Source organism: Amblyomma americanum, chromosome 1 (genome assembly GCF_052857255.1).
Source record: "Amblyomma americanum isolate KBUSLIRL-KWMA chromosome 1, ASM5285725v1, whole genome shotgun sequence".
NCBI classification, from domain to species: Eukaryota; Metazoa; Arthropoda; class Arachnida; order Ixodida; family Ixodidae; genus Amblyomma; species Amblyomma americanum.
In genome coordinates, this window is record NC_135497.1 from 464,254,614 (window position 1) to 464,326,702 (window position 72,089).

The window sequence follows — 72,089 nt, forward strand, 5'->3', positions numbered from 1 at the left end:
TGTGTTTAGCTGGGCCGGACGCCCCAAGACCTGTAATCTTGAGGTAGGTAGGTATGTAGTCACTCCCGTGGGTCTCCACATCACAAAACCACTGAACACTCCGGCGCAGAGACCGCTAAACTAGCGTCAGGTCTAGGCAACTGCTGTATGAGCTGCCTCGCAGGTATGTCGGGCTGCCGTCATTCATTACGCAAAGTTCATTTTCTGAAGCAAATAAGGCCAGATTCCGCCCTCTGGCGTTGACTGTAGGACTTCCCCACAGTTGGTGGTGGGCGTTGAAACCTCCGCTAATAGTCCAAGGAGCCCGGGTTGCCTCCATAATTGTCTTCAACCTCTCGCAGTCCAATTGAGAGGAGGGGTAGACATATGCCGCCATCAGCGTGAACTCCATGGATCCTTTTTTGACTATGAAACACACGCCAGACAGGATTCTGTCGAACCCTTGATTATGAACACGTACTGATTGTTATTTTGGGGTTGAACTGGGCATAAAACGTACGTTATGTCGCTGCGGATGTAGACCAGAAATTTGCGGCACTCCCCACATGTCGGAGCAAAGAAGGGCTTGTAACCGGAATGCCTGATTGCTTGGGATAAGTTAGGTTCACAGAAGGCCTATATCTGGCAGTGGTTGTAGAAAATATATTGCCGAAAACTTACGATTCATGACTTTAGGACTCTTGCGTTCCACTGGAACACCTCTGCGCCCCTGACTTCCTCACGAAACGTGGGAAGCTGGCCAGCCATTATGTTTTAAAGATCTTGTAGTGCTAGAACCATAGAGTCCAGCACCAGTAAAACGCTTTGGGCGGTTGAGGATTGCAGGGCCTGCATCAGAGGGCGAATGGCGTTGACCACCGTCCTGAGGATCACGAGGGCTTGGCGATCTTGCTCTGGGAGCCCCTCTCTAACGACAGGTAGCTCGGCGATGCGAGCTTGCGCTCAGGAGGCTCAGCAGGACGTAACAGTGGAAGCGCTGACCAAGCATCCGCACACGAAGAGGTCTGATTATCCTTGGCGATATTTCGCGGACTGGACACACTTGTACGTGGCGGCACGGGAGGAGGTTGAGAAGGAGGTGCCGTGGGCGCGTCGATGTGGTTGCTTTTTGCAATACACTTTCTTGAGTTCTTTCGGTTTGAACGCCTTTTCCTAAAAGTCGCGGCAGATTCACGGTGCGTGGAATTGTTGTGCGCCATTTGCTTTAGAACCGCACGCTCGTTTTTTAAGCGCGGACAATTCTTAGTTGAGGCGTCATGAGACCTGTTACAGTTGGCACACTTAAGTATTTGTGCATTATATGGCTCAGCGCTGTGAGCTCCGGCACAACGAGAGCACACTCTAGTGTTGTCGCAGACCCCGCTCAAATGACCCAGTTTCAAACATTTGTGGCACTGCAGGGGTTTCAGAATGAATGGCCGCACGGCATGACGGAAATGGCCCACCTGCACGTGTGATGGGAGGCTGTGGCCTCGGAACAAAATCTTCACACAACGGGAATTTGCGAGACATGATACGGATAGAATTACGGTGCCATCATTTGCCGGCTTCACGAGTATGGGCAAATCATCTCGCGTGATAGCCTCGTCGACATCATAAATTACGCCGGAAGGGGACTCGTTCCGGCCGAGGGGGATAACAGTACGTACTGACAATCCGCCGAGCAGAGTTATGGCCCGTAGGGGTTCCAACGCAGCCGCATGGTGGACATCAAAGGCTACTGTGCTCTTCCGCGCATTCACTCGAACGTCTGATTTCGTTCGGCACGATGACCTCGAGTTCTACAGAGACGACTTGCCTGTTAAGCCACCTCGTGTTGTCGGTAGGATGCATAGGAAGGATGAGGATGGTGTGTGCCGGTGCGACAATCCGGCTCTTAGCAGTCTTCTCTTGGTACTCCAGCTGAGGTAAGTCTCAAAGCCGTCCTCACTGCTGGCCTCGCTGAGGTACTCGATGGTGTCATCGCTGTCGGGATCGCTCGGACGGCTGCACCGCTTCCTCGACGAGCTCGAGGAGGAAGCCGCCAGGCCATTCGTATGCCCAGGAAGGTTGAGATCCATCGCCGTATGATGGGGGACGGCGTCTCCGCAGTATATACGCAAAAACACCGAAAAAAGCTGGAGACTGACTGAAAGCGTTCCACAAGGATGCACTTCGTCGCCTTCTTTCCCCTTGCCTAAGCGCCCGATGTATCTATACAGGCTCTGATACATTTTTTTCCGTTTTAAAAGAACTCTGTTACATTGATATACATCTTTAAAAGATTAATTACTCCATCTTCCACATCGAATGTGCCCAGTATGTCCCACAGATACTCTTGAATAACGTTTTCGTAGGCTCCCTTATTATCCACAAATCTGACATAGGGGCCTGTGTTCTTTTTCAGCAATCTCTATACACTGCGTTAATGAAAACAGATTTTCGTCCAAGCTCTTTTGTTTCCGGAAACCATTTTGTAGCTCGCCTAGCACCCCCTCGTTCTTCACCCAAGCCTGCAATCTGCGCTTTATAATCTGCATCCCCACCCTGTAAGCCACTGATGTCACTGTTATGAGACGGTAGTTACGTCAGCTTTGTCCACCTTTCCCGTATATATCATGTTCATTCTACTTAATCGTCATTCATCGGGAACTTTCTCATCCACTATCATTTTATTCACTACATGTATTAATGTTTGCTTGCGTTTTTATCCTAGCTTCTTTATCAACATAATCGGAATACCATCTGGTCCTGCTTATGTGCCAATAGGAAACTTCTCTGCCTTTTCCCACTCTCTTTGCTCAAGTGAAGCTTTTGCAGTAACCCGTCTATCCTCCTTCGATAAATTGTGCGCAACGTTTCTTTCTTTAAATTTTTCTGTCATCCATGTTCTATTCGAATACCCTGATCTGTAACAATAAACCTTTGCTCTAGCCTAGTCTTATTACTCATTGCATTTAGATGTTTCCAGAATTTTTGTCGACAGCGACAGCGGAATGCCGCTCACGGCGACCCCAACGCGCGCCACCGAGAGCAAACTGCCGCCGCATCTCCCGGGGCGCAGGGACTGAATGTAGCGGTCGGGCGAACGGTCCCCTCTCCTGTCGGGGGGCGCTGCGAGCGCGCGGCCGCGTTGGACATGCAGCGCATCGACTCTGCCAGCTTTCGGCAGGAGCCGCGGAAATATTGCTGTGATTCCCAAACCAATGTGCTCATTACAACTGTGAACACATGCGGCATCTGGAGACATCATTCTCATCCAGCTCCCCGGGCGCTCGCAGCGGAGGACTTTCAGTGCACCTGTGACAACATGGCCACCGAAATTCTTCACGGGTACGACCCTACAACTCTGTCGTGGGCAAATATCCCCGCAAGTTACCTTGCGGCCCCGGCGGAAGGACATTCACCTTCGCAAGAGGCCGCGTTCAAAGTTATGCAGCGACGCCGTCGCCAACAAGGCAAGGATGGGACCACGGCTATAGGCTCCACACTTAACTCACCGATAGGGGAGAATCGCGCTTTTTTCCACCAAGAAGCCTACGAAGAAACAGAAGACACCGGCATCTTTGTGGGTGCCCAAACCACCTGTGCGCATGCAACTCGGGGACTATGTCGTAGTGGTAAAGCCTACAACGACGGCCTACCTAAAACAGATTTCCAAGTCGGTGAGTTGGGCGCTGCCCTCACTCTTTACGCTCGACCAACTCAGCCCAACGCCCTAATTATCTCCCCTAGTTGGGGCCTCCGCGGTGGCTGAGTGGTTATGGCGCTCGGCTGCTGGCCTGAAAGGCGCGGGTTCGATCCCGACCGCGGCGGTTGAATTTCGATGGAGGCGAAATTCTAGAGGCCCGTGTACTGTGCGATGTCAGTGCACGTTAAATAACCCCAGGTGGTCGAAATTTCCGGAGCCCTTCACTACGGCGTCTCTCATAGCCTGAGTCGCTTTGGGACGTTAAACCCCCATAAACCAAACCAGAACCTAGTGGTGTGTGGCACGCAAGAAGAAGAGGTAGTCCGACGCCTGCTCACAGACTTTGAGCTCCCCTCCGGTAAGGGCCTCATTGCCATGCGTGGACATGAAAAACTGACTGGTGATGCGTATCGCGGGGTTATCACGGTGCACAACCGTGAAAGTAGTGAATCGCTTAAACCCGAAATCCAGTGGCGTGGTGGTGAACTTTTAGCCATCCGCAAGCTGGAAACCACCAACGTAGCCGTGCTCACTTTTGGGGGCTCCACTGTCCCCTGTTTCGTGCACTACAACTGCGAGCTTGCCCAAGTTCGTGAGTACAAACGTACAATCCCAGCCTGCTACCAGTCTGGCGAACTGGGCCATGCAGTCGACATCTGTCCGGCTCCAGTACGCGAACGCTGTGGCCTATGCGGCCAAAGTGTCGGCACCACTGAAGAGAGAAAGGCACCGCACGACTGCAAGCCAATCTGCCTTGTTTGCGGGGGTAGTCACCTCACCAGCTCTCGTGAATGTAAAGGCAAATTCCGAAAACTTCATTCACCTGGCGGGCCCACTAAGCGGGCGAAAGGACCATCACCACCAACACGCTCGGACAAGGCGGCGAACACGCCACCCGGCGGTGCCAATCAAGGCGCGCAACGAGGGGATCGCGCCAATACGTCCAAGCAAGACAACGACAAGGAACGCCACCAAGTGGCATCATCACAACCCGAGAAGGCCGCGCCATCAAGCGGCGGCACCGGGAACCCAGCGCCCGGGCCATGTCAGCAAAAATTCGTCGTCGATGGCGCCCCACTGTGGGAGCCAAATCAATCACAGGTGGGCAGTTGGGCAAGTCGAGTGGCCTCCCAGTCCTCCCCGTCTTCACTTCCCTCTCCCACCTCCACTAACCCCCCTTCGTCCCTGGAAGCTGAACTTAAACGAGAGCTTGCTCTTCTCCGGGCATAGAATGAGAAGCTCGAAGCCAGACTTAACGCTCTGGCCACTCAAAACTCTTTTCCTCTGCCCTCCCTTACGGAGGATGAGGACTCATATTATAATGCAATTCGATGCGCCAAACAAGCATTTTTCCAAACGGATCTACCTAAAATCCTAACAAATAATCCCAGGAGGTTTTGGCAAATAATAAATCCGCAAGCAACTCGCACCATTGCCGTAACGAATGCCGCGAGGATGCCAGTGATACTGAATGTGCAGACATATTTAACCGCGCGCTTGTAACTGTTTTCACAAACGAAACTGCCTCACCATTGCCCACTCCGCCTAATGTAACACTGCCAGCAATGTCGTCCATCGAAATCACAGCACAGAGTACCGAAAACCTTATCGACAGAATTAAACTTTCGTCAGCCGCTGGTGTGGACAAAATCAACTCAAAAATTCTTAAAAACACAAAACACATTTCTGTCATTTATCTCTCATTATTCTTTGTGCAATCGCTGTCGACAGGAAATTTACCGGCAACTGGAAAGCGGGGAGGGTCATCCCGGCCCACAAATCAGGTAAAAAGGATTCTCCGCTAAATTATCGTCCCATCTCCTTAACCAGCGTGTCTTGCAAAAACATGGAACATGCCATCTATTCCAAATCATAAACTTTCTAGATTCAAAACAACTTTCTTAATCCGGCTCAACACGGGTTTCGCAGGGGGCTCTTCTGCGAAACCCAAATGGGGTTTAGGGACGGCGAAGGGAAAGCAGATTTTAAGCGGGTAGAAGTAACCAAGCGAAGGTTATCTGATTGGTGGCTAAAATCAAGACAAGCGTAAAATTTCACAAGTCATGGCTAAGTGGCTGGAGCCACCGCCCGATTTAAAGGGTTCAGCCTTATCCATGCATCCACCCATCCACTGGCAACCTTCACTCACGACGTGCATGCTAACCTTGACCGTAACCTGCTGACCGATGCGTTGATTTTAGATTTCGTGAAGGCATTTGACAAAGTACCTCACTAGCGCCTAATACTAAAACTCGCCCTTTTAAATTTACACCCTAATATCCTGGAATGGATTAAAGAATTTCTAGCTAACCGCTCTCAGTTCGCTTCTATTAACAACCATCGCTCGAGCGCTCTCCCTGTTAAATATGGCGTCCCTCAGGGATACTCTTGTTCCTACACGGCCTACTCTTGTTCCTATTATATATTAAGAATCTAGCTTCACATGTGTCATGTAAACTTCGTATCTTCACCGATGACTGCGTAATCTTTCGCACTGTCACTAACATTTCTGATCAAATGGCCCTTCAAAACGACCTTAACAACATCCATAAATGGTGTGACCTTTGTCTAATGATGCGAAATGCTAACAAATTCAAACTTGTTTCATTTCATCGTCAACACAACCCCCTTATTTTTTCCTATGCAGTTGCTAACTTGTTGATAGAAAGCGTCCGATCGTTTAGGTATCTTGGTATCACCCTCTGCAGCGGTCTTTCTACATGGTACATGATACATTTTTACTATCCCCTTCTTAGCTTACCAAACCCATTCACACTACTTCCTACATAAGGCAGGACTGGCACACCAAAGTAAAAATCACGCTTTAAGCGTTATTTCCAACTCTCTCCTCATGCATTTTCACCTTGCCCTGCCATTCAAAATACATTCACAATAATTTGGCCAGCCAGCAAAAATCCTTTGCCTGGTAGATTGTAGCCGGATCCAGCAGAAGCAGAAACAGAGATGCTAAAGTTCCTTGATGGCGTACTCTTTTCCAGTAGCCCGGTGCACAGCTCGTTTGCAAGTTGAAAAGGAACCTAAGCCAAGGTCCTCCTTGAGCTCATACTCCTTTGTGATTGCTTCCTTGAAGGCAAGACCATACTGAAAACCAGCACCACGGATACAAAATGACGTCACATTACCTGCACAAGACAACTTCCAGTGAACACCCAAGATGGGCAGCATTAAAATACCAATGCCACCAGCTATAGCAAAGCTGGATGTGAACACAGCTGCAGGATGATGACACCCGTGAGAGAGATCTACACAGATAGGCCAATTTCACTTTGCCTCTGCACAAATTACTGCGACATCGAAACCAGAAGAAACGAGAAACTAAAATGGACAAACTGCCCTAGAACGAACAGATAAAAATAAAATGGTCATGTAGAATTTAACAGCCACCTTGTGTCACAGATCTCTCCGGAGAACACTCGGACCGAAATAGACTAGGCGACGGCTGTACCAACACAAACGCAACTTTAATACACCCTACGTGATACAGACACTAGAAACGTAATTCACAAGGGTAGAAACTTGGGCAAGTCGGTAACGGTGATCCATGGAAAGTGAGAGTAGCGCAAAACGGGACAAAGGGACAGAGAAAGACAGACACAACATAGCGCCTGTGTTGTGTCTGTCTTTCTCTGTCCCTTTGTCCCGTTTTGCGCTACTCTCACTTTCCACAGACACTAGAACACAAAACTAACACAATACACAAAGGTTATAAATACAGACGACCCGGGCACACTGCTACCAGCGTCTACTACTAGCGTTCTACTATTCGTGGTCGGCGTTCGTGCTCACGGTTGATTCGGTGCGGCTGCGGCGTTGTATGGCTCCCGTAGCCGGTGTCGAGGTGGCGTTCGGCGTGCTTGGGCTGGCGTTGCTGGCGGCGTTCGACGTGCTTGGGCTGGCGTCGCTTGCGGCATCGCTGGCTGTGTCGTTCAAGCTCCCGGTCCAAGCGCCCGTAGAGGTGATGCCGGTGTTGTTGGCGTTGGGGGCACCACTCGGATGGGTGGCAACAGCGCTGGAGACACCCCTGGCCGTAGCAGGTGGTAGCATCCTCCGTTGACTCCCCGGAACGGGCTCAGGCACGGCTGGGCGTCCACGATGCGGAGTCGTAGAACGCGAGCTCACCGGAGCAGTAGCCGGCGTCGCTCTCTTCCAGCCAATGTGTCCCTGACCTGCCGGAGCCTCCGCTTCTCTGGTGTCCCCCCCCCCCCCGGGCCTCGCTCTCACTCGCCCTTTTATAACCTCTGTGTTAGTCCACGTAAGCCTTGTCATCGTCTTCTCTTCTCTGCCAATCATCTCTCTCCACCTCAACGAATGCTGCTTCTTCCTCTACTTTGTGGGGTTGAATGGGGGAGATAAGTACGTTCTCCCCACTCAATCGCGGCTGACACGGTTCAAAGCCGCCCGGACCCCACCCCGTGATCGCGTACGCTACCGAGCGCTCTCCGACCACGGCGGGCCTTGCTCTGAGGGAACAAAGGAACGACACATTGGCTGACACAAACAGGCATTTATTGCTACAGAAACAATAACGCCAGCTAGCAACAAGGTACGCTAATGAATCAAGGTCGTCCGACTCACCAGCAAGGTTCCGAGCGAATGTTCGCCCGCGCTAGGGCAAGGGATATATACTCCGAAGGCCGGACGGGACGAGTACGGGAGCCTGTCTCCCCGTCGCTTCCTCGCCCCGCCGGCGAAGAGCGGAGCCCCGAGCGACGCGTCCGCTCAGGCCGACGATCCCAGCCGAAGCCCCCCCTGCCCCCTCTCCCGCGCGCGGGCTTTGGCAGTCTCCGCGCAGCGATGCTGGCGCCCTCTCTTGCCAGTTAATGTAACTCACAAGAGAATGCGCTCAGCCTCGAGGTGAGACCGCCGCTGCACGGTGCCTCGCAGGAAAGCAAACGCAGGGGGCTGCAGGACAGGTCCCCACATCCCCCTACCTTAAATAGACCCACGCGCCTGAAGGTACATGCTATGGAGGAGTCTCCTGGTCTTCATGTCCTTGAGGCACGTCTTGCAGCGGAGGTCACGCCGACAGCGTCCACGCAGGCTTCCGCGGTATTCCGAAGGCGGCGTGAAGGTCTCCGCTGGTGCGACTCGTATGGCCCGCGGACTACCGTGTCCGCAGGCCCGCGAATCGAAGGGCGGTGGGAAAACTGCAGGCCAGGATCCTGCAGTAGTCGCCAGGGCAGCAGCAGCCGGAGGTGACTGCTGACTGGTCTCGCCACAGCTGCCCCAAATGGATGCGGCGAACAGGATACAGGCCGCTCCTTCGCAGCAGGTGGCAGCGAGACGATGTGCACCGGTCAGCAAGCCTGGGCGGCTCCACCGGATCTGCAAAATTGCCGAAACGCTCTCGGCGTGCCTTTAAACGTAGGTGACTGGAGGGGAAACGGCATCCGCAAGGGCCTCGTGGCACAATGCCTAACTCGCTAGCAAAACGTGTCGGCGGCTGTGCAAACACAAAGTTCGAGTGAACAAAGCCCTTTCTTGAGTTGAACGAGACTGCTCAGTTCGTGCGAGGTTACAAAAAACGGGCGGGCAGCAAAGTGCGCCCCCTCTCAACGACACGGTCCGGTGGTCGTGTCTCTTTTAACGTTGTGCAGGCAGCTCCGAAAAGCGACAGGCCTAACTACCACTCCGACAACGACCGTGACCACAACAAAGACTCGAAACGGGTTATGTGCGCGCAGCCGCGAGGAGACGTCAGCTTTGTGGGGTGGTCCTACCCCACTCACTGCACAAAGCAGCTTCTGAGCTGTCGGCGCCCACTGTATCGGATGGTGTCGGAGCGCCCGGTGCCGAGCTGCATTACCAGCGAGCTCGTAGCGGCACCCGTGGCCCCAGACCACCCGGCTCCCGGAGCCGCGACTCCCAGAGTCGGAAAAGAGACAGTAGAGAAAATATATACAGAAACTCGAACCACCCACGCGGCTTCCGTACTCACTCGCTTCGGGCTTGGCGACTCCGCGGGCGCTAGGCCTCGCGCTCCCTCGATGCGGACCAAGTGATTCTCACGAAGAAACTCCAGAGAAAAATGTGCTGAGCATGTCGAAAAGTTCAAACATGCTGCAGCGCAATACTCGCACTCAAGAAAGCATGCCGCAGGTCCTAGCGATCAAATTCACTCTAGGCCTAGCACTTGTCAAGTCCGGACAAAGAGCGTTCCTCGAACCGAACCGACAGTCGTCCAATGTTCCAAGAGCAGGCCCCACGTTGGGCGCCAGATGTGGGGTTGAATGGGGGAGATAAGTACGTTCTCCCCACTCAATCGCGGCTGACACGTTTCAAAGCCGCCCGGACCCCACCCCGTGATCGCGTACGCTACCGAGCGCTCGCTTCCTCGCCCCGCCGGCGAAGAGCGGAGCCCCGAGCGACGCGTTCGCTCAGGCCGACGATCCCAGCCGATGCCCCTCTCCCGCGCGCGGGCTTTGGCAGTCTCCGCGCAGCGATGCTGGCGCCCTCTCTTGCCAGTTAATGTAACTCACAAGGAATTGCGCTCAGCCTCGAGGTGAGACCGAGCGACCGGTAGCGTACGCGATCACGGGGTGGCGTCCGGGTGGCTTTGAACCGTGTGAGCCGCGATTGAGTGGGGAGAACGTACTTATCTCCCCAAGTCGTCTTGCGTCGTCTTCTTCACACCTTTTTTCCTTTAATGTTTAATTTAGGCTCCTTCGCATTTGTGACACCTTGCCATAAATGACACACAAAACCAAGTTGATGGAGTTCATTTATGCATTTATTATGACCCGCTGAAGAACACAAAAACTGCACCCTTTTATTACCTCTAGCACCAGAACGACAGAGCTGCAACATGACTCACAGAGCAAGCAAACATGACTCACAAGCAAGCGTGCCATTAACCGCGTCTGTACAATTACGTAACCATTACCAGAATTCCCTAAGTACCGAGAATCATCTGCCGTTTGGGAAAACTGGCCTTCCACAAAAGCCACTGGCATCATTAAAGGGACCGACCGCATACCAAAACACATCTGGAGTTTATGGTGGAAATTAAAAGATTGTGCCTCATTGAGCACTGCAATGTCAAATTGAGCACACCAGTGGGTTGTGCGTCCGTCTCGGCTGCGGGAGGTGGTTGGTTCGAAACCCACCGTCGGACACCCACCAGTAAAAATAGGTACAAGTGGCCCCCTGCCTGGCGCCTAGCTTTCTTTAGGGGTGTCCGCTTGGGAGAAGCTCCGTAAACCCCGCTGCGCCCCTCGTGGGGCAAGCCCCAGTTTCGAACGCCCTCGCAGCCTGCTAAAGGCGGTGCCCCTTCGGCCAACTTGGTTCGAACGGCGAGCCCTCCAAACCTTGATCTGTTGAGACAACAGCCGTCACACAGAAAAAGGGCTACAAATGGGCTTCTACCGCACGAGGCGGATTTAACGTTGTTGACGGCGGAACTTATCGCTGATCCATCAAAGCAACTGTGGTCAAGACCCTTTTCCCAAGCATCTCACTCAGAAGAGCCAAGCACCAGGCCGGGGGAAATCGTGTACCCATTAAAAACCGGTGGGTACCCGGTTGATCGAATGGGTTGATCGAACCCAGCACCTCCCGAATGCGAGGCGGATGCTCTGCCACAAGGCCACCGCTTGGGCGACTCCAATGTAAAAAAAAAATGCTTTACAATTTTAATTTGGTGTTGAAAATCGCATAAAATGCCATCTTGCAGTGAAACCGTGCCATTATCGGTGCATCCCACAACGTGACCACATCTTGGTAAAATACCACTATAATTTTTGTTTTAAATGCGGTCAGCAGCATTTGTCATGTTTAATTATAGTTGACGCTCTCTCCAGAGTGCCCTCCTAGGAAAAGCAATGCACCCTTCGCATCACCGAAGATGTGCTTTTAGCGTTTATCAATTGATGGTGCCACTGTGTTTTTATTTCTTGGATGAAGTAGTAAACGCGGTCAACTTAAAATTTCCTCGATGAGGGGTATGTCACTGTGCAGTTACAGCTTCTGGTGTGGAAAGTGAAATGGATGCTACTCTATATTAAAAAAAAATCTGATTACTGTCTGTGAGGGCGAGATTTACATTATTCTTTAGTACATCACTTCTGCCAACATGCAATCACCATCGCTTTCGCTGATTGTGGTTCCCAGCGTATGCACTGATAAAAAAATTCTCTGTAAAAATCATCTACAGCCATTCTAAAAAAAAGGTTCCAGAATTGAGCTCCTTGGACAGCAAAATTGCTGTTGCATTGAAAAAAATTGGGAGCTCAGAATTCAGTTTTTGCCCTTTAATAGTTACCAATAAACAAGACCATCTAGTTCTCCGGCCAACCTAGAGAAATGAACTAACCCCGTCAAAGCTGAAACAATAATGAAAGCCCTATGGTCCATTCTTCCCGAAATGCAATCAATCCACTGAGAAAACCCAGTAAAATGCTGTGCTTTGCTCATGCGCACACTGCATTTGCTACATCCTCAGAGGGTAGAACAGCTGGAAGCTGTCATCAGGCCTCTCATCTTATGACAGGTTCACTGCCCACAGAGCTGCACTGTCTGCACTGCAATTCTTCTCCAATACTGCAAACATTCACACAGAACTTATTCAACAAAATAAATTTCAGTAAGATGCAAGTTACTACGAAGAAGTAGCAAGCCAAATACTAAATCGCCCCTGCAATGTTTTGCTTGCAGAAATGCTTTCTGCCTTATTAATCTAACCTTGACTTCACAGTTGAATGACTACTAACACATACAGAAAAGAAAAAGCATCCTGTGTCCAATTGAATTATAAACTGCAGAGCACATTGCGAAACCAGATGGCTCCCACAAGACCCACTGTCAGTGGAGTGCAGATGCAGCAGAGAGCTCACCCATTTGGAGGACTGATTGTCCTTGCTTTTGACGTAGTCTTCGTCAGTCCGACTAGGTGCAACAAAACTGAACCCACAGAACCACTCGTGGCCATTGGCACTTGGTGGCACCCCAGGGGAGTCTTGCATGAAGCCAATTGCTGTACAAAAAAAAGAACAGACATCTATGTTAGCAAAAGGGCAAAAGAACTGCAGCAAGAGGTTTAGATAGAAGTAAAAGACTACAGGCAAAAAAGAGCGTTACCTGTAAGCTCTTTTGTGCAACGAGAGGTTTGTTGCGATAGGAGAAAAGAGAAGAGACAAGTAAGAATGATGAGGTTTGAACCCTTCCATTGCAAAGTGGCGTTATGTAGACTGACCCCCAAATTCCTAAACAGAGCTCCACTTTAAATTTCACTCGAGTTGCTCCTCGAAGCCCGCTTCGTGCTTCTTAAACCCTCCTCCACTCCTAGCGGCTCTCGACCGGAGGAAATCCTCCACGCTTTCCTCCAAAATCTTGAGGTGGCGCTGCTGCTACCTTGAACGCCTCCTCAACCGAAGCGTCCCCCCTCAACCGTGTTAAGATGGCTGCCGGCTCACTCGCCGAGTTCGCCAAACATGTATTACGTGTGGACGAACTGTTCCACGACGGCACCGACGATAGCGAACCTCCAGTTGTGCCACGACGGGCGTTGCGGGACAGAATAAACCCGCTGGAGCATTTCAGCGATGGGGAGTTCCTATCGCGGTGCTGTTTTTCGAAGTACACCGTCCGAGAGCTCCTGAAGTGCCTACCTATGGAAGAAAGCGTCAGTAATCGCGGTCACCCGCTACCACCGATGCTTCAGCTGGCCATTGCGCTTCACTTTTATGGAAGTGGAACGTTCCAAGTCGTCACCAGTGACATGGTAAATGTTTCGCAACCGACGGTGTGCCGTGCAGTGGAACAAGTACCCACGCTGATCGCGGCACATCTGTTTCATAGAACTGTGAAGTTCCCTGCTACTGCGGCCGAGTTTCAAGCAGACACGACAGACTTCTACCGCCTTGGCCGTTTCCCTAGGGTGACTGGGTGCATAGACTGCACCCACATCAGAATCAAGTCTCCAGGCGGGCTGCTCGGTGAGGTATACCGCAACTGGAAAGGCTACTTTTTGATCAATGTGCAGGTGAGCCCATTTTTCTTTTTGTAAAATTTTATCGCGATCTAGGTGGCATTATATTGTACTAACGTGCGTTGATATTTAGAACAAACTTGAGGGCGACTTTCCTTCACATCGCTCATCATAGTTGTCGTCTTATTCAAATAATGTTCATGTAAATATTTAGCAAAAAAATAATCTATCTCTTGCACTGCTGAACCTGCACTGCATCACTTTTTAAGATTGGGGGTCCGGTTTAATTATTGCGTGTACGTATATGCAAACTCCTTTTATGTTCAACGCGACCGCTATCAATTCATCAGTGATGCAGGTATTTTTTGTACAATATGTTTGTTATGTCTCAATATTTTGGCTTGCGTTGTATAAACACCAGCACAACTATATCCACTAATAAATTTATTCTCTATTTCTTAGCTAACACTGTATATATAGGAGCAATAATTTGTTTTTCGCATTGCTTGTTTTAAATTTCATTCTTCCTGCATCCTTCTGAAATGCCTGTATGACCGCGAGGGTAAAAATAAATAAACGCCATGAATGTTACCTAGCGTTCCTGTTACATGATGCACCAAATTTCACTCGCATTGCAAGCAAACAACTTGCACCATTTAAATGAAAGTGCTAGATTTTCTGGCTCTTGTTGCCTGTAAAACATAGTACCTAAGCTATATGAATATATATTAATTGCTGAAGAGCAGAGTGATCTGACATGTAGGCACAAATATTTATTTTCTTTTCCTGAGAATATCTTCATAACAGAGACATAATATTTTATGCTCAGGCAATCACGGGGCCGAGACTTGAATTTTATGACTTGGTCGTCGGCTGGCCTGGATCCGTTCATGAGAGCAGGATTTTCGACAACAGCCATGTACGGGTCTTCTACGAGACAAAGCGAGTTCTCGGGTTGCTGCTGGGAAACGCAGGTTACACTGCATGTCATTTTTAAGGACACCTCTGGCAGATGCCAACGCGCCAAATAGCCCTGAGGGCAGGTAAGTACAAGAGGGAACGTAGCACCATAGTTTCTTTGATTGAAGGCAGCACAAATGTACGAATGTCATCTCCTTTTGTTGCTGTACTGCTCCGTAAACGCTTTACATCAGAGTGGAATCATCATTTTTATTGGTTACTGAAACACATAATTTTTCCATGCTTTTCCCATTTTTTCACTTAAATTCAACAATAATTCAAAATTCAGATTTAGTATATATTTGCCACCAGTTGACGGACAACGCCCCTGAAGCTGTCTTGCTACTTTCCGGGGCGTGCAAATGTAATTACAGATTCATTATTAGCTGCAGAGGGGCCACTGAGAAAGTAATGCGCAGACTGCTGTGCTCTTCAATTTAGCACATCTATACAAATTTTTACTTCTAACTGCTCGTCTTACACACAGGTATCAGGCGGCCCACATAAAAACGAGAAATACTGTGGAGAGGGCTTTTGGAGTTTAGAAGCGCCGCTTCCCATGCCTAGATATTGGCCTCCAAAACTGCCCTGAGCGCTCAGCAGTTATAATAACTGCTTGCGGCGCCCTTCACAATCTCGCCGTTCTACGGAAAGACCCGGAGCCAACTGCTGTGGCCCTCCCCGTTATCCAGCAGCCATGGCCCAGCGTACTGCCACAGCAGCTTAATGTGCCACCGAAGCTTTCTGACGACACAGTGAATGGCTCTCGTGTTCGGGTGGGGCTTATAGCCAGATCGTTCCGTTAAATGTCCCAATTACCTTCTCGGAAAATGTACACGATACTTTTCTAGTGTTTGAGAACCGCTATTTTTATGGCATTTGCAGTGTTTTTGTCTATTTCTTTGAACTGGGTTCTCTTAAAGCATGTGATGTCATCATCTCAACTTCGTCCACGGGAGGACGAAGGCCTCTCCTGTATCTTTCCAATTAACCCTGTCCTGTGCCATCTGCGGCCACCTTGTCCTTGCAGAGTTCCTAATCTCGTCATGCCACCGTACTTTCTGCCGACTTCTACCATGCTTACCTTCTTTTGGGATTCATTCTGTTACCAATGGCCCTTTATTTATCTTGAATTCACATTACATTTCCAGCCCATGCCCATTTCTTCTTGATTCCAGCTTGGATATTACCAACTCGCATTTATTCTCTCATTCATTCTGCACTTTAACCGCTACTTCTATAATTTTCCTTTCCGTAGTTCGCTGCACTATATCGGCCCCATAGGTTATAGGCTTTGCCCCACAAGATATGGCTGTTGAGGAATACTAGTAAACTGCCATTCATGGCTGGAGAGTGCCTGGAAAATGTGCTCCACCATCATTCTTAATCTCCTAGTTAGTTTACACATGTGGTGCAGATCTGTGGTCACTATGCTCTAAATAGGTGCATTTACCTTACAACTTTCAATGCTTTACTGCCTCTTGTCGGCTGTTCCGTTCCGAGTGTTAACATTACTGAAGACCTCAATATTTGTTTTTACACTCACCGTTCTGCTTCCTTTGCTTGTCTTCGATCATGTTGGGAAGTTTTTCTCAAATACTTAGCAGTGAAATATCTTAAAAATCTGAGATTATTAAGGCATTCGCATTCAATTCATCCACAGTTGTTTCCTCTCCAGTTCTCTGAAAATATCCTAGAAGCACGTGGCGAATAGTACTGGAGAGAGCGTGTCTCCCTGCGTGACACCCTTCACAATTGGTATTCTATCACTTTCCTCGTGAACTATTATGGCACCCTCCAATTTCTGCCAACGACGAATTTTCTTTTGACCGCTTTTAGGCTACCTTCCTATTTTACTGCTTGATCCTTTCCATATTATATTTCCTTGTGCTGTTTATACATGTGCAGTGTGTTAAATAAAGAGCATTGTTTTTAAGAAACTGAAGGAACAAGCAAATACTGTAGGAATGCATCCAAATGACGACAGTGTTGGTAATTGTAAACAGAAGTGTTCCGAGACAAATATGTACAAGTTAATTTTATTTAGCCGTTTAGCGCTTCATTGCTTCCAACTTCCGTTTCCTGATTTCAATATCAAGAGAAAGCAGCTTGCGCTGCATTTTGTTTTTGAGCCGCTGCTCGGCCAGCTGGCTCCTGCAGAGTTGCACGTCCAGTTGGAGCAACTCTTCCTTGCGCAAGTCCTCAGCTTCAATAGCTTTAATTCTGGCTGCTATTTCCGGAGCCATTGTCCGCTCCACTGCAGCAACACGGGGGCCACCTGCCCTCGTGCGAGCAGTTTCTGCTGGTGCGATGTCCTCAGACACGCTCTGACTTGGCACGACCACTGTTGGTCTGCCTGCGCTGAGGCACTCTTCCTGAACAGGGAGTGCATCGTCAGTTATTGGTCGGCTGTTCAGCTATGGTGACAGTGCTGCCTGCCTTGATATGGGTGCAGGAACCTCGCCTGCAAAAACATGCACACACATACAATACCTTCATGAAAACTCTGCAATGCTGTGACAAAATTGCTGGGCTCTTATGCCTACATACATACTACTGTGATATGACATGCAAAGAACAAATACGACCATAAACGGAGGCTATTCAGACCATAACAGGGAACCAAAAACAAATGCTTTACATGGTCATGACTAGTGCAGACATCTAAAAACAAACTTCTCAACATATATGTGACATGGTGAAAAATGGACCCAGTACGAGCCCGTCCAAAAGTACCGATTAATATGTAGCCCGCCTGCTAGAGCACATGCACATACAACGAGCAGAAAATAACTAATGTCTGCTGCAGTGCCGCTCGATAGCCCAGCACCAGTTGCGGATTGAATCTGGGATGCTGCGGCCACATATCGACAGGTGCGAGGAGTTGTGTAAACGCCCGTGTACTGCGGCATGTAAGCGGGCGTTAAAGAATCCCTTGCAGTTGAATTTAATCCATAGTCCTCCCCAACAACGTCTTTCTCAGCCCAGGCGCAGGTTTTGGACTTCATGCACGAGGAAAACTAACCGTGACAGTTGTAACTAGTATTTAAAGAGGGCAGCCTTACTTACTGGAAAAGTCGCCTTGACTTGGTTCGTTGCCGTTCACCATCGCCTCCAATAGTGCAGCAGGTGGCAGGGACAGCACTGCCTCGCTGATATGGGCCTTGTCATTTGGCAGTCTTGTCGCCATATGGTCAGCGACAGCTCCAACCAGTTCTGTTGCCGGACTCATTGGCCGGCATTCAAGAGTGCCGCCACCTGCACCAAAATTCTTAATTGTGCATCTCCTACAGCACCATCCGTGCAGTGAAACACACTGAGGTGAAGTGCATTCGGTGCGCAGCACGCAATGCTTAAAAAGAAAAACAAACAAAATCGCTAACCAGTGCAGCACACACCAGTAATGTTTTGGTCAAAAGTAGTACGGAGATTTTTCACAAGAAAAAAGATTGCACTTATGCTTAAGGACGGAAATGCGAAAGCCTTCCCTTTTTCTTTCTCCGTCCGGTCATTTTTAGTTATGTTTTTGTTGTTTGAAATTTTGTTTTTATTTCATTTAAATTGTTTTGTTATTGCTTGTTTTTCATTTTTTAAATTTCAGTTTTTTATACTAAGTAAGCCTTGTCGTGCATTTACATCATTTTTCACCAAATCGGTCACACAAAACCAGCTTCAAACACAGAATTTTTTTTATTTCGTTATTTCAATTTTATTAACTAATTACAATTCATCAACCAAACTTTTCCCACTTGAAGATCTACTTGCGAACTACCTAACTTTTGCATATTTATCTCCACAGAACGACATAACGTGCGGAAAGAATTTGCGGACACGTTTTGCTGACGCGAAGTAACCAGATAATTTTTTCGCATTAATAAGAAATACTGCCACATTGTTAGGATTAAAATGATGTCAAAAGATGCAACGTGCGAACATGCAGGAAATTGTATAGGACAGTTTTTTAATGTTAAACTGTTTCGCTCACATGTCCGAAAGAATTCCCTCATTTCTTGAGACTTCTTTTTCCACAGGGACTTCATATTGTCCCACAGTTTTCGTAACTGTGCTACACACACAGTGCGTGTACTGGCCAAGCTATTGTATTCTTCGCAAAGCTGAGACCAGGCTTCGTCTTTTGCCTTTTTCGAGGTATTGTCCGGTCGTTTGTTTTCTATCACGTCACGATACTTCACCATAATGTTTCTAAACACGTGGAGTTCATCCCGGTGAAGATGAACCGCGGACCTGCGGGTCGTTTCTTGGCGTGCTGGGAAGCGTCCGAAGCGGATGCCGATGGTGTCGTGCTGAAGTCCGAAATGTCGAGATCGGACATTGTGCAACCAAAAAGAAGGGCAGACACAAAAACACGTACACACACGAACAGTCAAACATGCACAAGCACAGACACTGCAACAAAGCTGCACGAAGCGAGTCAGGAGCACAGCAAACGGACGAGAACACGCGGCGAGCAGGCGGAGAAAGGAAAGACGGACTGTAACAAAAATGCCGCGCCGGCCAGCTGCGACTGCTGCGGTTGCCAGACAGGTAACGAAAACTGGTTATTTCTTCTAAAAGTACACGTTTTTTATGGAGGAAACCAAAAATAAGCATTTTATTTGTTTTTACCTTGCAGTTTACCGCTAAAATATACAAATGACTTGTATATTATCAAATATTTATTTACATGAATTTACAATACTATCGTCATCAGCAGTTTCTTTCTCGTCCTCGAACGCACTGGAGTGGAGGAGGGCTACTCGGCCAGCTCCTCGATGGGGGAATTTCCCAGCTGTGTTCAAGAAGCGCAACTGCTCCTTGGGCCGAGGATGAGCGCTCTCCTCCACTCCCAGGAGTGGCGGCACAGCGTCGAGTGGAGGGTTGTTTGTGAATACGGCGGTGAAGCTTTGAGTTAGAATTCATGCAAAAACACTGCAACCATGTAACAAGGACACATCTGCCCATAAAGCATGCACAAAATATATAAATGCAACATTGATTTCTGGCTGGCCAATTTAACAAGGACAATATGTTCCCCAAGGGTGTTATTGGACATATTACAAGTTGCGCACACCAAGCAGGACCTGTTATATGACAAGCAAGGCATCTACAAAGGAATCTCGACTCATATCAAACTCCCGACACTGAGAGGTCTCGCTGCTACCAAGCTAAGACAAAGCATTAACCAATCAGACAAAAATTTTGCAACTGGCTTTCACTTTTAAAGTGCTATTCACATGCTATTAAAGCCATATAAATGAAAGTAAAAGCTCTGCAGTTGCAGTACTCCACAATGACACAGCAACAGTGAAGTGGTATGTTGCTTATTAGCCCTCTTTTCCTTCCTTCCTTCCTCCTTCCCCCTCCCCCCTACAATATAACAGCTTCTAGACATCTAAATAACTAAAGCATATGATGTTTATTCAAGCTCAGGTTTCACCATTGCTCGAAGATCACGATTCTGCTTCAATGTCGGAATCAGTGAGTCAGGAAAAGCTACCAGCCTCCAATATAAACTGCAACAAGCATTTATAGACTGAACAAAAAAGCTAGTAACCTTCCTATTTATAGGCAGCTCCTATATGAAAGGAAACACTTCCACATTCAACCAGTGATCCCACCGCAACCAGCACGAGTAAAAGCACACTTTTTCCTCTGTTCTAAAATCCTTAGCTTTTTTTCCCTCAGGGTGGATAATGCCCATGAGACATTTTTATCTTCTGTGCAGAAGTAACCATAAAATTCATTCTTGTATGCACGTCGACTATTCCCTTTCATAATGGAGCTACACATACATATCTTGGGCAGATCATATTCCACTGAACTACAAACACTGAGCTTGAGCTGAATCACCCACGCACAAAAAAAAAGAAAAGGACCGTGCAAACCTTCTGGCGTCTTCGATGTGAATTCCTTGTCAAGGTAGAGTGTGTTGTCCGGCCTTGACACAGCTGGTATGAATGGAGGCACCACCGCTCGCGTGTACAGCTGTACCCAGTCAATGGTAGTAAAGAATTGGTGTGCCTTGATGTCACCACTAGCATTTGGACCAGAGCCTTAAAAGAAAACCACAAGCACACATGTGGTCAGTGCCATACTAATTATTATACAGCTCTCTCAAGAAAAGCATACTATATGTACTGAACGATTGATATTTCAGTGCTCGAGAGTGTTCAGAGATGGCATCCAACAGGCTTCCAGGACCTAATTTAATTACAGCGCAGCATGTGCGCTTCGGAGGAAAATGAAAGTCCACCCACCTATGAGCCCAGCTTATGTTAAACTGGACGTTAGGATGCTAACCAGATCACTGGTCTGCAAAGCACATACTCAACACACTGGTTGAGCGACAGGGCAGTATAGGCACTAAAAGTGCAGCTGCTCTTCCCGATGCGTTTAAGTGCATGAAGTTAATGGAGGCTTCAAGCCGCTGCAGCATACAATGTTTACAATAGCCTACAATGACGTAACCACCATACGAGCCTCACGTCGCTACCTGCAGGATACTGCTACAGGTTTCAGCTTACAAACTTCAAGGCAATCCGAGCCAGCGCGCGCGTCCTGTACCCCGAGCATCAACAGAAGAATATTTTCTAGTGTGCAGTTTGTAACAAGTGTTCACCACTAGCTAGCATGTAGAATGGTACACAAAACTGTTCAATGCAACTGTAATGTGCTGGCCTTGAAATGCATGCTCAAATGAAGGTCACCATTCAAGACTAGTCACAATTTTCTTTGCAGGTACGTGCCCTCTCCTCTTTCTAAACCTCTGTTTCTAATTTAGTCCCCGTGGACACATGCAGTGGTCTACAAAACAGTGCATGCTGCATGTGATGTAATAAGATAGTTTGGCAATTACCTTAACATTGAATATGAACTGCAACAAGCTATTGCACTGCAGATTATTTACCAAGGAAAACTGCCATGAGCTGCTACATCTGTGCCGAGTTAAGGTTTGTGGCTGATCTGCGTTGATATTTTTTTTACTGCTTGAAACATGGTCATACAAAAACACTACCAATTTTGAAATGCTCTTTCTACAAAATGCTGTGCATAAACAAGTATAGATTCTCACCTAGCAGATTGTCAGGGTTCCTCTTGAACAATGCCCTGAGAAGGCTCTGTGCTTCTGGGCGCAGAAACTTTGGCATGCTCAACTTAGCCCTAGGAACAGACAACAGGATGAGCATCATGTGAAGGCCCTGACCAATGAGCATAGAAATTCACATCCCCAAAATGCTGCAGGGTACATACTTTAGTATCTGAATCATTGTCTCCTTCCGATAGGTTTCTTGAAAGGGCAAGCCACCAGTCAGCATTTCAAACTGGAAACATCAAAAGAGCACCGGTGATGAGCAATTGCACCAGATGTTTAATGGCAGCACAAAAAAAGTCCAAAGCCTACAAGTGCAGGAGCAAAAAGCAATTCCTCAAACCAATGTTGGCACTTAAAGGGAATATGCAATAAATTAATTGAGATTACATAAAGCAGACGAGAGATAGGAATTTCATCACTCGTCACCCCAACGCAAGAATTTTTAAGCTAGCATCAATAACCCCGAAGATATAGACAATTAAAAATTACGCTCCTCCTCTCCCCCTCAACTCGTACACGCGGGGACCAAACAAAAATAAAGAAAAAGCTCTGGAACTGGGCCCCGCCCATGAATACGCCATTCGCTGACGTTCCTTTTGCAACTTACAGTTGTCGCTCCTAGCGCCCCAGCAGCAGCGTCGGAGGCGTGATTGCGGCGCGCGTCAGGTTTCTTTTCTTGTCATCTGTTGTAGTTAGCAGTAATGGAGCCGGACCTCGAGGCGCGACTGCTCGCTCTTGCGGCCGCGATGGGCATCAAGCCCTATGCGTTCACGTCGTACCGGCTGAACGCCAGCGACAACAGTAGCGACTCGGCGAGCCACTGCGAGTGGCTCCCGACAGGAGGCGGCAGAGGAAAATTGAAACCATATGCGCGAAGTCAATGCCCTGGCTCGCGCTTGCCCGAGAGGGTCGCACGGCGACACGAGCAGACGATTTTCATGGCTACCGGAAGTGTGCCTGTGACGTCGTGGCTGCCGTGGCTATAGCGAATGAGAGCGTGTGGTAACCTGCCGACGTCATAGGTACAGTGAAGTCTTTTTTCACGATTTTAGTTTTAAAATCAGTCACTACGAGCACACCAATTGGCCCGCGAATTTTAAACGCGGTTTTTAAAAATTCATAATAAATTGCCGGCTCAGTTCTAAAGACTCATACTTGGTGTGAATGCATCTCAGCATCATTTCTAAGCATTGAAAACATTTACAAGCGACTTTTTATTCATTGCATAGTCCCTTTAAGACCTGCCTGTACAGGCTTCAGGGCACAAAAGCTGTGAAAACAGCCTTATGCCAACATGTTTGACTAATGCCCATACATCTTCATGCACATCCACCACAAGGAAATTCGAAAACAATGACATTAAGATTAATTGTGGCCCGTTAATACACTCAAAATCTAATATTCAAAACATCAGCGTTCAAAGAAACCGGACAATTCGCAGCAAAGCAATTATTTCCTATGCACTGTGCAGGTGATGCCAAGTTTAGAGCATGGAAGCTGTGGAAAATGTACATATTATCCTCACAGCTTTTGCACACAGCTACAGAAGTTACAGGCATAGTGCATTGATCACACAGACGCACATGCTTTGCGTCAGTGAATCCCAGGCTGCGTGCCCAGCCACTGGCAAAATGCTTTTTAAGGGTGTAATAATTTTTATGGCTTCGTTCCACAAATTTTTGCAGCCAACCACACAAAGCTTGCACCACAACGTGCACACTGCAGGCACTATTGTGCACTGTACATAAGACAGCAACGTGTGAATTACAGCAAGTTGAAGACGCGAAAATAAGGAGCGAATAGAGAAACAGTAAACTAGCAACCATAAGCACTTGGACAGGCAAGCCACTCTTGTGGCAGATGCCGAATCAACGATTAGGCATTTCCCTTGCATTACTCTGCGCTAGTCAGAAGGAAATAAAGTGCTCACCATGAGTACTCAAAAAGACCACCAATCAGCAGCCATTGTGTGCCCCATACAGTTGATGACCTCAGGGGCCATGTATTGAATGGTGCCACAGAAAGAGTACGCCTTCTGGTCATTGAGCACTTCCTTGCTCAACCCAAAGTCCGTAAGACTTATGTGGCCATCAGAATCCAGAAGAATGCTGCAGGGGAGATGTAATGTCACACATACTGAGTGCTTCACCAATCGTTTACAAAAATTGTAAATTTTGGGGTTTAACATCTCAAGCGACCCATGGGCTATGAGGGACGCAATAGTGGAGGGTTCCGGATTTATTTAGGAGAGGGGTCTGGTCTCGAAAAAAAACAATTAATAATAAAGTTGCAGTTAAGAAACCTTCAGAGAACATGTATTTTTTGCGTCCTGATTGTAAATATGTTATTTAATTTCATGTAAAAGAATTTTTGAGCACTTATGTAATTTTTATGCAAGATTTTGGAAAGGGCTGTGAAGAAAATTTGCTGTGGGAAACTGAAATGTATGCCAGTGGGTTTTCTTGACACCAAGGAAGGCAACAAGGGTAAAATTGTCTTCCTGCCTATCATAGAACTTAAGTTATAAGGTTTGGAAGTTGTAGCTTCAGAAATGCAAAGAAAAGGGTGTATTCCTGTTTCTGAATTGGCAGCTTCAGTACCGTAGAACTCAAGTGCTATGATAGCCAGGATGGTAATTTACCCTTGTTGCCTTCTTGGTATCAAGAGAACCTAATGGCATAACTTTCAGAGCGTTTACCACAGCAAATTTTGTTCAAAGCTCTTCACAAAATACTTGCATAAAAATTGCATAAGTGCTCAAGGAATTGTTTTACTTGAAATTAAATGATATATTTAGAATCTGCACACAAAAATACATGTTCCTTGAAGATTTCTTAACTGCAACTTCATTAATAAATTTTTTTTTCAAGACCAGGCTGCCAGCATTGCGCCAACATTGCATTGCACATGCGCCAACATTGCACAGCACACTGGCACCTTTTGCGCTTCACCTCCATCGAATAGCGGCCACTGGAATTTTTACCTACAAATCTTGGTGCGGCACATTGCGCGAAAGGAGATCTCACCAGCTACTTGAAGTGGCTTAGACGCGCAATTTAGCCAACCATGATGGAGAGTCGAAATTAAAAAACTTCATGCTGCAAATTGTAGGAAGTAAAAAAATGCACTTCCTTAGCTTATAGGACATGCTGCAAGGAATGAAGGCAGGTGCTTTCCTTTCACTCTGAGCACGAAAAACAAGGTGGTGTTGCCACTAGCAATGCTGCCTGTTTCCAAATTTTGTCACGAACACAGACCACTAAAGGTCCTTAGCACTCCATGCTCACCGGTCAAACAGAACAGTGAGAAAGTGCAGTGGTACAAAAGGCAGTCTCCAGGCACTGGGAACCAGCAACTGGCTCCTCCAACAGCACGACTACAGGTATGCTATCACAGGTTTTCCTCCTCTGTCATCATTATTTTGCCCCATCAGCTGCCAAACTCAAGCTTTATGGCCAAGGTCATCAACACTACACCCACGCTAATGCAAGCTTTCAGCCAACTAATGATCCCAAGCAAAATGCACGTCTCTGTGTTACTGTTTTCTTTCAATACACTGTAGCGCAGCAAAATACGAGGACACAAGAGACGAGAGACGAACACCACGAGCGCTAACTTCCAACAAATTTTATTCTCCTGAAGCATCACATTTATACACCAGAAAACAGTAATCACACGTGCGAACAGTATCGATTTCTTAGGAAAACGAGCTCTTTAACTGAGAGGAGAATGGAAGGTGTGCTTACACACGAGCATCCTGACCTATTTATCTTTTCGGCTTCAATGATTTCGCGCGCTAACCTTTCTCTACTTTTTCCTATTACAAGACTTTGATCAAAGAAAGGCTTACAGGGATTTGACTTGCATGCGAGAATGTGGTCAACCAGCGATCCGCCTTGCCCGTTTCTGATGTTGCGAGCGTGTTTCATTAGGCGCTCGTTCAGACATCTCCCCGTCTGGCCGATATAGTGTTTCCCGCATGACAAGAGAATTTCATATACAACACCTTCATCGCACGTGACGTAGGGCTTCTGGTGCCTAGATGAGCATCCGCGCGCTTTGTTGGTGTTGGTTTTTCCCAGTTTGCACAACGTTGCAAGTTTTTTCGGCGCCGAGAACACGACGGTCGCATTCGCTCGTTGACCAATTCTTTTTAAATTGTGGGAAATCTTGTGTAGATAAGGTAATACAACGAGGTTTTTCCGTTCACGAGGAACTGGGTTTGGATTACATTGATTTTCTGGTTTCATTCTCTTAACAAGTTTTTCTGCAACAGAAACTTGAACATGGGAGGGGTATCCGGCATTAGTAAGCCTCTTGGACTGCTCTTGAAAACTATCGGTCATCATGTGCGGACAAGATTTCTGGAGAGCATTTCGAAAACATAAATTGACAATACCTCTTTTTAACAGTTTTGAATGAGCGGAGTGATATGGCAGCATCGGCTTGTTGCTTCGCGGCTGGTAGGCCCAGCATATGTGATGAGCGTGAAAGATGAAGTTAATATCTAAAAATCTAATGGAGTTATCGATGGGCAATTCGCATGTTAAAACAAGCGGTTTAAAATGTTCTGTCATGGTAGTTAAAATGCTATGAGCCTTTGTCTCAAGTGAGCCTAGGTCACACTTAACAAGAATAAAAAAGTCATCAACAAATCTAAAGACCTTGATTACGTCCAAGCTGTCAAGATGGCTGAAAACAGCCTTGTCAAGTTTTGTTAAAAACAGATTACTCAGAATTGGCGCTATGCACGACCCGATGCATATCCCTTATTTCTGAAGGTAGGGTTTTCCTTCCCAGTTAATGAACGTTGACTGCAAGTAAATAGCTAAAATTTCTAAAAAACTGCTCGCCGACACACCCGCCGCATTCTGGAAAGCAACACACCCGAACTCATCTATGCACTCCTCTACACAGCACAGCACCTTGTCGTTCGGCAGCGAGTAATATAGATCCTTAACATCCGCTGAAAATGCAACCATGCTGTTATCAGAGCGCGACCGAACAGTCTAAAATTTCGTCAGATTTCTTAACCATAAAGGGGTCGTCAAGCGGTAAAAGGTTAAGTTTGCTTTGTAAGTACATTGAAACCGTTTTTTGCCATGTGCCAGTTTCAGAGATGATCACCCTGAATAGTTTTTCCGGTTTAAGGGTTTTTGCACTAAAAACACGTCTAAAAAATCTTTTCGTGCATCGCCTATTCCTTTAGCAAGCTTGGTAAGGTTTAACTTGTTGCATAGCTTCTTCGTTTTAGCTTTTGCTTTTGACATCATTACTTTGTTGCGGCAGTTAAATACAGAAGAGACGGCTTCGTCAGCCTTGGACTTGTAAAGTTCACAGGATAGAATCGCAAAGCCACCTTCTTTGTCAGCAGGCAGCACGACCAGGTCCTGTTCCTTGATGAAGGACTCGACGCGCTTGAGGGGTAGCTTGGAAGATCCTGGCTTTGAGCACTGCAAAACGACGACTCCTGAAATGCAGCGGTCGTGTTCCAGTTGCATTGCACGCTGCGATACTTGGCGTACCATCGCAAGAAGTTGTGCAGCTGACGGCTTGGGCTCCACAGCAAACTTTGGTCCTAACGATCGAACCCTTGACACGTCATCCGGTAGATCCAGGGCCTCCAGGGTGTGGACGGTGCTCCGGGCTGTCTTCGTCCTGCTCGCAAGGTCGGCCCGTAGTTGTGGCAGATGTTGAGCCCACAAGCATTCGGTAGCTTGAGCAGTGATACGCTGGTATTCCCGAAGAGTTCGCCAGGCTGCCTGACTTTCGCTAATCGAGAGAAGCTGAGCCTCGAGGCACTGCCTGTGAAGCCGGGCTTGCCTGTACCACTCGAATTTGGCAAGCTTACACGCCCTCATGCCGTGACCAGCCGATGGGACGAATCCTCCAAACAACCGCCTCACGTCTTCAGGCAGCAACCTGTTGCGAATGCAAAACGACATTGTTGGTGCACGACATGTTGCAAGCGCTATGAGTGAAACCGTAGCACAGGGATTCTGGTGAACATTAAAAAGCGGGCCCGTTGTACCAGAAATATAGTTCAGTAGCGTGGCTTTTTGGGCTTGTTGGTACATAGTTCCAATACACTGTAGCGCAGCAAAAGACGAGGACACAAGAGACGAGAGACGAACACATTCTGTTGCAGAAAAACTTGTTAAGAGAATGAAACCAGCAAATCAATGTAATCCAAACCCAGTTCCTGGTGAACGGAAAAACCTCGTTGTATTACCTTATCTACACAAGATTTCCCACAATTTAAAAAGAATTGGTCAACGAGCGAATTCGACCGTCGTGTTCTCGGCGCGGAAAAAACTTGCAACGTTGTGCAAACTGGGAAAAACCAACACCAACAAAGCTCGCGGATGCGCAACTAGGCACCAGAAGCCCTACGTCACGTGCGATGAAGGTGTTGTATATCAAATTCCCTTGTCATGCGGGAAACACTATATCGGCCAGACGGGGAGATGTCTGAACGAGCGCCTAATGGAACACGCTCGCAACATCAGAAACGGGCAAGGCGGATCGCAGGTTGACCACATTCTCGCATGCAAGTCAAAACCCTGTAAGCCTTTCTTTGATAAAAGTCTTGTAATAGGAAAAAGTACAGAAAGGTTAACGCGCGAAATTATTGAAGCCGAAAAGATAAATATGTCAGGATGCTCGTGTGTAAGCACACCTTCCATTCTTCTCTCAGTTAAAGAGCTCGTTTTTCTAAGAAATCGATACTGTTCGCACGTGTGATTACTGTTTTCTGGTGTATAAATGTGATGCTTCAGGAGAATAAAATTTGTTGGAAGTTAGCGCTCGTGGTGTTCGTCTCTCGTCTCTTGTGTCCTCGTCTTTTGCTGCGCTACAGTGTATTGGAACTATGTACCAACAAGCCCAAAAAGCCACGCTACTGAACTAGTTTTCTTTCATAAGCTTGCTTCAGTGCCACAAACGGATCGACCACTGATGAGGACTGCACGCAAGAACCAGTGATTGTGGAATGGATGTTTGTAGGTAGAAAGACATTAACTGAAAGTGAAAGAATTGTTAAAAATAGACAGTGAATGTCAGCGTACTCAACATGCAAGTCAAAGTATCAAATGAAAGTGGGGAGGAACTTCCAGCTCCTGTATATGCTAAAAAGGCAACCTAGAGCCCGTTGCTACTTCAACCAAACCAAGACAAAAAAAGGAAATGAGAAAGCATGGGTACTTCTCCGGTTTTAGATCCCTATAGATGATGCCTAGGCCATGCAAGTGGTCCAGAGCAAGAAAAAGTTCTGCCAGGTAGAATTTCACATCTTCCTCAGTGAACATAACCTCAAATCGCACAAGCACAACTAAATGCCAACCTAAAAACTCCAGAACTAAATGGAGATGTAGGTGTTTCCCGCCACAGTACATACTTGTCCCAAAACAATAGCCACATCAACTATTTGCATCACATTCTAAAACCATTAAACAGAAAAACAATGTGACGAGAAGGAAAGAAAAGTTACATCGTAATAAAACATACATCCACATAAAAAAATAGAGGCCCTACTGGCCCGCCACAGAAGGTTTGCTGGAAAAACAAAAAGTCTAGCAGAAAGTATTACATAAGCTTGAAAAATACAACAGTAATATGATGGGGGATGACAAGAAGCACAATGCTTAGTGAAATTTACCTCCTTGCTCAGCGTTGTAAAAACAACTCCCCCTTTCAAAAAATCCTGGATTAAATACAGCTTTCTTTCAGTATGAAAAGTGCCAAGAAAAACAGGAAAAGAAAGAGCTCTTACGCAGATTTCTGAAGAGCAAGGGGACATCAAAAGCAAAGAGGAATGCTCAGAGGAAACTCTCACCATAATGCAGCTTCACAACAAAAGGGTGTCGAACTTCAGCCAATATGTTTCTTTCCATTTTTGTTCTTAACCTGTCCCTTACTGTAAAAGGAAGAAAATGAGGCAATAAAAAAGTATCGTTTCACAATGCCTTAATCATAAAAAAAGGCCTTCAACGAAGATTAACCCCTTGCAAGCAAAGCTGACCTTTTAAAGTTGCCTTCTTCAACACATTCATCGCATATAGTGTGCCTGCATCAGACACCATAATCTTTTTTTTTCACTACAAACACCTGCAAGAAAGGGAAGAAGCAATGAGCTACTGAAGTGGTTAGCTGCTGACATAAGGGGTTGGAAGGTCCAGCCCCGGAAAGAAGAGGACTAGACAAAGAAAAATCTGCTCATTTTGCAAGCGGCCAGCCATATTTCAGCTGAGCTTTAGCCCAGCCAGTGATGACTAACTAAGCCCGATACCCCTAAGCCAACATCACTACTTTGCTGCTGGCACGAAGTCCAGAAATTGCCGACTAGGGGCCCATAATTGCGCAAGGAACTGCCTCACTTTACAAGGCAGTGCGTTGTATTTCACAAACCCGGCAATGTGTGCTGCTTAGAACGGAGAGGTTGCTTGCCTGCTACCGCATCCACATCAGTTGCATTTTCGCAGGCGGTTGCAGGGCACATTCTAAGCATGACGGCTACCCGTCAATGTATTTAGGAATTCGTCGCGCAACAAGTGACACAAATTGGGCGTGATCCCTCTTGCCTGGCCCTGCCATACCCTCCCCTTCCCGCTTTACACTTCTGTCCTTCTCTCTTCCACTGCTACCACCCCCTCTGCCTTTTCATTCTTGCCCTACTTTGATCCTTTGCTGTGCTCGTCCCTTTGCTATAGCTCTGCCGGTTACGCCAACGACAACGTGCAAGCAAGGAATGACCACTTAACAGCTGTGCTCTAAGATAGACATCATATGCAAGTGCAGCACATGTGCTTATAATGCTATATTTCAATTAGTTTATTTAAAAATTTTAATATGAGAAGCCCGGGGGGACACAAAACCAGATAAATAAACAAATCCTAATGAAACTGCAGTACAGTCAGCAGGCATAATTACTTGCAGCTGGCTGTTTTGCACGACAGGGTTGGATTTTAAATCTTGACAAGCAAATCCACAAAGGAATGCTCTATGCTACACAAGTCGCTACAAACTTGTGGCAACACATGGAAGTGCTTATCGAGAAAAAAATAAATGTTCTTTTAACTTGAACGATAGCCTTGCCAAGATTTATGCAGACCAGAGAGTAATAGGTAGAGGTTTCGCCTAGCCAAAATTTTTGCAAGGTTGCTCCATCAAACAAATAATGGTTCACTCCCCTTTGCTTGCATGTTACCTGCAGAGAATATTATAGCACTGCTCCTCACAAAGTTGGGGGTCAATTTATTGCCAATGACAAAAAATAAAGTGGCTGTTACCGAACACGCACATCAATGTAAAGAAACAGGTTTCTTAGATGCGTAAGGACTTGTGAGGTAATAATCAAAAAGTACTAACCTTAGAGACAAGCCTTTTTTCCATGGTTCATCAGGGACACGGAACAGCTTGTATGACAGGTTTGTGAGCCTATGTGGTCCTCAGTGACAGAAAATCAAAACTGAAGCTGGCCATAATAGACTACAGTATAATTTATTATTTGTCTTCGGATGAGAAAACTGGTTGCACACTGATCAGTATTGTTGGATGGGGGTTCGGAGTCGCTCCCGACGAGACCACGGGTCAAGAACGACGCTTGCTTCGACCACCACCACCAGGGCAGGACTGCCGACGAGTTAAAGGAGTTGGATGATGAGAGGAAGATTACTTGGGAGTTTATTTGCATTATTTACATAGACAACAAAAAAAAAGGAACTTCTCTCTGAAAAGGGGATCTTAAAAGGAGGCTTAAGGAGCCTTAAAAGCGAACATGATCCCTAAATGGAGCACACAATAAGAGCACCCGAAAGGAAACACGACTGAGCATTATATGGGAGCACAGAAGAGGAGCACCCAAAAGGAGCACACCAAAGGAGCACACATTTCACAGCACTCGCTGTCCAGTTTTATACAGTTCTTGTTCCCCAGATTCCCCAGATTGAGGACTTCTCCGCCAGGGTGGGAGTGGCTTATCTTGTACTCTCATTTACAAACAGACACCTCCGCACACATGGACACGCCCCTGGCATAAGTGGAGCCCGAGGGAGAGGGGTATGCGGCCAGGACCTCGCCGGGCTGGCAGGAGACGTCAGGTGTTCAGCCCGCTCTCCGCCGTTCGGTGAACTTCGAAGAAGCCGAGGCACAAAGCCGGAGCGTCCCATCGGGAGAAATTCCCCAGTGGTTCTGCCATTAGCGATGGCCAGCGAAGCCCGCAGACGAGCCACTGTGGCGATCCGTTCCCACACTGGTGCTGTGCCCGTGAAGCCAGGAGTAGTCGGGTCGGTGGAGACGTCGGGGAAAATCGAAAGACAGCCGGAACCACTTCGCGACCGGCGACAGCGACTCCTTAAAGGGATTTTCGCAGAACCCTGCGCCCCGCTTGTCCCACGTAGCAACGACCGGGCGAGCCCGGTAAATGCACCCCGCAGACACCTGGCGAGAGATTCTGTCTCTGTGGCAATCCTCGCGACATGCTGGCCCCAATCTTAATACCAGCTGGCGGCCAATCCTAATAGTACATCACGCAAGACACACAAAAGGTCTCGAGAATTGCCTAGCAAGTCCTGGAAGTACAGCATAGCCAGAGAGGCCTCCTGAAGAATTCAGAGCGATGAAATGAGTGAAAGACCGCTTACCTTCCCAAAAGAGCCCTGTCCAAGAACCTTGAGGAGCTTGAACTGACTAGGGTCACCCTTTGGGTAGCCTTCCTTTGTGACAATTGTCAGCTCGATCTAATGTGTACCTTCAGTCATATCTCCTGTGTCCATATCCTAGAGATGAATACCATTGCTTGCACATTAATCTTAAGCCCATAACAACAAAATAAAACGGCCATTTTATAAAAATGGATATTCAATATTTTCTATTTTTTTTAAACTTGGTTGCTGTGGCAGACACTGAAACGACGGGGATGACTCAAAGAGTCGAAGCAACTTACGCACAGTCTTGCTGCACGGCTAACACAAATGAAGCAAAGAAAAAGAAGCGAGAATACAACACAAGCACACAAGCAGAATGCACACAGGCCTGACACTAATAATAACGCTGGAGATATGGAGCGGCACACCTTAAGGTCTCTTCTTCAGAGCAACAACCTAAAGACAAGAAGAGGATGAAAGGATAGCTAATTTGCGCTTCATCATTTTCGTCGACAGTCATATCCTCACCTGGCGGACCATGAAAGGCAAGCGTCAATGATATCAAAACCTCACGCCTCACAGGCACGATACCTTAGAAGAAATTTTTGGGGAAGGAGTCACAGCTCCGATGTTCCAACATCCAATGCAATTTTAAAACATTCCAATATATGTTAAAACAGCGTAATCACCTGGACCTATTTTTAACAGCATCAATAATATTTTGTTTACTGATTTATAGTAGAATCGTGCTTTATTTCGCTGTCTCCCTTTTTGAATGAATACACTAATCATTGTTATTTCAAGCTTTTGTTCATGTATTGTTATAATGCAGTATGCCTAAAATGTTTTTTTCCAGCGTATCTTTTTTACACCTCTGTAATGCATTTAGGAACATGAGGTCCCCGTTACATTTCAGCTTTGGGACCTCCTTATATACTCATTACACTACACATTTTATATGAATTAATTTCTCTTGATAAGAAAACCTGAAGCCTGAACAATGCACCACCGCCTTCATACATGTTCATCTTTGTACGATGCAAGTGGAATTGCCAAGCAAAGGCGGACACACAGTGCACAAGTAATGCCAGCTAGCCCGTATTCACTTCACGGAGAACACTAGCACAACACGAGCACTGTACTTGGCACCTTTTGTAAAGAAAATTCTTCCAAAAACACACTAGTTCTTTGTTGCACACTGGTATATCTATGTTCATTCTGTGGCATCACTTCCACGAGCGTTTGTTCTGTTCTGTGTTTCTGAACCTGGATGGTTATCATTATCAGGAGCGTTCCATTTTAGTTTTGGTGCCATTATGCTGTTTTCCAATAAAATTTCAGTTGTAAGTAACACCCTGTGTTGTCTTCTCTCTCTGTCCTGCGTCTGTTGCGGTTTTTTAGTCATAAGGCCGTAAGGCACGGCTTGAATAAAACTTACACTATGACGAAAAAGATGAAACAACGAAGCTGGCAGTGGCACGGACGGAGCGCTTGCGCTAGGCCAGCTCTCATTAAACCATCTCATTGCCATCACTCATCTCGCCTCATTCTTCAGCTGGTCGCCACGTAACAATATGTGGTCCCATAAACAGTACACTTGTGGTGTCTTCACGTTCTTTGGCATTTAATGTTTTTTATTGATGTAATGTTATTCACAGGTGAAACAAAAAACATAGCACACTGCATTTATTTGCATGACTGTGGAATCTTACTTTTATTTACATATTCTGCATTTAAAAGCTCTGCCCTGAAAGTAATCAGACAAGTCGCAGCTTGCGCATGCGCTGGATTGGGAAACCAGTTTGGGGGGAAGGAGGGGAACCTTCGGCTTTACAATGCAACGAGCTCAGTTGGCTTCGATCAGGCAAAGCGAATGGCGATGTTTCAGCGTGCGCCCGTTTTGTCACTGCGCCGCGGAAACCATGGAGTGAACTCTGGAACAGCGAAAGGCTTTGAAGGTTTGCATTAAATTGAAAAAGTCGCCTACCGAGACATTCGACATGATCAAGACAGCATGTGGGAATGATACAGTGTCCAGATCGTGAGTGTTCCAATGGCACAAAGCATTTGCAAGCGGCCGTGAAGACCACGACGAGCAAGGGTCCGGGCGCCCGTCAACGACGGTTACGGTTGGTAATGTTGATTGTGTCGTCCTGAACGTTTTCACGGCCGCTTGCAAATGCTTTGTGCCGTTGGAACACTCACGATCTGGACATTGTATCATTACCACATGCTGTCTTAATTATGTCGAATGTCTCGGTAGGCGACTTTCTCAATTTAATGCAAAGCTTCAGAGCATTTCGCTGTCCCACAGTTCGCTCCATGGTTTCTATGATGCAGTGATGAAACAGGGGTACACGCTAAAAAATCTCCAGTCGCTTTGCTTATTGGAAGCCAACTGAGCCCGTTGAATTGTGAAGGTGAAGGTTCCCCCTCCTTCCTCCAAAACCAGTTTCCCAATCTAGTGCACGCGCGCCAATCTGCGACTTGTTTCATTACTTTCAGGACAGACCTTGTATTTCCATTACTGTGGAGAGACAATCAGATGGGGTGGATAGTGCCCCTGGCTATAGGTCCCCGAGATATTAAGAAGCTCCATCTGTAGGTGGTGCTTCATGTGAGTTGGCACAGTAGCCAGGTGTGGCTTTAATGACAGCAAAAAATATTCATCGCTGTCTGCTGCAGTATGGGCACGTAAGGCGTTCCTTACAACATCAAGCTGGGCATTTACTGCATCCAGCTCGTTTCTGCGCTTCTTAGGCCTCTGGGGCAGACTTTCCTCTGAGGACGTTGAGGCACAAGTCCTATTCTGTTCATGTGAAGCAGTGGGTTGCGGATGGCCGGTGGACTCTTGATTGGTGGATACGTGGTCAGGGCCCACAAAAATTTCCTCAAAGGACGGTGCTGGTGAATGTGGCCGCGGGCTTGCCTCTTCCTCTTCAAGGACAACCTCAGGCTCTATACTGCTGTGTCCTCTGCAGGAAACGCCATACATAAACAGTGTTTACATATTGAACATAGCAATTCGCTTATTGAGTTTGGCGGCAGCACTGTGAAAACCACGGCGTGCCGAGAGCATGCGAATTACACCCGCCTGTCTACAAACTTGCCATTCATGTATCTGAATAAAATAAAATAACCCGTAAAACAACGCACTCATTTATATCAGATGAAGAGTGCACCAAGCAAAAATGTTTGCAAAACATCAATTTCTCATTTTTGTATATTTCAAGGTAAACACAAGCAAGTAAAATCTAATCTGTGCAAAATGTGTGGTTGTAGATATTGCAGTGCTACTTACTGCCGCATATCCATTTGGTCTATGAGGAAACGCATTCTTTCTAGGTATATCCAGGCCTTGCTCTTGGGCACGGCCTCTGCTCCGCTTCTTGTGCAGTTCTGGATATCTCTGAGTTTTCTGCGGTACGTGTCTTTTAGGTTTCTCCACCGGCCTTGCACAACATCCACAGTTACTAAAAAAATGTTAAAATTAGTTAAGGAAAACAATTAACTAAAAACATCTAAATGAATTCCAGTGTGTGCCACAAAGCGTATAGCATGTTCCCAGAGTTAGCTCTGGGGAACAAAGCATGGACCGGACTGCACGCTCCAGTAACAGTGAACATGCACTAAGCATTTCGCGAATGGAATCGGTGCCTAGATAGTGCATTTCGACATTTTACAGCAGAGAAATATCAGCAGCTCAAAACGACCCAGAATAATTCTGATAATTCAAGTTATTTAGTGCGCATTGACATTTTACAGCACGCGGATATTTTTCCACTTCACCACCATTTGAATTTGTGGCAGAGACTGGAGCATTAATCTTGCAGTCAGCGGTTAAATAAGTCATGATTGTGCCGTACCGAAACGGGTACTGGCGTGGCCCCCCGCCGTGAACAAAGAAAGTGCAGATTTAGGCAGAAAAATGAATAATAAAAAAACGAGCCTCTTCCGCACGTGAAGAAAGGCCGTCAGATTTTTGTTTTCCCTTCACGATAGTTTAAATTTACTTTTTCCCCCGGAATGCAAGTGCAAAGCCCACATGGGCGCCGCAGAGGGTAAACAAAGGAGGAGAAAAAGTTTGGATGCCTCAAGCCGGGCACAATATTTAGAGAGCACGTGCTGCTGAGCGAGTCGGTCGCACATTCAAACGGAATCGTTTTGCCTATACGCGCTTTCTCGCTTAATAACGGCTGCAGTATATTGTGGTTTAGTGATGTGTTTATTTCCTCGCAAAACAGAACGATGCAGAACGTGCGGCTGAAAAACGCCGAGAATCCACGTGTGCAGCTATTCACATGCGCCTGCCGTATACTGTCATATAAGGGAAATCACAATCGCTCGCGGTTAGAGCTTCGGCACTGCAATCCACACCCGTTTGAAAAAACAGAAACAGTAGACAAAAAAAAATGGTACGTACCTGAGAGGTCGATCTGTCGGAGGGCATCGCGAATCTCCTCCCATATACCGGTCTTGTTGGAATTTTTCCTGTATTCGTTAGAACACACATTCCATAAAATCGGTCGCTTGGCGACTTCGTCGATAAGCAGTTCATTGAACGCAGCGCAATTCGCTTCACCAGCGCGGAATGCCATATCGACTAGTAGCCCCTGCCTGCGCTCGAAAAACCACAGCACCGACTGTGCGGCCACGTGCGCGCAGCGCTCCAAAACACCGTTTGCATTTGGCGCTTCGCCGCTTCCGGTACTGAACTTCCGGCGGCGGTGGCACGTGACCACAAGTTAAGATGCTCCCCATTGGTCAGTCGCAGAGCGAACAAACCGACGCTGCGACTGAATTCCAACCGGGTGGAACTCGATCGCAAGCCATCTGCGTATAGACCGACGGCCCTCCCCAGTCGCAGACCGACGGAATTCGCAGTGTCGCATGCGAAAATCGCATGCATGTGAAACGGGCCTAAGGTGGAGAACGCGTCAAACGGATGCGAGGACTCTACACGGCGCTTAAAAAAAAACAATTCGAAATGCATGACATGCCGGCGTTCACCGCGCTCACAATACGGCGTGTTTCGCGCGCTACACGGGCCGACACGGTATTTCTTCGCCTCAATAAAACCTCTTTTTGTAGTTGTCACGCACAGCTACACACGGCCCTCAGCCAAATAACGCAAGTGACTACGACCGATATAGGGGACGAGGTTAAGCCGAAGAATGATACAAATACTGAAATGTGCGCGCGACTCTATCTTATCGAAGCTCTTGTCTGGCAGTGCCTGATAACCCGCGATTACATGTTTCAGCGTTACTGGCGTCAGGTTTACGCAACGGAAATATCAAATCTCAGACCATGTGCCGGTACTGCGGCGATCCTGAGTCAGCGTCCAAGGAGGGACAAGGTAAACCCTCAGGACGAAGGGAGGGGGGGGATAAAAAAAAGAGCTAATAATAAAGGCCAGATGCCCTAACATGAAATACGTCGTGTGGGAAACATGTATTAAACAGGTTTGTAAAATGCTCGAGCTAGGCGTTCACGAAGCGGTGCAAGACAGTTTCAGGGCTGCAGCACTTGAACCAACAATCATCGCGAACGAAGGTACCGTACAAAAACAACCCAAGAAAAGGGATGCCGGTCAACGTTTGTGTTACGGAGACGTCGCCGTTGGACGTCGCTGAATAATGAATGGGCGACGGGCGCACTCACCCCGCAGTCCGCTTTGATCTCGACCCAAGGGTCCACTGCAAGCTTAGCTAACGGCATTATTCTCGCCAGCGTAAACCGTAATATGATTGCAAGTTTTCACTCTCAGACACATATGTATGTCATCTCATCTTACCATGTGGGCAATGTCATCTGTTTCCTGGCGGCAACTTCCCCCAAGATGGCTTCCGCTCGGATGTACAAGTATAGTGCCTAGAATATACTAGGATATTCTAGGCATTATAGGGGACACAACCTGGGCCAGAGGACGCTGCGGACGCCAGTGAACAGCGCCCTCTCCGAGCGATTCCTCCTAATTGATCGGGCAGGACGACGAGCTTCGCCACTGACTTGTGTGCGTTGCCTGGCCCGCACGTGAAGAAACGAGTTTCGCGCGCGCGCACTCGTTCTTTCTGGCTCGCGCTTCGGCGCCGTTGAGAGAGGAGCTTGCTTCGCGCGCGCTATGCTCTCTCCGTTCGTGCATGGACGCCTTTGTGAGAGAAGAGCGCGCCCGCTCGATGGATTTCCGCACGCTTTGACACTGCTACGAAAATTTTGCGCGCGCTTTCGTGGTTTATAGAGGGAGCAGCTCGTGTGTGCGGCGTGAAGGAAACAGCCCAAAAGTGCGCTGCTTTCGTCATGCCCTAGTTTTGTGCCCAGAGCGCATAACCACGTGGTGTACGAAGTGAAAACTGAAATTTAGCATACCTTCCAACGAAGCTGCGGCACGAATGCGTTTCGCGTTTTTTTTTTTCTTCGTGTCTTCAAATAGTGCTAGCTCGGCTCGATCTGCTTGCTTCCGCCGTGCGTGCTGGTGAGATGTTTCTGCTACCTTTTTCTTTTCCCTTTGCGCGGTGTTTCAATGGATTTGGCGCTATGCTGCTCACCCCAGTGTCACAGATCAAATCGCGCCGCGTTTAGATTTGTGCGAAATCCGAAAGCGTATTTCGCAATATAGGTGCGCATTAACGAATCCCATTCTGTTGAGCTTTGAGAGTGTTAGCATGGGCGTGCGGTTGATGCGACCAATATGGTAACGCATTGCCGTTCCTACCGTTGTCGCGCTTGCTTAACCGCTTCTGCCATATGGTCGTATTTACAGCATATGGCGTATTTACCATACGAATATCTAAAAATAATACCAGTTATAAGGAGCCCTTCAGAAACGACTTTGCGCACAATCTACGTACAGAATTAGGACGTTAAACTCACAAACCGCTGGCACAACACAGTTTTGATGCGCATCGACGGGGCACGTAACACTATTGCGCGGCCGCCCGAGGTCAAGCTCAGTGTTGTTGGCGTTACCGAAAAAAGTAACTAAATACGTTACTGGTTACGTTAAAAAAGGAGCGCGTTACCGCCCTACGTTACCTACAAAAAGGGTAGCGCGTAATCGTTACCGTTACCAAAAAAAGTACCGTACGTTACTTTGCCGTTACTTCATGGCCATAAATTTTAAGTTTTCGTCACCTTAATAACTTACGATAACAATTTTATAAAGCCCACATTTCCCAAATAGCAACTAGCCTAAACAACGGTTTTACGCGATATCCTGATTTAACGAGAATACTTTGCACAAATTTGCACGAGCTTAGCAATGTTATAGTAGCTTTAATATGCCTGTAGAGTTACATGTGTTCGGTTCTAAGTGTGTATTACATGATCAAGCCTTCTTATGAATGTGGCATTAAGCACAAAATGACACTCCATCATCAATTCTAACTTCACAAAGAAAACATCGCTGAACTCTCAACAAATTTAGAGTAATTCTGAAAAATGTGATGTTCAAAATGATCGGCATGCTTCCACTCTGTAGAAAGTTGTGTGTGTCTGAGTGGTTTGGGAAGGGGAGGTAGGTGAAGGCAAGTGTGTGAATGCGTGTTCGTGCAGGTGTTTTGTGCATTATGGCTATTCCGTCTTTTTTTAGTAGGGTGCGTTGTCAAGGGCAGCTGTTTTCTTGCATGCATGCGAACCCCAACACGGGTTGTCGGGAGCACCTGTGCTTTTTGTTTATTTACACAACTTTAGGTGCTCTGCGCTTTTTTTTTCTAAAAAATGGGGTGGAGTGGGTCACAACTGGAACAAAAAGAAACTAATAACGTGGCACCTTCCGTTGCCGAAAAATGTTAACGTAAGTACGTTACCCGTTACAGTTCCGAATTTGTAACGACTACGTTACTAATTTACCGAAAAATGTAATGCGTTACCGGTAACGCCGTTACTTGTAACGCGTTACGGACAATGGTCTAGCTACAGTGTAATGTGACATTCCTTGTGTGCTGCGAGGTTCCACGTTCCACGGCGCGGCGTAGACGGAGACCCAGATGACAGCGGCATCATCAATTACCCAGCCATGCACTTTGAGTGACGACCAGAACGAAGGGACCCGCCGCCGTGACAGCGGCATCATCAATTACCCAGCCATGCTCTTTGAGTGACGACCAGAACAACCGGACCCGCCGCCGCCGCCGCGGGGAAACAGGCTTTATCCTCCCCAATTTCCGGGCACATTCCAGGACAAGGGAGCTGTCAGCGGGCCAGAGCGCGCCGTACCACAGCCGACGCTATGCGCTACCGCGAAGACAACATTCTTTCCCTCCTTCCCCTTTCGACGTGGGCTATCGCCGGGAAGGCACCCACAGCTTCCCGCCGTGCCTCGTGAACAAAAGCGCATTCCCAGAAGGGCCGTGACGGACACCTGCCATGGCGGACAGGCAGTACTCGCCAAGAATGTGGAAAGACAGGCGCTAGTGAATTAGCTCCGAAGAGAGAGCCTGTGTATACTCTCACTTGAGAGAGAGTGGTGGCGTTTTTGTTGTTTATTTAGTTTGTATTGTTAACAGACTCTGGGTTCGAGGCTAAGCCCAACCCAAGGGGTGGTCCCCATCTCGCATGTTATTTTGGATTGGAGAATTGATGCTTTGGGCGGGCCACTGGAAATGACCGCCCTTAGTCCTTTGTTAATCAAGTGCTTAAAAGCACATGTAAACGGATGCAGTCCAATCTGAGCTGGGGCTCCATGCTTAGCATGTAATGTGATGCTACTTAGGCACTAACCTGCCCGGTCGATGAGTAAAGTAGTGCAAAGTTTGTTCTTTTGTAAATTCAGTTCTGCTTTTTCCAGTTTAACTCTCTGTATATGTATGTTGTAAAATTATGCTCTGCTGTCATCATCTACAAGCTCGCCTCCTGTTCATCTTCCAAGCCGAACGACACTAGAGGAAGGGTTTGTGAACCATCCTCGAAGAAACGGACGACTATTGAAATTCTACTGCAAGCACGCTCAGGACGACATCGTTCGCCAAGAGGGCCTTCAGCGCCGAAGCCCGACGGCGTGCAGCTTCTGCCAGCAACCGCTCGAGCCCAACTCCGGAGCCACTCCATCGCCCCCATGAAGTCGTCGGCACGTAAGCTCGGACGCCCCAGCCTCTGATGTATAATCTTAATCATGTGTAATTATTGAATATACCTGTTTGTTTAAACTGAGCCATACGGTGTCTCTTTGCCTCTCCGTCCCGTGTGGACCTGCGCATTATGGGGGTCATCACAGTAATTTGCAGAGCCACACTGCTACTCGTGTGTACGACAGAGACACAAGGTTAGTTCACATGTGGAATCGTGTCTGCCATCTTCGCCTTCGCAGTCGTATGCGCTGCCACTTTACATGATGTCGGCCGAGTAAGTGCACATATATTAAATGCTCGCCAGCGCTCTCTCCTGTTGCCGCCGGTGATGGATAAGTAGTACTATTTTTAATCAATACTGCAGCACGCGATAATGCACCGGTACTTCGCACTGAACGATTCCTGCCACCTGGGTAATTTCTGTTGACAGCACACACGTCAGTAAGCAAATGCGTCATTCCATAGAAGCCCACAAGTCAAGCAAGACGCTTCCCCACCTTTGTGCAACCACGGTGCCGCGTGCCACTTCGATCACCGCGTAAAAACTGCCCAGCGATGGACATAAACGGCGCACTGTGCAGTCGTCAGGCTGTGCTCGCATCCGCCGAGCCCGCGAGGAGACGGGCACGAGGAGCACGCGGAGGGAGAAAGCGCGCGCAGCACGCGAACACGGCCAGTCAGAGCGCCCCGGCGCCGTCGTGCCCTATCGACGCTTCAGAATTCCGCCTCTACGGGAGGAGCACGGCGCTGTCGTCGCGCGGCAAACTTTAGGTTGGGTCCCTATAGTACAAGCCGGTGGCGCGAGCCGGCACATTTTGACTGGATGGATGGAAAGTAGGAGCGTCCCCTTTGAAACGGGGCAGTGGTTGCTGCACTATGCTCAGTTTTTTTCCTTTATTTTTGTTTACTCTGCTGTAAGTTGCTAATGCAATTCGCCATTTCCTTTTAGAAAAAACGTCTTCCTACACTTTAAAACTTGTGTCACCTCTCTGCTTTTGTGCCACCGATCCTCCAATCGCTTTTTGCTAATTTCCACCGCAGATTTATTTACATGACTATTGTTATCTCTAAACCCTAAAGCCTCGATCAGGAAGAGTGACTGTGCCTGCATCGACATCGGGATAGATACCATCGCATTTTAGGATGAGGTGTTATATTGTTTCTTCAGATTTACCACACACAGCACTTGTGTCATCTTCGTTAAATTTTTTTCTGTAGCTGCGCGTTCTAAGACACCCTGACCCAGCTTCAATGAGGAGGGCGCTGCCTCTTGAGTTTTCATAAAACGTTTCCTTCCTGATCCGCCTTTTACAGCATCGATATAGCTCTGCACTATGCTTGTTTTTCATTGAATCTATCCAATTTTTACCTTCGACGTTTTTAACCTGTCGTTTAATGCTCTTTCTTTCTCCTTCCTCGTCAAAAGGTGAAGGTGTCAGTCATGACGTAATTATTTTTCTACGGGAAATATATCGAGAAAATGAAGTTGAAATAACATGGGAAGGAATTAAGAGTACAACTGTCCAGATACACAACGGATTAAGGCAAGGTTGTCCTCTATGACCGCTGCTGTTCATGCTTTATATGATAAGTATGGAAAGAACGCTACAAGGAAGCAATCTAGGTTATAATCTGTCATACACATACGGCGGAAAGGTTGTTGAGCAACGACTACCGGGTTTAATGTATGCGGACGATATTGTACTGTTAGCAGATAGCCAGGAATATTTGCAAGCTTTGGTGAATTGCTGTGGAGACGAAGGAGACAGTCTAGGTTTCAGTTTTAGCGCAACTAAGTCAGGTGTGATGGTTTTCAACGGCACTACTGATCAGGAGCTTACAATAAAAGGCCATAAAATACCCCTAGTGGCCGAATACAAATATCTCGGGGTATGGTTAAACAATGGGCATATGTACACGGAAAAGCACGAACAGTCTCTCATAGCAAAAGGGCGAAGAGATGCCGGGATAATGAAACATAGGATATTGTGGGGGTACAACAGGTATGAAGTCCTCAGAGGCATTTGGAAAGGAATAATGGTACCGGGGCTTACTTTCGGGAATGCGGTTCTATGCTTAAGGGCTGAAGTTCAGTCGCGATTAGAAGTAAATCAGAGAACTGTCGGAAGATTAGCACTAGGTGCCCACGGGAAAACCACAAACGAGGCAGTACAGGGGGGGTATGGGCTGGGCAACGTTCGAAGCACGAGAAGCTCAGAGTAAAGTAGTATACGAAGAACGCCTGAGGAAATTGGATGATAACCGGTAAACAGCTAAGGTGTTTAAATACCTGTACAGAAAGAGCGTTGACACACAGTGGCGGAAACGAACTAGAAAGCTGGCCAGTAAGTTTGCCAGAGACGAGGAAAGAGAAAGAAAGAGCATTAAACGACAGGTTAAAAACGTCGAAGGTAAAAATTGGATAGATTCAATGGAAACGAAGCATAGTGTAGAACTATATCGATGCTGCAAAAGGTAGATCAGGAAGGAAACGTATTTATGATAATTCAAGATGCAGTGCCCTAGTCTTTGAAGGTAGGTCAGGGTGTCTTAGAACGCGCAGTTACAGAAAAAAAAATTAACGAAGATGACAAATGTGCTGTGTGTGGTAAATCTGTAGAAACAATAGAACACCTCATCCTAAAATGCGATGGTATCCATCCCTGATGTCGATGCAGGCACATTTACTTTTCCTGAGGCTTTAGGGTTAAGAGATAAAAATAGTCATGTAAATAAATCTGCGGTGGACATTAGCAAACAGCGATTGGAGGATTGGTGGTACAAAAGCAGAGAGGTGACATAAGTTTTAAAGTGCACGAAGACGTTGTTTTAAAGGAAATGGCGAATTGTATTAACAACTTACAGCAGAGTAAACAAAAATAAAGGAAATAACTGAGCATAGTGGCAACAACCACTGCCCCGTTTCAAAGGGGATGCTCCTACCTTCCATCCATCCATCCGTGCATCTCCGTTCAATTCGCGCCGTGATACGCACGCTCGGAGGAGCGCGAAGCAAACTATTTTTTTTTTTGTATTTGGAGCGCTCTTTAAAAAAAATGTTTTGTAATATAAGACCCACGCGAGCTCGTTCGCTGTGCGCTCATTTTGCACTACCAAATATAAATAAATTTGTTGTCGTGCTCTAGCATTTTTTTTTCGCCCGGAAAAAACTCGATACTAACCATGCAACTGATTTTTTTTTATTTAATTAGCTCTCGAGAGCTAAATTATTTCAGAAAGTCCAAAGCCCCTTAACACATAGCCTTCATTCGACCATTCTGAAGTGAAAATAATTAAGAATGACATTAAGGTTCAGCAATAAACTGCACACTATAGCTGAAGGAACGTGCGAGATGTTCATTGCAATGGAAATTAAAACGTTGAAATCGAGAACTTAACGGCGGTGAAATTTAAAGCGCCACCCTCGATTAATTTTGAATACACGCTGATATTTGGAAATGACATTAAAGTGCTGATTTTGTTGAAGCCGAATAATGAACTTAATGAAAATTTCCTCAATCAGACCATTTAAAAAATGCACGAAACTTACATTGCTCTAAAAAAACTACTGTAGTGACATACGTTAACGTAATAATATTTCCGTTAATAATCTTGGAACAGCTGTGCTTCACAGTGCAGAACATTTAAAACAAGCATTTTCTTATTTCTTTCTCATGAAGGGCCTAACCCAGAATATTACAACCACCATTTATAATAACTCCACTGATCTCAACAGCTTCCTTGTAATTCAACTAGCCCACTTACCAGACAGCGAGATGTTGAGAACTGAAGCTCGATGCCGCACGTAAAGACTGGCATTCCCAAAGCATGCCAGGAATTTAACCTCTTTCTCATTTCCATCCAGAATAAACAAGCTTCTAAAAAGTTGTTTTTTATACCACTGTTTAAGCACTCGGTCGGATCTAGTCGATCCAGTGGTAATTACGTGCATGAGATCAACGGATATCTGAAAACGTAAAAACATGAAAACAAAAATCTGGTAGTCTCCAATTACTGCACACATGAAGCGTAATTAAAGTACTTAATTTATTCACACAACAGTGTACCGTATTATATAACAAATCAAGTGCTACATAAATAGGACAAAGTAGAATTATTCATAATTCACGCTACTGGCAGTGGCGGAACTTAAGGAGTTTTTGTCGCTGCCTTTGACCTTCTCTTTCCTTGTTCCGGCCCTTAACAAAAAATCTGAACCTTAACAAGACATAAAACTTGACCACTTCGGACAAATTTTTCCTCTCATGGCTAGAGCAGCCAAGCTGCGGCAGTGAGAATGAACGTAAGCACTTGGCGAAATCTAGCAAACTCTCTTCATGCAGAACATTTCTGCTCAAGAAGGCGGTGAATTCGTCCTCGATTAGCTTGACTGCAGTGGACAGGGCGGAATTCGGGTAAACAAGCCCACCGTTGTCAAAATGAGCCGTGAAGTAAGAAATCTCATCCAAGTTTGCATCATTTGGTGTCACAAAAAGGCAAGATGCACACTGCGGGCATGCGTTTTTCGCGATTGTCTTTCTCGCCACATAGCCAGCAGCATAGTAAAACAAGGCAGCGCTACTTTTCCTTTCTACGTACCCGGCATGGTCATTTCTGAACAGAACACTCTCAATTGCCTCCTCGACTTCATCAACATTTCCATGGTCAAATTAATCATCGATAATGTTCAAATGTGGCGCTGCCTTGGTGCTAGACTGTGATAAAGGTGCTTCACTCAAGAGTGCTTTCATAACATCTGGTGAGCAGTTCGTACCTCTCAGCGGTTTTGCCAGGTTATAAAACGACATTAAGTTAACAGTCACCAGAAAGTGTGACACGGTATGGTGGTCGTTACAACCGGATGACTGCCTTATAATGCCGAAAACGTTTTCCAGTTTGTCCTGGCTCAAACGCGATGTGAAGAAGTAGTTGTTTCCTACAGCGGATCTAAGATGAGATAGCAAGTCTAATGTTCTTCTTATCGTGACCCTTAGTTCACAAGCCGTGTTTTCAATAACAAATCCGCCCCCAGCTGGTTATGCATGCCGCTGCCATGCGTATAAAAAATAAAAAAAAATTCTAGGAATTTTTCAACTGCAGTATCGCTTCGCTATCACACACCGGTCCTGTAGCAATGTTTGTCTGCTCGGAATCGGAACGCTTCTGGAGTTCCTCCGATGCGCCTCCACGAGACACGCAATGAGAGTCAACCCACGTATCATCACCGTCGACTGCAGAGCACAACTCGGGATCCACCAGCTCGACATCTCGCTTCCGTTGTTTAGGTGCCGGTCCTTGGTCGCAGATGTTTCGCACCCTCCCTTTGACCGCCTTTTTAGGCACAAGATGAGCTGGGTAATTTTCAAATACTGTAGGCACAGCATCGGGCTTCAGGCGTGGCTTCTCTCGGGCGAGTTGGTTCACGACGCCGTTCACCGTAACCTTAAATGATCTTTCGATACATTCGTTCTCAAAATGTTTTTCGCACACTACAGCCTTCGCTGTCAGCCTTCTGTCTGCCCTCTTGACCTTATTTTCCCATTCAGCAAGCCGTGCTGGGTCCGCTGGTGCAGTGAACAGACACCTTTTCTTCCTTAGACCGATAACCGCTCCGACAGAACGGAAGAAAACGCGTCCTCTCTTTGCATTGCCTCTTAGTCTTTAACATCTCAGGAGGTTTTTGCTCACTTTTAGCGTCTTCCAGCTTCACAATCCAAGAGATGATGCCTGTCAAACATTTATTTCACACGTCCTAAGCAATCGCGCGAGGCTGCGGCATCGGCGCGACAGCAGACGACAGGTGCACCCACTCGACCGGCAGCGCTCCTTCCGGCCTCTCCGCGCAGTCATCGCGGCGTGGGCCTCGCCCTCCCATTAGAAAGGTCCGCGCGGACGCGTCTATTTGGAGCAGGAACCGATAGGGACACCAGCCCTCTAGCGCAGGAACCTAGCGCCTTATGGCCCCTAGGCATTTTAGGCGTTTCATAAATCGTTAGGTTGCGATATTTACGTGTCAAAAAGTACCTGGTCATCTCGCTTTCCTTTCACACGAGTTAATCCCGCGAACTTCGACCGTGCGACCAAATTGGCGGTTCTTTTCCTCTCGCCGTGCTATCTGTCGCTTCCAGCGTTTCTTTTGCAGATTTTCAGTGGCGCTGCGCGGGACACACGTCAGCGGCATCCAACTGAAGCGATTGTGCAGGCCCCGTCTGCGGTGTTTCCCGTTGGTGGAGACGTGCAGATTCAGCTTTGGTGGCTACGTACGACGTACGTCGTGCGCATCAGTCTGCACCCTGCAGATTTCGCGATTTTGTATGTGGGGGGCAACGACCTGTCGAGGTCCAACGCGAGTGCGCAGTTTACCAGCGACAGCATCAAAGTATGTGGTTGTACAATGTGCCGAACATCGGCAAATTTACGTAATGAATTCTTATTTATAATTTTTAATCACAGGCCGTCGTCTTGCATCTGCTGCGTGACGTCGCCCCTGTGGGGCTTGTCTTCAGGATCTTGCCATCTTGCCCGGCCGGTTTGCCACGGCAGACGTTGAGGCGAGCCGTCGTTGACTCGACCGCTGTCGCTTGTTCAACCTCAAGTGGTGACGTCGTCTCCAACTCTGGAGCCTAGCTGTCCTGCAGAAGGGTTCATGCTAGAGGAATCATACCCAAGGCTGTTGCCTGCCTGTGCTCTGGTTGAGAGAACTGTAAATATGCAAACCCTAGTGAAGCTTTTGGATGATTTTTGCCTATGCAGTGACTCATTTGATACAGCTTTGAAGCAGTATGCAAGGGCAACGTAGCTGTGTTCATGAGAACTGCATATTACTGTGTGCTAGAGTCAGTTCGGCTGCGGTGCGCATAAGCGACGGACCTAACCGCTCTGTGCTCTATGCAGCTCCTGGGGTACGAGGAACCACTGCACAAGCGCGGCGTTGTCCACCAGACCTGGCAGCATCGGCGACAAGCTTCAGCTGTGCCTGGTAACTGCTCATCGTCTGCGAGTACATCTCCCAGACAACCATCTGCAGTGTCATCAACAGCAAGCACCGACTGGACACGTGGACACGATTGTGCCGGCTTCAGCTATAAAAGGACCTTGCCTACACCATCGAGCTTCAGTTCGGCTGCGGTGCGCATAAACGACGGACCAAACCGCTCTGTGCTCTGTGCAGGTTAGAAAGTGTCATGTTTCTGATAATTCTGTAAATAAGTTACTGATAGCGCACTGCTGCCGAACACAGCAACATTACTTCTATTTTGTTGTACATTGCTTTTTCGCTGAGATTTGGGTTTGCCATTGAGTCATTGTGCCGCGAAAACACACTATCATGAGTAAAGAAGTGAAATATCTCGCGAAATCTGTTGAAGATATGAAACGCAAGCTCAGGGCTGACCTGAGAACATTAAAGGAAAGCGTCAAATATTGTAGCGACACCTGCGATGGAGTAAACGAACTCCGGAAAAAATTGAAAGCGCTGCGCAAAGAGCTTCAGGATTCACACAAAGAGAATGAAGAACTAAGAGCAGAGAACCGTAGACTGAGTGAGAAGCTAGAAGAATTGGAACAATACCAGAGGTCGAACAATCTGGAGATACGGGGTGTTCCAGAAGGCGGAGATGTGTGTGACGTTTTCAAGAAAATCGGAACCTTACTGGATAAGCCAATCGCAGATTTAGACGCAGACATATGCCACCGAGTGCCTACGTTTAAAAAGCAAGAAAAGAACTTTGTTGTGTGCTTTGTGCAACGAACAAAGAAGGACAAAATCCTGCAAAAGGCAAGAAAACAGAAAGCTCAACACAAAAGATCTGGAATACGATGGAGACAGCAAACCAGTATACATAAACGAGCATTTAACCACCTTCAACAAGGAATTGCTTCGCTCTGCAATCATTCAAAAGAAGAAAATGGGCTGGAAGTATGTGTGGACTCGTGGCGGAAGAATACTTGCAAGGAAGGACGAAGAAGCTGACGTCGTACGCATCACCAGCTTGTCTGATGTTGAAAATATTTCTAACTGAATCAAGACATAAAGAAAAACTTCAGCAATGGCACTATCTATGGCTGAGGATATGTATGTAAACTGCTGTTATTATGACACGGAACATTTTAAATCAAAATTTGAAAATTTCAGAAGAAAATTCTCAACACTTCATTTAAACACTAGAAGTATCAAAAACAAGACAGATGACTTCGAAACACTTCTTAGTTCTCTCGGAATGAAATTTCATGCCCTAGCACTCACTGCAACCTGGCTGTCTGAAATGGATGTACCACCCCACATTGATGGCTACAAGTGTATGAGTTTAAGTAGACAGGGGAAGAGAGGAGGAGGTGTTGCGCTCTATATGATGAGCAGTTTGCACCTCCAAGCTATAGATGAATTGACAAGGCTGGATGACGACGTTGAAAGCCTTTTTGTCAGGGTCTCAAATTTTTCAATTGGCGTTTTATACAGACCACTAGCGGGTAATACATCAAAATTTTTAAATTTTCTAGATGATGCACTCTTACTGCTTCAGTCCTCAACTTCGTCCATCCTAATCCTTGGTGATGTAAATATAGATACACTATCAAGCAATGCAGAAGCACAAGAATTTCAAAATGTCCTGAATCTTCATGCCTGTACTAATACCATACGACTGCCCACCAGGATTGCTCGCGACACCGCTACCTCCATAGATGTTTGCATCACGAATACGTATTGCAGCCATGTTACTTCTGGTGTTATAACCAATGATATTAGTGATCACATGCCAATTTTTTGCTTCACTTCTTCAGCAATGGAAAGCGATTTACATCCTAGAAATTTTATATACCATGCAATTGACCAGGAGAGCCTTCAGAGATTTAAGGCACTTATTGAGCTAGAATTTTGGGAAGATGTATATGAAGAAACCAACGCCAATATGGCCTATAACGCCTTCTTGACGAAGTTTTCTAGATGTTATAATGCGGCCTTCCCATTGCAAGAATGTGAAGCACGGAGCAAGAAAATAAAGAAACCATGGATCACTCGTGAATTGCACAAAAGAATAAGACAAAAGAACAAAAAGTACCACGAATTTATAAGGTGCAAAGATTCAAGCGTACTCGTGGAGTTCAGGAAGCTTAGAAATCAATTGAATTCCGATTTAAGAAAGGCAAAGAACACCTATTATGAAAATAGGTTCATGAATGTTCAAAATGATTCCAGAAAAGTATGGGACATCATCAACGAAGTGATGGGCAAACAGCGTCAACAACAAGACATGATAGACATTTACAAAGATGGCGTTCGGGTTCCTGAAGTTGCTGAAGAAATGAACAGAAATTTCATTACCATTGGCTCGTGTGAAGAGGCTCAAGCAGAAAAAGGCAGTCTAATATCAGAGAGGCAACCCGAATCTCTTATGCTTGTACCAACGACTCCTACTGAAATATACGAAATAATCCAAAATCTATCGAATTGTGTCGCTGCTGGAATAGATGGTATAAAAGTTCCACCCATAAAATATGTTGCAAATATACTTAGCCCAATATTGTGTGATATTATGAATAAGATGCTCCAGACTGGTGAATTTCCTGAGGAACTGAAAATTGCTAAAGTAACTCCTGTGTATAACGGTGGCGGAGAAACCGACGTTAACAACTGTAGGCCTATTTCGGTTCTACCAGTGTTTTCAAAAATATTCGAACGTGCCATGTATGTCAGGTTCTTCAGCTTCTTTCAAAAGCATCATATAATTAGTAGTGCTCAGTACGGGTTTCGGAAGAATAAGTCTGCAGAACAGGCACTCATCAATATCAAAGATAAAATCATTGAAAATATTGAAGACAAGTTCCTGACACTTGGTCTGTTTCTAGATTTAAGGAAAGCATTTGACACTGTACAGCACGATATACTGCTTAATAAATTACAAGCATATGGAATAAGAGGTGTTCCACTGGGATTAATTAGAACATATCTTTTGAGCCGGTCTCAATGCGTATCTGTAAACCGCATGTTATCTAGCAGACTGACAGTACTGGATGGCGTTCCCCAGGGATCCATTTTAGGGCCACTGCTATTCCTGGTATACAATAATGATATAACAAGAATACCCGGTTCTCCCGAATTAATAATCTGTGCCGACGATACGAATGCTTTTTTCAAGGCCCTGACAAATGAATCCCTGGAGAAAGCAGTCAACACTTACCTTTCTAATCTCTCTACATGGTTGCGAATGAATCGACTAGGACTAAATACTAGTAAAACTAAATATGTCATTTTTAAGCCAATCAATAAAAAGGACTCATACGCAATGAATATACGCAATGAAAGCTGGCAGCCTACACTTAGGCTGCCAGCTATTAGAACAAACTACGGGTGACAAACGTTAAACTTCCAAACAATTAAGATGTTGAACAGAACAAATATCAGTGTTGATCTCAGCAAAAGGTTTGCTGTTTTCAAAAAACAATGCAAAAATGTTTTCGTTTCTGGCAGTATTTTCTTTGCTTTGTGAAACAGTGTGTGATTTCGTGTGCGTGTAGTTTTCTATCAAGAAGAAACGCAAGACAATAATATATATTCTGTGCGTTCCTTTGTTCTTTTCTGTCAAATGAGATGTTTGTTTGTTTCATTTTTCGTTCCTGGCGCACAGCTTTGCCACTTCCGTTGTTGTCTGCTTTTTGTTTTGTATTTGTTTTTTTTTAAATGTTCATTTTGTACAACACAAGTCCTAATCAGTGACTGTGCATTTGCATATGTGTTTTTCATGTGATTTTGTTTGTTTACTTTTCTTTTCTGATGACCCAAAATTTGTTTGGCTCACAATATGCAATGCTGCTTGCCGAACTGTAGTAATTCATTTTTTGTGTGATGAATTTGTATTGGGAGGCCGAGGCCCCGTCAGGCGTTGTTACGCCTTTAGCTTCGACCCCCCCTTAGACATGTTCTAAGAAACAAATAAAGGAAAAAATTTGCTCCATTTGTGCAGCGTGCCATCTTTCAGCTGAGCCACAAAAGACAATTTAGTGCCATTAAAATTAATCTTAGAGCTAAAGACATATCGAGTCCTCTTCTATCGATGGACATACCACTGTCACAATCTATCACTGGCTTGTATGTCAGGACTATCACAGACCGACGTTCCTTTAGCCATTTCCTTAGTAGCTGCACTTGTGCCTTCTTGTAGAATTTTCAGCACTTCTTACAGGTTGATATCACATTGTCATAGTGAATGGTTTTGCAAAAAGGTTTAAATATTTTCAAGCGCACATTTGCCCATCAGAAGCCATAATTTGGAGTCTATTTCATGTTCTCTAGTCATGGCTTGCCTGAATTCATTGCCGCTCACTGCGGTTCAGCATTTACCGCCGGTTTCAAGATATTTCTGCACCACAATTTGGACCACTGCATCATGTCATCCTGCATAATGGTGTTGCTGCAGATTTGGTCTAAACGCCTCAGTCCACACTCAGGAAAGTCGCTGATAAAAATCAGCTAGCTCAGTCAGATACCGGTGAAATATGCGGCAAGTTTGACGCAACGGGGTCCTTATGTGCACAGCTGCTGGTGGACTGGAAATTGAATGCAGCATATTCATAGTGCTGCACCCGGATCTCGTTTCGTTTGTCCTGCAGAAACAAGTGATGACATGTGACATGTCTGGTTCCTCCTTCATGACGACATGAGGCAGTTTTTGTCTGAAACCTCCGCCCAGGACTTTCCAGGTACATCGTCATCATCATCAGCCTGACTATACCCACTGCACGACAAAGGCCTCTCCCTAATTTCTCCTATTAACCCAGTCCTGCACTAGTTGCAGTCACGTTATCCCTGCAAACTTCCTAATTTCATCTGCCCACCTTACTCTCTGTTAGGTAGACTCTCCTGCTCCGCTTGTCTCCTCTAGAATCTATTCCTTTACCCTTAATGACCATCGCTTATCTTGCTTTGTTAATGTATTTCCAGCCCATGCCATTTCTTCTTCATTTCGACTAGGATGACATTAACTCGCATTGTTCCCTGACCCACTTTCTTATCTCTCAGTGTCACACTTATCACTCTCCTTTCGATCGATCGCTGCGTCACCCTCAATTTAATTTGAACCCCTTTCATCGGCCACCAAGTTTCTGCCCCATAAGTTAGTACTGCTGGAATACAACTATTGTATATTTTTCTCTTGAGGGAACTGGTAAACTGCCCTTCATGATCTGAAAATGCTTGCCAAATGCACTCCATCCCATTCTTATTCCTCTAGTTGCTTCAGTTTCGTGGTCCGGATTTGTGGTTACTACCTGCCCCGGGGACATAAGTGACAGTAATTGATGCACAGAATATTTTAGGTGTCAAGCTGCCGGATAGTCAGTACTGTTACCTTGGTACCCAGCTGTGTTTGGAAACTAGGGGTCTGTGTCTGTAAAACCTGGGCCACCTTCGGATGGGGAGCCCGAGATAGAAGAATTTCTAGAGCTCAAAATGAATCAAGTTCGAAAGCATTGTCACGTGCACATTCTGCTGTAGTGACTCGCATGTCACTGCCTGGATGGAGCTGGAACTGCTCTTATAGGAGGCTGGTTGTGCAGCTGTTGATTGCATTTTGTTGAAAGGAGAGGTGAATCACTTCACTCATTCTGACGAGCTAATGTGACGTGTTATGATGTGATGTGTAGTGAGTGAATTTGTGTGCTAATTGATTTTCCTCTTTGACAGTTAGTTTTCTAGTGTTATGCGTGCATTGTAAATTTGGATAAGGCTTAAATAGTACAAGTGCTGTGGTATGCAGCTGTTATCATTTGTACAAAACAATTCAGCTCTGCACATTTGTTTCCCTGTCCTCCGCTCGTGTCTTTTTTTGTAGAGAAGAGATAGGAATGGTAAATTAGCTGGGTACAAGTGGTGCTTACGGAATGGCAATATGGGTAGTGCTGGTTTCATGGTCCTACCTGTTGTGGCTGCATGCTCGTGTCTGTTCATCGAAAGAAGCGACTCTACTTGGTTACTGTATATATTGGTTCTGTCTCTGTTCTGATCCCGTTCCTTGCAGAGTGCCATCACAAGATAGTGCTGAGGAAGGTTGTTATCACATGCAACCATTCATTGTCCAGTGGACAGCCTTTCACATTCCTAGTTCTGCCGGTGCATTCTTAAAGGGAAACTGCATTGGAATGTCTACGTACTTAACTGCTGTGCATTAGCAGCAGAGCTGTGCACAAAGCGGTAGTAGTGCACCCCCCAAGTGGCATGATGAAGAGGGCACAAATTTTGTCCCCCCATATGGAGAGAGCTGCGCATGCTTATGGTAAGCATTTAGCGTAACCGCATGACCCACAGAGGTGTTTCTTGAGGCCTTACCTCCTTGCATCTCTGGATTACAAAATTCTGCTTACAATGTAAACAGTCTAGTAAGCTTCTATGCTGTTAGCTTTGGTGTGCCTCTTGTACCACCCTCTATTCTGGTTGTGCTGACTTCTGGGAAACACCATTGGTTAGACTTCTGGGAAATGCCATTTGGTTACTGGGAGACAAGGGACTGGAGCATGGCATCATCTGCTAATCATTGTCACACTTTCATACACTTCTGTATTTCTGCAGGCTTCTTTCAGCTTTGCAGTGAATCGCCTTTTAAGTGGCTGGTATATATTGCATCGCAATTGCTTTTGCAATTATGCTTATACAGCAATCATGACTAATTATGCCATGGCAATGGCCGCTCTTGTTTTTACCTGCCCACATTCTGACATGCTCTCATTGCAGTCATTTTCAAATCACATGGTGCCTGTCAGTGCAAGCGCAGCTGAACGGCCTGGGCACTGCCCATGCTTTCTGGAGGTACCGTATTTACACATCAATAAAGCGACCGTAAATATAACGCGAGTGTGGAGTTTGAGACTAACGAAAAAAATCTTATTATAATGCTATCCCAGCCTGCTCATGCCAACTGCAACTGAGAGCTTGGAAAAATGGAGACGGCACGCAAAAATTTATTGTCTTGTATTGTCTTCACATGTATTGTCTTCATGAATTGTCTTCACATGAACATTACATAAACATTATTTCAGAGGCAATACTCCAGAATAGCGTGCAATATCGTCAAGCGCTGCAGTCTCCTATGAGTTAAATGCAGTCTCCCACACAGTAGCAGCCGCCATCAGCACCGTGCCACCATTGCAGCATGTTTTGTGCCGCCCAGTCCTATGTCCTTTCGCCCTTCTTTCTTTTCGCTACTCCAGCCATCTATTTCAGTGCCCTCTCTTTCTTGGCGGCCTGCGCAGCTTTATTTCTACCTTCAAAATTTCACCCTATGCGCTCAGCATGGCTCCAAGGTCGTCGCAAAGCTCGCTTTTTCTAGGAGCTTGGTAGTCATGCGGTGGAGCTTGCTGTAGCTAGCTTCAGGAGCAGCGAGGAAAAGAAAATCACGTTATATTTGTCCTTGCTTTCGAATATAACGCGATATGCATTCTGAAACCAGTGAAGTGAGGAAAAAACTCCTGCTATATATGTGCAACTGCGGTACTTTTTGCGAGACTGCTCTCTGAATCTCAGTTTTGCCAAGAGAGTTCTGAACAGGTCCAGAGGCCATTGTGGCACAAACAGTCAATGTTTAAATTCCATCTGTTGCCGCTCCATGGCATGAACATGAATTCTGTGTTACATGCTCTATGTAGTCTGAAATATTCATAAGTGAACATTTCTTTGGGCTGCAGAACTGTATCAGTTTTGTGTGAATGAGGTATTGATAGCCTGGCATCATAGAAAACAGATCTATCGAGCTCTGTTAGGTGCTTCCTTATGTAGCTAGGACAGCATAACCGGGAAATGGAAAAGAGAAAGAGGGCATGCCCTATGCAGAGTGGAAAAGATGCAGCTCACATTGCAGCATGTCGTACTAGCACAGAACATGTCAGAATGAGTCAGCACTTTTATTGTGTTCTTTATGTATTCACAGTAGGTGCCGTAAGGAAGTCAGAAATTTATTACAGGAAAACTCCTCCTCTTTAACTGCAATTTCGCACTTCTCAGCTCTGAATTTTGCATTTATCAGGCTAGCTTCAGAGATTCCAATGCACATTAGGGCATTGATTGCGTTGCTCTATTAACGCTTCCTGCACCAAATGTGACATCCGCATACACATGAATGCCAGAAAGGCTGGGCCAGACTTCTGTTCCCAGTAGATATGGTAGAGGGTAGGGTAGGCATCGCAAAAGAGACATTTATTTAAATATTGGGTAATGCAGTACCACCTGTGCATTCAGGTAAGGACGTGTTCATATGTGCTGGTTGGTAGCTGCCATCAACAGTTTTGTGAAACGATCGTCAAACAGGGTAATCTTAGCAGTGAGGGCCGCGAGTTCTTGGCTAATGCGGGCTTGACTAGCCAGTAATCCACCCAACATTCTTTTCTGATCCCAACTCAATACCAATTTCGGGAATGGTCCAGGGTTAGCCTCAACATCCCCAGAAAGAAGGAGCAAACTTTTTGCAATCCTTGATAACAAAAAACTACTAGTTTCAGCAAGCACAACAAACACAGTCTGATCTGCCAACAGCACTAGAAATCTATAATCGCTTCTATAGCACTTAGTTATGAAATTAACCCACCTGTAAAGCGAAGCAACAAAAAACCTCAGGCAGCTGTCCGTGCTGCCACGAGACCCTGAAGCAGTTCATGGAGGGTGATGGCCTTTGACAGGTGTGTCAGCATCAAACCACCGGTGAACGATAACAAATTGTCCATACAAAGGCTGCATGCGGGTCCTTGCTTGAGGCAGTACAAATTTTCCGCATATTTTATGCACTGCTCGGCAAAGAAGGTAATGCGCGGCGATTAGTGTTCTGTGCACAAAATTGACATGGAAGCATTGGACATTGTTAAAAACCATTACACTTAGCGTCAAATGACCAATGCGGTTCATTGGATGCTCATTATATGCCACTGCACAAAATTTTACGTTGTAAAAACAAGATATAAGTTATATGGGCTTATATGGGAGCTTCCAAGGGGAATAGCCAACCCCTTTATTATAACCATTATTTCATCGCAAACCATTTCGTTATAGTGAGGTTTGACTCTACCTGTCTTTTTGCAGTCAAGGTATCTAAATCTCCAGCGTGGCACTGTGCATTTGGAAGGCCCCTTATTTTCGACATGGATTTTGTACTTCATGTTGCAGATCTCTGCTTCAGTCAAATAGTGTCCAATCCATCACTACAGGAAGAATGTGCGTTTCCAACAAGAAATTTGTACTTTATGTTGCATATGTCTTTTCCACTCAGAGCATGTCCAGTCCATCTCCACAGGTGGATGTGCATCTGCAATGATCCTCTTAATGGGGACTCATGCACTCAGTTTTGCTGACAAGCGCTGGTACTTCATACTCTTTTTGTGGTCACAGTGCTAAGCCTGGTACTCCATAGTTATCTTGCTCACTTTCTTGTGTGACGACCGTAGTTGCAAAACAATGCATGGTACTTAAACGCTTGCTCTCAAACTACATTTATATTGGAACCAGTCTTTATGTTGGAATACCATTTCCTTTCCTTTCGTAGTTGCTCTTTGGCTGCAGCCTGTCAGGTTGGCATTGACAGTGCACACATTCAAGCTGTCCCAGGCTGCTGCGGTGGCTCAGTGGTGACGACGCTTGGCTGCTGACCCGAAAGACGCGGATTCAATCCCGGTCGCGGCGGTCGAATTTCGATGGAGGCGAAATTATAGAGGCCCGTGTACTGTGTGATGTCGGTGCACGTTAAAGAACCCCAGCTGGTCGAAATTTCTGGAGCCCTTCACTGCGGCGTCCCTCATAGCCTGAGTCGCTTCGGGATAGGAGACCCCCATAAACCGCATTCAAGCTCTTCAAGTACACTTCGCCCTGAGAAATATTGTTACATGCAAAATGTTTTCACATGCATAAAATGTATTGCATTGGGTTATGTGTCTACTGTATCTTAGTGTTCAGTTACGCTTCGTTATACTGAGATGACTTTGGAGTCAATGTACTACTCATAGGCGGCAAGTTTTCAATTTGCCGAAAGGAGGGGTGTGGGGTCCAATTATCACTCTCTCTCTTTTTAATTGTTTCCACTCTCTCTCTCTCTCTCTCTCTCTGTCTCCCCCCATGCATGCTCCTTGGCAAGCGCTATATATGCGGCGTTACATATAAGCACCAGTTTTGTCTCTAGTTGAGTGAATATTGACACATATATGCTACACAGAATGGCCCCATGGTTCTTAAAATACTAAATAAATAAATTAACAAAAAATTCTCAAAAATATTAACCTCTAGGTAGACGTCCATAATGTCCTTATTCAAAATGAAAGGAAACACTGTGCAACCCAAACATTTCCACAACAAGTTAACAATTCATATATCACAGACTCATTACAAATTATTTATTTGTAAAAACCACTGGGCAATGCAAACATTTCCACAATAAGCTAACAATACAAAAACTAAAAAGATTTTAAACTCTTCGTATCTAAGGAACACTGGGCTCTACAAACATTTCCATAGTATGGCAAGGGTCCAAAATTTAAACATGGATTAAAAAACTGCTTGTCTATCAAAACTGTAAACCAACTGCTAAACTGTATCCGAAACAAAAGACAGAAATTGGAATCAAAGAGCAAGGGTTGTAATGAGGAAGCGGAAACACAAGGAAATGAATGCTGATTTTATTGGAAGGGATAATTTGAACTGTCACAGTTTGAATAAAGCTGGCATGCTTTACTTTGATGAGGTTCACTGTCATTCGTTTCATACAAAGGCTACCGTGAAATCAAGATTGTTTCTTTGCACAGTTGATCTCCTAATAAAATTGTTTGCGATCCCACTGAGACTTATTTTTCAAATCAGCAAATCAGCTTTGTGTACCCATGGCAAAGGGCTATGTGAAGGTGATTTAATAAAATCCACAACACACACTCGCAGATTTCTGTTGCCTCTGAATTCCATCACTTCTTGGAAGCACCCATTTGTTATCTAGTTGCGTAGAAAGGTTATCCATGCCCATATAACAAAACTAATGCTGTGGTGCGCTCTCTATGTGAAAAGGAAAAAGCAGAGTTAAAGAAGAGTTTTGAAAGGTGCGCTCATAGCTGATATTTCTGATCAAAATATGATCCTAATGTTTGGGGACAGTTCGAAGTCTTCAAAAAGACTATGTTCAAGCACAAAAAACCGCGCTTATTAAGTGGCCAGTCACTTGATCCCGCATAGAGACTTGGAACAGGAGAGGTTCGGTGAGCACCTGTTGCCAGTCAGATCTTTGATGGTTAACTGCATGTATAACTTACTATACTATTGTCGCCCTTCGTAAGTGGGAAACAAAATCTATATGTACCCAAGGCAGTTTAAGGCCATGCTGTTCTTGCAGTGTGGTTAGACAACTGTAATTCATTAGAGAATTTGTTGCTGGGTTAGTTGGTTTTGGCCCATGCATAATTATTTAGGACGCAAGGACGTCCTGTTTTTTTCTACCTTCGTACTGTCCTTGCGCCCTAAATAATTCAGAATGCAATTCTTTAACTAATTTGTTTACAACCGTACGAAACAAGATATGCTCCCCCCTAACCACATCATGCAACCTCCGAGGGGGACACAGGAAAAAAAAGAAGGGCGCTCCAGCCCACAAGCCCCCTCGCAGTCGGCGCTTATGGTACTACTTGCAGAAGCAAAGCTGCACAACAGCATCCGCTGGGCTTAGACCTGTGGAACTTGTGTTTACTGCGTAGACCTTTTGCACGACTTTTGACCGCTTAGCAAAACACTGGCATAGAGGCAACAAAATTTTGGGCGCATGTTTTTTTTTCATTTAGAACGATGCTATGTAAATAAAATTGTATATATGAGCAAATAAAATTCGCTTAAGCCTGCTGATAATTTGCGATTTTTTCCTCATGCCGTTTCGATGTGAACGCTGCATGGCAGCCGTGACATACGCACATACATGATGTGTCCAGTTCACAGAAGGCATGCAAAAAATAATCGTTCAACTATTGGGTAGGCTTGCATAACAGTTGATGTGAGAGAAACGAATAAAGCAGTGACCATACTGCAGTTTTTTTCATGCCTTGCGCAACCTGAGCGCCTTGTGTAGTACATCACAGCGGTCGTTTAGCACTTGAAACCACAACAGCGAAAAAAAGGCAGATATAAATTATGCACCGCTTGTTGGCGCAGTCCGTCTGCATGGCCATTTTTCAGTGTGCTGCGCATCATTCGAAAGTGAGAAAACAACTCAAATTTAGTTCTGTACTCTTTCAACACCATGTGTTTTCAGTTGGAACTCTGTTCTAGCAGATTTCTCAGAAATCGGGTTAAGCCTAATTTCGACCCAAAACTGCAGCTTCTGGAAAATATAACTTGACACAACACAACTCCAATATCACTGCACGGGTATTAGTGGATGCCTTGTACTTGTTATAGAACTGCATTTTTAGCGCATGGTGTAACCTGAAGGTAAGTTCGAACAGTACATTTTCAAAGCGAGAGGCCTAGACAAGGTAGTGTCCAGCGTCATTGTATGACCACTACCAATGCTAATGACATGTTGAGCCAAAAGCTGGAACAAAGAAGGAGCCAAAGGAAGAGGAAAGGCCAGCAGGGTCTCCATAGCTGTTGCATTTCCTGCGGCATTGAATAAAGGTTTAACGAAACAAAAGCAAGCAGTGTCCTGTGCATCCTGTCGTTTGTTGCTAGGAAAGAACAACATGCACTAGATAGAGGTAATTTATCATTGTTGGTAACTACACAACATTCCTAGCTATAAAACTTGAATAGTCTGCTCTGTACCTAAGTTTGAACATTAAGTTTGAACATTCCATGTTCAAACTTACGTAATGCCTCAATAGAGGCCTTTAAGGGTAAAATAATTATGACGACCTACATTTTTATCCTCCGAATTCTGGGCGGGGGAGGGGGGGGACGAAAACAAAGGGCCACCATTTTGCTGGATGTCCAAGGGACAGGGCGGACACGGGTGGATGAACTGCGACGTGTCGCTGGCATTGCGTGGAAGGAATCGGCGTAAGGGAGGCAAGTGGTAGTAGGAACAGAGAGGACCACAGGAAGACACCGGCGCACTCCTGTCAACAGCCCCAGGAACTTGGCAGCAGCAGGAAAAGCCATAGCCAGGACCCGTCGACGACATCCTGAAACGCCGTAGGCTTAAAGGGGCTCCGAATAAAGTTTTGGCATGCCTACGATGTTAAAGGGCGCTGGTCACAAATATCCTCCGGCCAGAATTTTTTTAATGCGTTTTGTGGAAGCTGAGTTATCTGTAGACAAAATTTGAATTTAAGCATCTTCGCACCTTTCTCCTTTCTCTCGTCACTTTTTTGCGCGCTGAAATGTTGGCACGCCTCTGTCGGTCCCACCCATTCAGTGGGAGAGGAGCCGGAGATTCCGGCCGCGGCCATGGGAGGTGCGGGACGTCATGGCAAACCAATAAAAGACCTTTGCTGCTGACGTAACGAGCTTGGGTTTCGGGCGAACACGCAGCACCGCAGGGTGCCGCGAATTTTAAATATATTGTAAATGATTGGTACGCTTTTGAAGTACTGTACGAGGCATGAACACTTGGTGGCCTGTACTCTACATAATGCAAGGCGCTATTATAAGCAATAATAATTGGTTTGGGGGGGAAAGGAAATGGCGCAGTATCTGTCTCATATATCGTTGGACACCTGAACCGCGCCGTAAGGGAAGGGATAAAGGAGGGAGTGAAAGAAGAAAGGAAGAATAGGCGCCGTAGTGGAGGGCTCCGGAATAAGTTCGACCACCTGGGGGTCTTTAACGTGCACTGACATCGCACAGCACACGGGCGCCTTAGCGTTTTTCCTCCATAAAAACGCAGCCGCCACGGTCGGAAGCAAGCTCAAATACCCTTTTCAGGAACCTTTTAATGCAGCCAATCCAAGAGAGCCTCTCGGCAGCACAATCCCTCTTAACATCGGTCCACAGGCAGAGGCTTTTTCATTTTTGTTTTTCATTCCTCACCATAATTTATGTCCATCGGCTGCCACCTCCACGTTTGAATGGGGCGCAGGAGGCTTGCATCGGTGGTTCAAGGGAGGTCCACGACAGCACGGATCTAGTGTCCGATGGCTGCCACCTCCATGACTGCATCACCCGACCTCCGCTGCGCTGTCTATTTCACAGCTAGGTGACACTACGGGTTCCCGAGAATCCGCAGGGACATTCCCGCAGGGGGATGATGGTGAACAGTGCTTCACCATGGACCCGAGCACCCGCGCTTCGCCGTGGGTGGCATCGCCGTGCCCGGGGAAAAGGGGTTCCTGGTGGTTGAGCCGATGCCGAGTCTTTGGACCTGTAAGGCCCCTCGGCGAAGGCAATACACCACTTTGGCCCTAGCTTCCTGTAGACGGCACCTCCGGCCTGACCTGACTGGGGGAAATCTGTAGTCGCCTTTTCCTATCCTCTCCTCTATCCTTCACTTTCCTACCCCTTTCGCACAACTATCCTTCCTCCTACTCACTTCTTCGTTTTTCCTGGTAGCGAGGGTTAACCTTGTGTGACCAACGACCGTGAGTTGCGCCATATTTGATTATAGTTAAGGTGTACAGGTGGCGTGGGCAGTCCTTCCTTGCAAATTCCTGTCTCGTCGCTTAGTTGGGCTCCATGGTGGGTGGCTGGCACCATGACCGAAAAACTGAATTTTTTATGGCTCCCCCACTTTAAAAACAAGATCGCTTTCTCAAAAGAGGGCAGAACGAGAAAGACGACTTCTTTGAAAAAAGAAAAGTAACTTTTACAAACTATCACGTGATCCACAGTGAAGAAGAAGATAAGCAGGCAAGAATAATATCCCCCTTCCTTGTGTCAATCTGCTTGCCAGAAACATTAGGCATTGGCTATAAGCTCTCAAAAATGGCCAGCGGCGATTTATTGCTTGAACTGTGCGACAATGTCCAACACTCCAAGTTCTCCAACCTAACGTCCATAGCGGAAATCCCTGTCTCCGTGACTTCTCATCGCTCGCTTAACACTGCCCGAGGCGTAATATCCGAAAATGATTTTGTTCACATCACCGAAAAAGAAATGCTCGAAGGGCCCACCGACAAAGACGTCATAGATGTCCACCGAATCAAAATCCAGAAGGACAATAAGGAAATAGACACCAAACACTTGATCCTTACGTTCAACACCAGCACATTGCCCGACACAATTGACGTGGGATATTTGAAAGTTAATGTAAGACCATACATACCCAACCCTCGCAGATGTTTCAATTGTCAAAGGTTCGGCCATGGCTCACAGAGTTGCCACGGTCGCAAAACTTGTGCAAAATGTGCTTCGAATGATCACCAGTCTGATGGATGTGACGCAGCCTCGCACTGTGCAAACTGTGAAGGAAACCATGCTGCATACTCCAGGGCGTGTCCGTCCTGGAAGAAAGCAAAAGAGATAATTACCATAAAAACAAAGGAAACCATTTCATTTAAAGAAGCGAGAAGGCGTTTTGCGCTTAAAACACATTCTTTTTCACAGCAAAACAAAGCTTCGCTGATGTGGTGCGCAGGGGCGTAGCACCACACAGCAATCCGGCACGTGCCAAGGCCGCTTTCACAGAGCCTATGGCAGGGCTATCCACGCTCCAGGCAGGGTCAGCGAAAGCAACCCTGTCATTGCCAAAGCAGGGAGCGCCGGTCCATGGGTCGGCATCCCGCAGGACTTCAACTGTCAGGGGAGGCCTGAAACTAACACAACCGCAGCTGCGTGGTCCTCCAGCAGTTCTGGCAAGGTGATGGATATAACTCCCAGTCCGCCTGCTTTGCAGCGGCGGAACAGCTCTCTTGAGAGAAAAAAAGACAGGCCCCTCATAACGGGCCTATATCTAAGTAAATCGCCTTTCATTTTCTCTCAAAAACATAAACATGCCTTTTTTGAACTGAGTGGAATTTTAAAGGACTCATGCGGAATTACAGTGACATAACACATATTTTAGGGTGAAAGTTACCCATAGTTTTATGTTTTCAGGCGACCAATCTTAGTCCACAACATGTGCATATCCTGAAACATTATAATACTTTTAGACGCAATCGAGAGCAGGCAAATCGACTCTTGGGAGGCGTCGCGATTGTCGTTCAAAGCGGCGTCCCTGCTCAAGAGATCAAGCTCATTATAAAACATAGCGGTTGCTGTCAGCATCATCCCCTTTAAAACACTAACAATCTGTTCATTGTACATTCCTCCACAATTTGCATTAATAGCCTATGATCTACAAGAACTGATAGATGAACTTCCAGAGCCATATCTGGTATTTGGGGATTTTAACGCCTACTCCCCTTTTTGGGGAAGCGAGCGCTGCGACTCTAGGGGGCAAACCATCCAAGATTTTATTTTCACAAAAAATATGTCTTTTAAACACGGAAAAGGCAACATACTGCTCTCCAACCTCGGGCAATATGAGCTGTTTAGATTTGTCTTTTAGTTCACCATCTGTTTTCAACGATTTTAAATGGGACGTTATCAATAATCCATATGGCAGCGATCACCTTCCTGTATTAATAGTTTGACATCAGCACCAGAAATCATCCCAACTAAACCGCAACATTGGAAGCTGCATTTAGCAGATTGCGAAATTTGAGCACAGGCCAATTTAGAAAATATAGATTTAGAAAGCCTCAGCATCAACGAAATGTTCCCGAATTGCATAATTACTGGCGTACACTTAGCTGTTCCTCAGTCTTCAGGAGTGGTGCGGCAAAAACACAGTGTGGTGGACAAAGGAATGCAAGGAAGCAAAAAACAACAAAATAGAGCTTGGGGCAAATTTCGCAGATACCCTACACATAGAACCTCAAGCTCAGTACGTCAGTCACAGTGCTGAGAAAGCCTCATGGCAGAGTTACATTTCATCTATAAGCTGTCAAATAAGAAAAAAAATAAGATTAACATTTGTCCTTCAACCCCGCGAACTTGATGCCCATCAATGCGATTATAAAAAGGGATGCTCAACAACAGACCATTTAGTTCGCCTCGAAAACAATAAGAGAAGCTTTTATACACAAACAGCACTGTCATGCTGTTTTCTTTGATATGGAGGAAGCGTATGATACAACCTGGAAGTTTGATCGTCCGCGACCTTGGCGACCTAGGTATCCGCGGTAGGATGTTAAACTGACTTCCTTTCCGTCTAGGAGCTTCGTTCAAGAAAATGGGGTTCCTCAGGAATGTATTTTAAGCACGACATTGTTTACCATAAAAATGAATGCCATAAGTAAAATAATCCCAAAGTCTATCCTGTATTCAGTGTAAGTTGATGATCTTCAAATAGCTTGCACATCCTCAAACGTAGCAACATGCGAGAGACAAATACAGTTGACAATAAATAAACTAGTGACATGGGCAGATTACTACGGTTTCCAGTTTTCCACAAGAAAACAGTAGCCATCCTTTTCTCGCCTAAACAAAACATACAAGCTGACCCTTTTATACACCTGAACGGAACACGGATTCCTGTCAAAAAAGAGCACAAATTTCTGGGTACAACTTTTGACAAAAAACTCAATTTCCTGCCTCATATAAACGCACTAAAAAAGAAAGCCTCCGGATCCCTAAATATACTCAAAGTACTGTCACGTAAACGTTGGGGTGCTGACAGGACGTCTTTTACAAATTTATCGCTGCATGGTACGCTCTACCTTAGACTACGGATGTATAGTTTATGGGTCAGCGAGGCCTTCATACCTGAAACGACTAGATCCAATACCTAATTTAGGTTTGAGTCTTTACTCTGGTGCTTGCAGAACGTCAAACATAACTAGTCTTCATGCAGAAATCAACAAACCATCACTTACAGATAGAAGCACCATGTTCACATGCTCATACATTTTAAACATCTGTTCACTGCCCAAACACCTATGTTGCCCAATAGTCTCAAAGTGCCCATCTAGAACACTGTTTCACAACAAACCGCTCGCTATCAGGCCACTCATTCTGTGTATTGAAGAGATGTGCCAAAACCTCGGCGTACTAGATACATTACCTAACATTGCTCGGAGACGAGATCCACTGCCTGCATGGTACAATTTTCCTGCAATCTGTGATCTCACTCTTACACAGTTTCATAAGAAACAAACTCCGCAACAACATATAGTACAAGAATTCCTTGCACTGGAAGAAAAGTACAGTAGTTTTATACAGATGGTTCAAAAACGGACGTTTACGTAGGAAGCGCAGTGGTCCGAGGGAAGTCGGAGAAAACAGTACTACTTCCACAGTGCTCATCCATCTTCACTGCAGAATGTTACGTAGTCTGTGTGGCCATAGAGAAAATAGAAAACGAGAACCTTACCAACAGTATTATTTACCCAGACTTCCTCAGTATACTTACAGCTTTTCACTCTAGAAATGCAGTCACTCTGATTCTTGGTGACATCATGCACAAGATAGTAACAGCCGCAGCTCGAGGACAAAACAAAGTTCTGCTGGGTTCCCAGTCATGTCGGAATAAGAGGCAACGAGAGGGCAGTTACTGCACTGCTAAAGCTCGTGGGAAGGAAACAAAAAAGTAAATATACCTTTTAAGCATTGCATAAACTTGGCACAGCGAGAATTAAGAGAAAAATGGCAGTCGGAATGGAACGGCGAAGTGAATAAACTACATTTTGTGAAGCCAGTTTTAGGTGAATTTAAAACGTGTGCACCAGGAACGTTTTAAGGAAGTGATTTTGTGCCGTCTCCGGATAGGTCACACGCACCTTACGCATAACTTCCTGCTAATAAAACAAGGCAAACCTATTTGCGAATGCGGAGATAATCTTACGGTCAATCGCATTTTATTTTCATGTGTGCAACTGGAAACACTGAAAAAAAGTATTTAACTCAATTTTATAATGAATGCATTCCTTTTCATCCAGCACTGCTCTTAGATGATAATGCCATTGTTAACATACATTCTTTTTAGCGTTTTAAAAGAAGCAGCGGTGCTTGAAAAACTAAATCTTGAACCATTGGTTTGCTTTAATACATGATGCACCTCAGCCACTTTCTCATTCCTGAGAAGGCTGAGGCTTTTTATTTCTGATTCAGACCATTTTATTTCCTTTCAGTTGAAAGTGGAAGACGAGGTAAAAGGCATGGAGCCTGACAAGGCCTCGACTCCCATCTTTAGTTCCGAGCAGTCAAAACTTCAATACATTTCCAGGGATTTCTCGTGATGAAACGGTGTACACATAGACATAAAATAAAAAGTACATATGAACACAATATGCTGGAAACCGTGTGCTCGCAGAGGTGCGCTGCCTTTTGGACCAATAATCTGGCTGCTTTTCCAGATTTTTGTTTGTAGCAGTGCGCTTTGCTGCAGATGGCTGCTTATCCGGAAATTGCTTTAGCGCCTGTCTTATCTCATGGACTTTCTTTATCACGAACTCTTCTTGTGCTGCATCGCCTGATTCCTTGTGCGCTAATTCTTGCAAAGCAGCTCCAAGCAAAGTACGGATGTTTTCAATACCACGACTTTGTGGCTCAGGGATTGCATCAGCCTGGATGCTGTCGAGAAGTGCCTGGGGCTCATCTAGAGCGAATGAATCATTTTCTGTTGAAGTCGAAGGAAGATCTACGCCTTTTTCAGTCGATTCCTGAGCGCTTGAATTGTTTTTTTCACGCTCCCATTGAGCAACTGCATGCATATGCTTACAAAACTCAAGTGCTGCTTGTAATCCAAGCATACACATTGCAAGGTGTGGATACATATGTTGCACTGTTTGCAACTGTAGCTGCACCCTTGGCATGGTATGCTGCCCTTTACTACAGTGTGCTTAAACTCTTGCAAAGATTGCGACTACACCAGCCACCATCCATCAGGTGATTCACTAACGCCAGATTGCGCGAGCTCGACACCTGCGCAGTGCTCCTTATAGCAGTCTGCTGTCCGGTGGCTTGCCATGGGCCTCACATGTGAAATGAACTGCTTGATGAGCCGATCATTCGTAAATTCCAGTAAAGTATGCAGCAATTTGTCCAGGCGCTGGCACTGCTTTCTTCGCAAATAAACAGCCTTTAGCTCATTGTGCATAGACTCTATGTGATTGTTTGTCGTGAGGCCAGTACCTTGCCTATAGCAATGCGCCCACTGCTCAGGGCGCTTTGCATAAGACTTTTCGAAATACTCCACAAAGCCTTTGCACTGCCCCACAGACTTAGCCACCAGAAATTTTTGAAGAAGAGCCTGAAATTCTGGCACGCTTGGGCAAGCTATCAAAGCGTGCAGAGTGTCTGACCAATTTTTTATTTTCATCGCCACTAACTTTGCTAAGTTTGGAGGTCCACTGCGTTTTACGTGCCAGGTGCAGAGCAAGCGCCTCTGAGGGATCCCCATTACCTTTTGTCAAGCATTGCAATATGCTGCTGCATTGTCAAACATGAAGGCCTCGCAGCGAAGCGCCTCACCAATACTATCTTTTACTGCCTGAAAAAACCGAACCATAGTTTCCTCCGATGTGCTTTGAGAGAGGAGATAAGCACAAGGTATGCCTGACCAGTCAGCCGCAATTACGAGCACTGTCATGAGCAGAAGCCCATAAGAATTCGTACCATGCGTCGTGTCAACGCATACAGGCTTGGTGCCATAGTGCAGAAGCATTTCCCTTTGAGTGCAAGTCATAAGGGCCATTTTAAACTCCTTGATGTCTTTTCGTGAGAGCAACTCGTTATCAGCATACAACAGAGCCGAATCTGTGCTTTCATTTAGATCATGGATCCACATCTGCATACTCACAAAGTCATTGGGATCTCTGTGCTCCTCATTTCCAATTTGGTACTTTTTGGTGGTCGGATTTTCAATGGATACGGAGCTATCTATCCATGCGATCCTTCTTTGTAAGCACCGAGGAAGGCCATACTTCTCTTCACTATAGCTACCGCGGCGTCCCCCAGGGCAGTTGACTAAGCCCCGTCTTATTTAATCTAACACTAATTGCTCTCCTTGAGCACGTGCCAACCACAGTCAGGCTATCAATGTACGCGGATGACATCTGCATATGGACATCTGCAGTAACACGCCTACAGTTGCGAGCGAGAATTCAGAGAGCTGCCACACAAACTGTTATCTACCTCCGTAATCGAGGCCTGGAAATTTCCTTCGAGAAATGCGCACTAGCGCCATTTACGCGCAAACCCATGGCAAACTACAGTGTACTGATAAATGGCCAAATAATACGACGGGTCCGATTGTACAAGTTTCTAGGTGTCATAATCGACAGGGACTTGTCATGGAGCCCACACATATTATATGTGAAAAAACGGTTGACAGGCATCTGCTACCTGTTCAAGTTTTTCGCTCGCTGGCAAGACCTGTGGAATGTCGCCTAGTGTCATGTTACATCTGTACAGGGTGCTTTGTCTAGGATTTCTGCGATACAGCTTGCCAGCATAAAACAGGACAGGCAAAACGAATCTACGCATAATACAGTCTTCAGGGTCAAGTGCTCCGGATCTGTCTAGGCCTGCCTCAGAGTGCTTCAACAGTGGCTACGATAGCAATCGCTAGAGACCACCTTGTCAAGACCCACATTGAAATCGAAGTACTCAGGACCCATATAAGGCATCTAGCCAAGAATCCTCGTCACCATTTAGCCTCTCTACCAGCGGACAGGCCACAGACATCTTTCAGCCAAACGATAACTGCATATGATGAATCATTGCCAGCTTGTTTCACTCCGGCTGCGAGACCTTCGATCCCTCCATGGTGCCTCGCTCAGCCAAACATCAACCTCGCAATACCTGGTATCTAGAAAAAAGCTGATCTGTCATCACCAGCCCTTAGACAGCTCACGCTACTACATTTGTACGAGAACTACCGTGACTCAACGCATATTTACACTGATGGATCTGTCCTTCCAAGCAGCTCCGCGGCGGCAATCGTCCTTCCAGCGAAAGCTACAACAATCAAATTTAAGACGACCCACGCGACAGCATCGACAGCAGCAGAGCTCGCAGTGCTCTTAACTGCCCTTCATCAGATTGGTGATGAACCGCCACACAAATGGACAATATTCTGCGATTCGAAGGCGGCAGTGCAGTCTCTACTGTTTCCTCTACTACGCGGACCGCACGAACAACTAATCTTCCATATTACAGAGACGTTACACCATATAAGTGGTGCCGGCCATAAAATAACGTTCCAGTGGCTTCGAAGTCACTGCGGGATGATCGGCAATGAACGCGCGGATCACGCTGCCCGCTCAGCCCATACTAAGGAGCGCCACGTCTCAATTCCTCTTTCTAGAACTGACGCGGCACGGAAGCTCCGCCTACTTGCTCGGCAGTGCACCGAGTCGCAATGGAATGAGCCACATTTAAGAAATACGCGACTGTACTCACTTAATCGAACATTAAGTCTTCGAGCGCCATCACAGCTTCGCCGTAGAGACGCCACGCTTCTATATCGACTTTGGTTGGGTGTTGCCTTTACTAAAACCTGTGCCTTCCGCATAGGGATGACCGACACCCCACCCTCTGACCACTGCGGCTATGAAGAATCAATTGGCCATATATTGTGCTCCTGCCCGCAGTACAGTCCACAGAGGGCATGCCTTAGCCACGAACTTGACCAACTGGACGACCAACCGCTATCCGAAAAAAGAATTCTACAACATCGAAAGGACCTACCGTCGCAGAAGAAAGCCGTGCAAGCGCTTTTGCGCTTTTTACAATCTACCGGCCTGTGTGAAAGACTTTAACTGGAACGCCTTGTGTGTGTGTTTGTGTCTCCATGTGTGCACGTTCCTTTTTTCGCGTTTTCCTCTCTGTCATCTTTCTAACCCCTATCCCCCATCCCCAGTGTAGGGTAGCAAACCGGAGACTCACATCTGGTTAATCACCCTGCGTTTCCTTTTCATTCTCTCTCTCTTACTTTATGTTATATATATCTTTCGTAGTCAAAGTATGGAGCCTGTCCAATGCAACTCCAGCAAATGAGTGTGCATCTGCAAGAATCCTTCTAATGGGGACTCCTATTCCGAGCTTTTGTGCTATGGCAGCCACTTCAGTGGCGGACAAGCGCAGGTGTGTCACACTCTTCTCATGGCCATAGTGCTCGGCCTGGTACTCAACGGTTACCTTTTCACCATGCTGAGTGACAATCATACCAGCAAAACAATGTTTCTTGCATTTCACACTGCCCACTGCCTTTGGCTACCGTTTACCTTGTCCAGACTGCACAGCTACTCCGGTACGGTGGCACTCTAGGTACCTCTTTCTCGCTCCAGAGGACAAACGCGTCACCCCTCTCTTTGCGATGAAGTGCGCTTGCTCCTTCCTTTCAGTGTTTTTCTTCCAGGCTTGAAATTCTGCAAAAAGAAAAAAAAATTATAAATTTATGCAGAGACCACACAATGAGCGCATTTGATCTGCTATATTCACCACCATTTACACGACATTCTTCAAGCCTTAAGGCAGCCAGCGGTAGGCTTTGACCAAAAAGCGGAAGTTAATCACTCTCTACACGGCACAGCTACTAAATGACTCTCAGACTACTTTGAAGACAGCACATCGCCATGGTGGCTCGATAGTTGTGACGCTTGGCTGCTGACCCGAAGGACGCGGGTTCAATCCCAGCCGCGGCGGTCACATTTCGTTGGCGAAATTCTAGAGGCCAGTCTACTGTGTCCGACGTCAGTGCACGTCAAAGGACCCCAGAGTGTCCCTCATAGTCCGAGTCACTTTGAGATGATAAACCTCCATGAACGTAAAACACAAAACACTACCAACACT

The 72,089-nt window shown here is 46.2% G+C and overlaps 1 pseudogene; it reads right to left on the reverse strand.

Annotated features, from left to right (window-relative positions):
* Positions 1 to 6,637: 6,637 nt before the first annotated feature.
* LOC144126151 (ribosomal protein S6 kinase alpha-3-like) lies at positions 6,638 to 38,033 on the reverse strand (annotated as a pseudogene).
* Between the last annotated feature and the right edge of the window lie 34,056 nt (positions 38,034 to 72,089).